The following is a 53,811-nucleotide window of genomic DNA, read 5'->3' on the forward strand; positions in this document are numbered from 1 at the left end:
GCTCCTATACAAAGGTTTAAGAAACTGAGATCAAAAAGTACAAGTAGATTGAAAAAAATGGAGTGGCAAACAATCAGACAGGGTACCCCAGAAGCTGGGCCAGAGAGGGTAGTGGCCAGGGTCAGAGTGGAAAGGCAGGGGAGGTGATCTGGACTTTGGCCTTCCAAAGCACAGACAAGCAAGCTCAGGGAAGCCCAAAGAACACTTCCTGGAAAAGTGGACTAGTCCTAAGCCTTGGCATAGCAACCAGAGGGTGTTACCTGAATGCTCCTGCCCCCATAGGCAGCACCTCTAAACTGCTGGGAAGGGGGTGGACTCCTCACAGGGCAGCCATGCTTTCTTTGAGGGTGGGGAAGAGTGACAGAATGCTTAAGAAGGCAGCTGCTTGGCCTAGGCCCATACAGGTCAGACAGGAGTAGGAACATAGTTAGCTGACAACCATCTAGCCAACATCTTTAGGAGTCACTCCAATTCCAAGACACTTCTAACCTGCTCCCATAATCCCTTCACCCAGTCTTCACAGGGCAAGGGTGATAAACACCTGATCAAAGGTAGACCCTTTCTTGTGCCCTGCTAGAGAGCAGCCTAGCTACAGGCTGATCTTGCTCTAAGGAAGTAAGCAGTAAGGTCATGGACCTGTCAGCAAAGCCAGCCAGTGCAGAGGCAAAACCTTATCTAGTAACTCTTCAGGGCTGGTATGTAGCAAAGACCCAAGCACTATGCAGTCCCTTCTCTACTGCCTTGAAGCCCCTCTCCACTGCCTTGTTCTGCAGTAGCAAGCTCTAGGTCACCGCCAAGGACAGTCTCCTTTCCCAGTCAGCATTAGTCAGAGGTCATGCTGTAAACCTTCAGGAGGAGGTTGGGCAGGGAGTGACTGGTGGCACTCTGCCACATTCTATCTGTCCTGAATGTGATGAATAGGAACTCAGAGAAGGCACCAGGAAGTCCTGCTGGTTTACCAGGCTTCCCAGACAGTTGCCAACTCCCAGGGAGACTGACAAGACAGACACTCCCCAAGAGCCATAAAGCAGCGTTGTCCTGACTTGAAGGGGGGAGGTAGGGCGGAGGCAGAGAGCAGGAGCTTTGACAGCAAGTGTGAGTCTGGTCTTCAGAGAATAAGAAGAAGCTCAAGGTAATAAAAGTGCCACACTGAGCATCTGCAGCCTTCCTGGGCAATCTTTAACTTTGAAAGAGGAGCAGCAGAACCATTCCCAAAGCCTCAGTTAGACACAAACACCTTATAACATAACAACATTTATTCCCCTCAGGATAAAACAGTTGACCTGCTTCACAGCAGCCTCCTTTAGGGTACATTGCAAAATAAAAAGGGGTTCAAACTGCAGGCCAGGTCACCAGTGCTTTTCTACACTTCCAGGAGTGGAAAGTGCCCTAGCCAGGCAGAACAGTGGCAAAAGTACTCTGAATAAACAACAATCAGGTCCCTTTTGGTATAAGAGCAGTATGTGTAATGGTGCCAAAATAATGATCTATAAGCCATGGAAGAAAATTGGGGAAGTAGGGAATAAACCCAAGTACCAGAGGGATAGTCTGGGCTCCAAGGAAGCAGTAAGCATGGGTCAGGTAGAAGCCAGCGGCAGGCAGGGAAACACCAAGCCTTTACTCCTCCTTCTTGACTGAGGGACCACGTACTGATGCCTGGAAAAGGAAAGAAACCCCCCCAAATGAAATGAACAGGGTCTAGAAAGACTGGCAGTTGGAGGAGTCCCCTGCAGCTCTCTCTTACTGCAATGGGAGCAAGGCCACCTCCAGAACACACAGCAGGCTAGTCTTTAAGTCCCAACTTAGGGCCCTTAAACAATTACCTTCCAGTAAAACCCAAATCCTTGGGAGTTGGGAGATAGCATCTGCCATAAAAGTATGAGGACTTGGGTTCAATCCCAAAACACATAAAAAGTCAGATGTAGAGCATTCTGTAATCTCAGAGCTGGAGAGGCAGATCAGTTAGATTCCTATAGCTAGGTAACAAGTCTACATTGTAAGCTCTAGGCAAATGAGATACCTGGTTTTATAAAATAAAATGGATAGCTCTTGAGGAGTGATAACCCAAGGTTATCCTCTGACGTCTATTATACATGTATGGACACGTGCATGGACACACAGAGCCAACCCCTAAGTCCTGCCCAGATAGCCTGGTATATTCTGAGGGACAAGGCCCTCCCTGTGGGGCTGGGCCCTTCCTCCTACCCACTAGCTGATTTAAACCAAACAAATGTAGGGATCTTTACTCGGCTCCTTCTACTCACCTTCCTGACCACCTGAGCTTCCAGCCAGATCGGGAAAACACAGATCAACAACTAGTACTTAGCAGGTAGGATGACCTCTGAGTCTTTCTCCTCACTTACTTCAGACTTTGACAAACATTACCCTTCCCCTTGCGCCATCCCACAGGAGAGGTGGACAAAAGCAGGTCTCTACATTATTGAGGGGTTTTTGTTTTCTGAGGCAGGGTCTTAGTATGTAGCCTAGGCTGACCTAGAATTTTCTCAACTTTCCAGTCTCAGCTTCCTAAAGTACTGGTGTTTTGGGTGTGGCCACCACACTCAGCTTTCCCATGTATGATCCTAATGAAATAGGACACCACAGCTGGGATGTTTTAGAATGTTAAATAACCCCTCTTTAGGGGCTTGAGACTGGATTTAAGGTAGGAAAGGCTCAGAGCAGAGAGTCAATCTACTGACAAGGGCTGCCCTTGAACTTTGCAGGTTTTAGCCCACCATCTAGTACCATGCCACACCTCCTACATGAAGGGTTCTGACAGCTGGGTCTGCTCTAAACCTACACACAACAACAAAGGAGGCAACAGGCTCCTTAGTACCCCAGAACTGTGCTGTAGGACCCTGACCCTAACTTGCACCTACAGAAAGGGAAACACTGACCTGCAGTTTGGCATGTTCTTCTAGCAGGCGGTCATATTCTTTGGTAAGGCCCTCAGACTGCTTCTGCATAGCCAGAGCCTCGTTTTCAGCTTTCTCAAGTTCTAACAACAATACAAATGAATACAGGAAGAGATCAAAAAGATTATTTAGGGAAGAAAAACCCTACCTGCTTAAAACATGGGAAACTTCTGTAAATCTGTCGCAAAAGAAGTTATACAGATAAGGTTCCAATGTTTGTCAATGTTTCTGCCTTTACAAACCACTCGGGGAGAGTTGTAAGGATGGATAACCCAACAGCTAGATGGAATAAAAAGTCAGCATTAGCCCCCTTAGTCCTTTAAATGGAAGGACACTAACGGTTCCCAGAAGGGGTAACCTTTTAACTGGCTGGCAGTGAGAGGCAATGAGCAAAATCCCACCATTAAGACCCCTAGTGACATTGGCCAACACCTACAGTGCCAAATGAGTCTGAAATTAATCTAGAAGTGAAAGAGGTTGGATCACACAAATTCTTTCTTACACATTTTTGTTCTCGGCTCCAAGGCATCTTGGGCCTCCCCCTTGCCTGCCTGTCTTAATGGGAAACCCCTAGTAAGCACTACCAAAGCATACACAACATTTGTTAGGGCTTCTCCAAGGCCTACTCAAAGATGCTCTAGGAGTGAACTTGTTTGATCTCATTTGGGTGTGAAGGAGCAGAGTACTATGTGTTTGTTTCCACCCAACTCTTGAGCTTTCACGTGAAGTGTGCTATTAATACTTGATCCATGGGGGCATCAATGGACAGTGGAGCTTCTGGGTGTAATAGGACAGCCATCCTCACTTTTCTTGGTGCTGGCCAGCTCATCTTTTAGCTTCCTCAGGTCATTCTTCAGGCTCTTGTTCTCCTCTAACTTCATTTCAGTATTCCCAATATCCAACTTGTCTCCATCCTCGGCAGCTCCCTAGGGAAAGTGCCAAGCACCTGGGTTATTCAGAAGGAAGTGAAGGTGAAGGTCCAGAAAGCCTGCTGCAAGTTCATTTACACTCTGCTTACCCCAGTCCCTGGACCTACTTTCCCACCAATAAAGTTCAATGGCTCTATGTTTACCCATCTAACCAGTAACTCAACTTGCTGTCACCTGGAGCTCTCAGCCCAGATAACCTAAAGAACCACACCCATTCCTTCTCTTCCCTGACTCTTGTAGCTTCACTACAGCCAATGACTCCAAAATTTGTTTATATTCAACTGCACCCCACCAATCTCTAAACCATCACTCTCCTTCCCAGCTTGCTTATACTACAGATCCTCTGATAGACCAACAAATTGGTCTCTGATTCTTCCCTAATACCAAGGGATCCATCAGCCCCATGTTCATAAAGGGGCTAACTAACTTCTAAAGAATAAGGGCCTTCTTCAACACAGGTCTCTGTTATTAGAGAGTCATTCTCATAAAAACAAAACAAAACAAAACAACTGCCACTGGAACCAGCATATGGAGACATCAATGGTAATACCCTCTTCCTCTGCTGTGTCCTCAAGAATGAAAAGAAGGCATCAGAGTCATCCTGGATCGTTCCAATAGGCACACCCTACCCACTAAAAACTCCTTCAGGGACCAGTATTATCACACAGGCCCTAGCCTAATAGTAACTACTGTGGATTCTTAGAGATGAGCCACTAGCACTGTGGTTCTAGACATCCCACTCAGGTTGTAGGGGCAGACTTACCTTCTTTAGCTGATCATTCTCCTCCATGTATTTCTTGGCCGCCTCACTGGCACTTTCTGCCTGCTTTTTAAAGGCTTCATTGGAGGCCAGCAGTGTGGCCTGCTGGGAGATGAGAGTCACCAGGCGTCTAAGCAGGCTGCCATTGTTTACAAAAAGAAGGGGAAAGTGAGAAGCATGAGAGCAAAGGGCCTGGCAAGAACTCTTCTTGGCTGCTACCTGCCTACCCTGCCTCCAGCCTGGACCTGGCAACACAAAGTAGGGCCCAGGAACTGGCCTCTGCCATCCCCCCCTCACCAAAAAAAACCAGCTGCATTGGGCTCTGGGAAGTATCTCAGGCAGTGATCAGAAGCTAGAGCACACCCAGGCACGACCTAGATATATAGCAATAGGTCTTGGAACACCAGCATTTTCCAGGTGAGGGCCTAGATGTGCTAACCAAGCCTCAGCCCTGTTTTCCTTCTTGCGAGGCCAGGCTTGCCTCCCTAGGAGAACAATGTTAAGATAATAAATTTGGACACTTCCAACATGCCAAGTGAATTCGTCATAGCTACTTCATGAGGTAATTACTACTGTTACTCTCATTTGACAAACAACAACAACAACAACATTAACAAAACAAAACAAAGTTGAGCAGGGTGAAGCAATGTATCTAAGTTAAAGAAATGTCTAGGAGCCAGAAATATGCATAGCTTTAATTCCAATTCCCATCTACTGGACTCCAAAACCTACATTGGGAAACATACTCTCTCAGCTTCCAGGTCCCAACATGAGTAGAAATAAATCCCTTCTCCAAGTATCCTTCCCATACATATTATAACTAGGTGGAACAATGTATCTGTTATATAATAGCACTCAAACTGAGGCTGTCATTAACTACTTGGGACACAGAAAAAAGAATCAAGACACAGGTACCTGTTACCTATCTTAAACAGCTGTAAAGGTAAACAGGTAAGTGGGTAGGGCTAAGCACTGGACCCTGAACAATAAACTAAATGAGCAGAGAGAGGACAGAAGGACTTGATACAGCCTTGAGAAAGTCACTGCTCAGGCAGCCAAGAAGGGGGAGTACTTGCGCACATGCCTTGGAAAATCTAGCCACAGTACTTGGAGTCAGGCAAAGTACATGCAGAGGCTTAGGAAAACAGAAGAAAACATGCTTGATGCCTCTTCCAGGGCACTTCAACAGTCAACAGAAGTGCTTGCTTAGAAGAGTGGCAGTAGTCTTGGCCTGCTCGAGGGCTGGCCTCTCTGGTCCTATCATGCACTGTTAGACTCTTGTCATTCCCATCTGCAGCCTGGGCAGGCAAGGGAACCAAAAGCACAGAACAGGTGAGCTTTCTTCTCAGCTTCAGTCCAGGCTCTGAAGGGCTCTAAGTAGAACCCTTTTGGGGAATGCACATGTGGAATAGAGGGACTCTATGGGTCCAGCTTTAGTAGAAGCACCCAGGGGTCCCTGGTGGCACAGAGAGAGCCAAGCTGTTGATTCCTGGCATGAGAGGAGAGTTTCCAGTGACATGTGCTCTCTAAAATTAGCGGCCTAGACCTCGTGGCCTAGAGCTCAGGTTTCCCTGCCTCAGCCTAGAGCTGCCCACCAGCCTGCTCCCCACTGGGCTGGAGCCCTGAAAGTAGAAGCTACCAAGCACCCAAGCAGCCAGCAAGAAGTCATGAGCATGACAGACAGTGGCCCGAAATTAGAGAGACACCAGTAAGAAAGGCAAGTATGACTAGCCCCAACTCCCAGCACCGAATCTTCCTGGTTCCTGAACAGGTTCCTGTAAAGTTTAAGAGGGCCCTCCCCACAGCTAGAAATGAGGGGAGGAGCATGTGTGCCACCTAGTGGTAGAGATGGGACCCATGGGCACTGCTGGGTCCTAGCAAAGATGAGTGAATAAACCAAGGCTTGCCACCCCTATCTGGCCAGGCAAATGGCTGCTAGGGAGTGTCCACAGCTGTCACCCCAGTTACTAAGGGAAGCCAGCCAGCTGGTAAATGACTGCCACAACTAGAAAGGCAGTCCCATCAGGAACAACAGTCTCAGGACAACTCTGTTCCGTGCTTTTGTAAGCCTTCCTCAGATATTGTGAACTAGGGTTTCCTGGATAGTCCAGAATACTCACAGATAGCATCCACAAAAACCAAAGTCTGAACAGTGTCTGCTCACAGTTCTGGCATTTGATTTGCAGCCATTAACACGACAGTCACATTGCCAACCTAGCCCTGATTTTTCTTCCTCTGGCCAACCGCCATGGACATTTTCCCCACCTCTGTCCCAGGGCACCCTAGCTGGCCACCAATGGCAAACACTCTAATTGCACCCCCAACACATACACTGACAGTTCTTTCTATCACCTGTGTTGGAGCTAGGCCTCTAATCCATCCAGGGTTGATTGTGGGTCATTTTCTTGCCATTTCCTCTTAAGTCCGTCTTCTTTCCTTCCCTGCCTTTGCCCTCTAACTGCTTCATCCTTCAAACACTTGAGTTTTCACATGATGTGCACTCTGTAACATATGCTGCTACTGACAAGTTGGTTTTAAGAGGTCTTCCATCTGGTAAACTCTTCCTCAGGTGTCTACTTTGCAGTCTGTATTTTCCTCCAGCTAGCTTTATTCCCTAAAGGGATTACCTGCCACCAGACTCATAACAACCTACTAAACATCAGATTCTGATGTAACACAAACACTCCAAACATAGCCCATCAAGATAGGTCTTCCCTTACTCCATCAGAACCTGCTATCAAGTGTGTTTCTGTGGTAGAGGCTCTGTCCTCCTACAGAAGGACAAGTCACTTCCTGCCTTGTCAAGTTTAGAGAGGATGCTCTCTAGCCATCCCATGGTCAGTGCCTGGTGCTTCTTCCCGCTGGCATCTGTACAGAGTTCCCATCCACTCCAGAGCTGACAAATTTGACCAGTTGCTCCTGTGGTTGAGCCACTGTGTGAGAGTAATGCCTCAACCATCACCTCCCTCCGGAAAGTCTTTCCTATTGGGGAGGTAGCCTGTAGTGTTCCCACAGCAGCCCCCAAAACACGACAGGCTCTTGTATTCACTTTCTCAGGATATTCAGTCATCTGTCCTATCAGGCTATAAACACCTTTAGGCTGGGCCCTATACTTGTCATCTCTACTCCCCCAGACTAGTACAATGAAAAGAAACTTTCCAGATGACCTAATTTCACTCTTGGAACAGGGAACACTCCCTGACAAGTGAAGGAGTATGTTTGAGGCTGCTTGTCAGGTCCAAGGCTTTTTCTTGTTAAACCCACCATGTCTACCTGGCAGCCTGGCACTGAGGGCTGGGGTGGGACATAAACTGATATAGCACTCATCCTCCTATCTAACAGAGATAAAAGACAGCAGCAGGAGGATGCTGGCTCAGACTGTCAGTGAGCAAGCTGGACTTGTGGCTGAACTGGCAGCTGAGAAGCCACATGGGACACTTGATTCACTACCTCAAACTGATGAAAGACCCAAGCTCTGGCCTCCACCCCAAACTTTAGGGTGGCAGGAGAGATTTGGCCCTTCCTAGTGTGCTGGCCAGCATTTGCCAGCCCAAGAAACCAGTCTTCTGGAACATTTTACTGCTTTCCCACTTAATAGTCTCTCAAGCACTCTCTCCATTGTTCTCTATATGGCATTTGTCAAGCCTCTGAAACTGAGTGAGGCATATGGTAAAAAGGAACAAACTTCAGAACTGCCATACTCTAATCCAAAAACATATCAGCTTACAGAAATCAGAAATGAGCCGGGCGTGGTAGCCCACGCCTTTAATCCCAGCACTTGGGAGGCAGAGGCAGGCGGATTTCTGAGTTCGAGGCCAGCCTGGTCTACAAAGTGAGTTCCAGGACAGCCAGGGCTACACAGAAAAACCCTGTCTCAAAAAAAAAAGAAATCAGAAATGACCACTTCGGGCTGGAGAGATGGCTCAGCGGTTAAGAGCACTGACTGCTCTTCTGAAGATCCTAAGTTTAAATTCCAGCAACCACATGGTGGCTCACAACCACCTGAAATGAGATCTGGTGCCCTCTTCTGGTGTGTCTGAAAACAGCAACAGTGTACTTACATATAATAAATAAATCTTAAAAAAAAAAAAAGGTGCACATTACCTAGAGTATTTCTTTAAAAAAAAAGAAAGAAAGAAATGACCACTTCATGGCTTCTATTCCTGCATAGATAGCATCAATCTCTGTTTTATCTCCTGAAGACTTACCTAGATTAACTGTTTATACCTATTCAGTTAAAAAGCATAGGTGAGGCCGGATGGTGGTGGTGCATACCTGTAATTTCAGCACTCTGAGTTCAAGGCCAGCCTGGTCTACACAGCGAGTTCCAGGACAACCAGGATGACACAGAGAAACCCTGACTTGAATACAAACAAAACAAACACTAACAAAGCATAGGTGAAAACCAAAGAGTCAGGAAAGTTCCTCAAGATCTAGAGTGGCCATTGACACAACAGCTCAGGGTTTATATTAACTGAATCCAAGCAGAGATACAAAGCCCAGAAAACAAAACTTAACAGGATACAGATGTGTCCTTGGCAGACAAATACCTGAACTCAACTTGGAATTCCTGGTAAAAATGTTCTTGGATGCTAAGTAGAGCTATCATGCTTTTATAAAAAGGCTGAGTACACAAGAGAAGGCAGGAGAAACTGAATCTCTCTCTCTCTGGCCTCTAAGAAAGAGTCAAGGCTTCACAGGCACTTTTCACCTATATGCCCCAGTTAGCATACAAGAGAAAGACATAAACAAGTGGGAAAAAGAAGCAAGTCCCAACTGAAAGCTTCTATGGTATGGTCCAGAACAGCCTCGGCTGAGAAACTACCTGCAGACATTAAGTTGTATACACTAGCTCACTATACTTCTGCCCCATGTCAAGTAGGACTTTGGTGTCAGAGTGCCACCTGCTGATTTCATGCTGTCACAGTCTAAGAAACAGAGTGCCACCTGCTAACTTCATGCTGTCACAGTCAAAGAAAGTCCTACAGTATGGCCATAAACTTGGAACTCTATGACTGTGCCTCAACTATTGGAAGAAAAGATGAGGTGCCCACCCTGTCAAGGAACCACAACTAGGAGATGTCCAGGTAAGACTTCAGATAAGAAAAGTGGTAGTACTAAGGGTTCCACTGCTCCACCCTCTCAGCAGTCATTAAAATAAGGACAAGCCAGACTCGATCAAAAAAAGGGGGTATAAACACGCAAGGTTATCCAAAGAGACCTACATGGCTGACTCATGACAGAGAGTAGGGCAGAGACTTCTGGGATCACAACATCAAGGATCTATGTCAAGTCTCTATGCCCAAAGAGATAGGTCATAAAGATCCCATGGCCAGGGCACAGTAAACAAACTAGATAGAACAGTAGAAGAGGCTTTTCTGCCAGTGGACACAAAGGGCAACAGTGACTCTTCTGTGGTAGTGGTCCTAAGGGTACAGGAAGAGAGGCTTAGAGAAGAGTAATACCCACAGGCTATATCATGGGTACAGTTTCAGATTTGAAAAGGAGAGTTCTAGAGGCTACTGAGGAATATGAAAGTTTCTTAACACTACTTAAGATGGTGACAATGACAACTGTATAATTCTGTGTTTTCCATGAAAATTGCACAAGACACAAAGAATAAAGCAGGACACTGTACCCTCAGTTCCTGCGTTCACAGACAGGGTTAACGTAGTGGTTTTCAAGCATAGTACATATCACAGGGAAAAAAAAAAAAAAAAAAAAAAGAAATAGGAAAGTGGTGGTTCAAGTCTCATGTAAACAGATGGCAGGAGCAGGCTAACCCTATGGGTTCTGAATTTGGCCTAGCAGAAATCATACCCCACGGGCGAGTTGTACCTGGCTCTCTTAATACTAGCATTCCATCTTCCCAACTTTCCTCTCTTTCTCTCTTTTGCAGCTCCTCTGCTTTCACTCAGTCCTGTCTGTACCCAATCCAGCTTGCCTGCCCTGTCTTCTCAAGCATGGCCCCTCAGTGTACTCTGTTGCCCCTTATCTATTGGATCTTCCCTCAGAAGCCTCCTCAACAATTAAATAAATTAGCCTGAAAATTCAATTTAGTAGCTGAAAGGAGGTAGCCCAAACCTTTAATCCCAGCACTTGAGAGGCAGAGGCTCCAGGATCTCTGAGTTTGAGGCCAGAGTGGTCTATAGATGGAGTTCAAGTAGGACAGCCAGGGCTACACAGAGAAACCCTGTCTCAAAAAAACAAAAGTAAGTTGGGCGTGGTGGCACACAGAGCACTCGGGAGGCAGAGGCAGGCGGATTTCAGAGTTTGAGGCCAGCCTGTTCTACAAAGTGAGTTCCAGGACAGCCAGGGCGACACAGAGAAACCCTGTCTCAGAAAAAAAAAAACAAAACAAATAAAATTTGTGGTTTTGCTCACAAAACCAAGAGTCATGTACACAAGAGGCGATCCTGCTACCAGTAAGCCATGCCTTCTGTCCCTGGGAAATTAACTATTAATGTGAAGGTAAAATGTTGAAGTATACATCTTCCTGAAATGTAGAGGGAGGGTTGTGGAATCCATTGGAGGGGGCAACTTCTAACCCTATATAGCCCTGGCTGATACTGCACATGCTTTGATTCTCCTTCCTCTGCCACCTTGGTGCTGGGATTATGGGAATGAGCAGGTAAAGCCTGATCCTGGTTTTTAAAATGAGGTAGATTCTCCAGGTATGATGGCATGTGGGATAGTTTGTATATGCTTGGCCCAGGGAGTGGCACTATTAGAAGGTGTGGCCCTGTTGGAGTAGGCATGGCACTGTGGGTGTGGACTTTAAGACCCTCACCCTAGCTGCCTGGAAGCAAGTATTTGGCTAGTAGCCTTCAGATGAACATGTAAAAACTCTCAGCTCCTCCTCCACCAGGCCTGCCTGAACACTGTCATGCTCCAACCTTGATGATAATGGACTGAACCTCTGAACCTGTAAGTCAGCCCCAATTAAATGTTATCCTTATAAGAGTTGCCTTGGTCATGGTATCTGTTCACAGCAGTAAAACCCTAACTAAGACAGAAGGAGAAAAAAATTCCATGTGTGTGGTCAAAGTATTCAAAAATGTGAAACTTCAACACTTCCAGTGGCAAGCTCTAGGAGTCAAGTAGGCCTCTGAATGTCAATTTATTACTTGCAGAAGTGTAAAGCTTTATTTATGCACCTTATCTATAGAATGCTTAACGACTAATAAAGTTTATATTATGTATACAGGGATCTGGAAAAGTATACAGCAAAGGTATATGTCAAGAGTGGTCATTGCGCCGGGCGTGGTGGCACACGCCTTTAATCCCAGCACTCGGGAGGCAGAGGCAGGCGGATTTCTGAGTTCGAGGCCAGCCTGGTCTACAAAGTGAGTTCCAGGACAGCCAGGGCTATACAGAGAAACCCTGTCTCAAAAAAAGAAAAAAAAAAAAAAAGAAAAGAAAAAAAATGTGGTTATTGCTAGGCATGATGGTATATGCTTTTAATACCAGCACTTGAGAGGCAGAGGCAAATAAATCAGGGTTATGAGTTTGGGGCCAACCTGGGCTTCATAATGAGACCCTGTCTCAAAAAAAAAGTAACTATAAACAGGGCTAGAGTGGTGGCTCAGTGGGTTAAGAGTGCTTGCTTAACATGAGAACTTCAATTCAGATGCTAGCCCCCAAGTAAAAAGCAGGCCATGGCCACATGCACCTGTAATCCTAGTACTATGGAGGACAGAGACAAGAGGATCTCAAGGGCTTGCTTGCCACAAACATTGAATGCCAGCCTAGTTTCAGTCTCAAGAGAAAATAATATGAAAAGTGACAGGGTCACATATCTGATATCCTCCTCTAGCCTCCATATCCTCACACATCCTGCCCCCCCCCACACTACATGCACACTTACAAAGTGGTGGTAATATTTTAGAGAACTTATTTTCCTATTTTTGCTAATGTAAAGTCTCATTTGGGTAAAACAAAGTCTAAGCGCAATTAAGAGTTTATTTAATATGAAAACGACCCTGGGTTCAATTTCTATCACTATAAAAAAGGCGTTGATCCTCTAATAACCATACACTACCATTTTATTTCCTGATCTTCAGATATATGAAAAGTAGTAAGTTATTATAGTCACTAACACACAAGTCTTACAAGACTAACACAAACACAGAAGTGAAGCTTAGCTCACAAACTGTGTCAACACCTGCCAACCAAAAGCCAGAAAAAGAGCATTTTCTATGTGATCTGTGGCTGAATGTGGGCGAAACTCATTCACCCAGTCCTAACTCGAAGGAATATGGTATCTGAACTAAGTCATACATGGGCTCTGGGTATGGCAGTCACTCCTGAGTGTCCTCTATTTATAAAGGGCCACATAATATAAAGGATTATTAAAGCTGGGCAGTGGTGGCGCACGCCTTTAGCCCTAGCACTTGGGAGGCAGAGACAGGCGAATTTCTGAGTTCAAGGCCAGCCTGGTCTACAAAGTGAGTTCCAGGACAGCCAGGGCTATACAGAGAAACCCTGTCTCAAAAAACAAACAAACAAACAAAACAAACAACAACAAAAAAGGATTGTTAAGGTCCCTCCTGGTTTCAGCTAGAACCCAAATAAAACACACCAGACTCAGAAACACACATACCCTGTACACATAGCCATGCAGCTGACCAATATCCTAGATAAGCCCTTGTTTAACAAATGAGAAGACCTGGGGGTGAGAGAGGAAGGCTAGTTATTTAAAGCCACACAGCTGCTAGGAGAAAAGCATGGGTGTGGGAACACAAGTCCCCTGACCTCCTAATTCCTGTTCTACTACCCATACTAGCACAGAAAACCCAACAACAAGAGGTGTCTGCTGGCCAGCTATGCTTCCACAGAACTTGAACATCTCTCTGCCCTAACTCAAACATGATACACTAAGGGTAATTCAGTGTGTTACTTCCCATTCTGCTACCTTATTTGCCTTCCTGTTAAGCAGTCCAGCAATACAGTCGTGCTTCATGCTTTGCTAAAAGCGCCACAAAAAATTTTCATAACACAATCAGATTTGAAACAGTAAAGAAACATTACATTGCTGGGCAAGGTGGTGCACTCCTTTAACCCCAGCACTTGGGAGGCAGAGGTAGGCGGATTTCTGAGTTTGAGGCCAGTCTGGTCTACCAAGTGAGTTCCAGGATTCCCCAGTACCTATGTAAGGACCAGGTGAGGTAGCACATAGCTCTAACCCCAGTGCAGAGTTGGTGGAAGAAGGATAAAGGCAGATCCCTAGAGTTCTGTGGTCAGCCAGACTACCTGAAATGGTGAGGTCCAGGTTCAGTGAAGAAACTCAATCTTGAAGAAGGAAGACGAAAGCCAGGCAGTGATGGTGCCTGCCTTTAATCTCAGCACTTGAGGGGCAGAGGCAGGCGGATTTCTGAGTCTACCGAATGAGTTCCAGGACAGCCAGGGCTACACAGAGAAACCCTGTCTCGAAAAACAAAACAAAACAAAAAAAAAAAAAAAAAAGGGAAGAGAAGGAGGCAGCGAGCAACAGAGGATAATGATACTACCACTGACCTCTGGCCTTCATAGTCACACACATACACATGCACATGCACATGAACACATACAAAGAAATGTATACATGATGGTATGTACCTATATAATCCTAGTTCTTGGGAGACTGAGGCAGGATGGTGAATGTATGGCCCTGACTCAAAAACACCAAAAAAGTCAAAGTGATAGTTTCTACTTTCTAAGCCCAGCACTCAGGAGGCAGAAGCAGGTTAATCTGAATTTACAGACAGCCTGGTCTATACAGAGATCCAGATCAGCCAGGGCTAAATAGTAAAATCTTATCTCTTTAAAAAAAGAGAAAGGTGCCGGGCGTAGTGGCACACGCCTTTGATCCCAGCACTTGAGAGGCAGAGGCAGGCGGATTTCTGAGTTCGAGGCCAGCCTGGTCTATAGAGTGAGTTCCAGGACAGCCAGGGCTACACAGAGAAACCCTGTCTCGAAACAAACAAACCAACAAAAAAGGAGAAAACAAAACAAAACAAAATGAGAAAGGTGCCTAGGTTTAGAGGGGATTACATACAAGAGGACAGGTAGACCACAAACAAAAGTATAAAAGGCCTATTATTTTACTATTAGGGCCAACCAACACTGTTGGAATATTTAAGAACATACTTCTAAAAGAAAGCAGGAAGACTACTGGCAGTCTGAAGCTAGTCTAGCTCAAATAAGTAAACAATTAATTAATTCAAAGTTCAAAAACATCTGTAATATTACCTGTAGCTATTTCTGAGAATAAGACTACAAGGGAGGTTGACATTTCTCTAGTTATTTGTGCTTCTTTTTTGGGGGGAGGTGGGTGAGACAGGGTTTCTCTGTATAGCCCTGGCTGTCCTGGAACTCACTCTGTAGACCAGGCTGGCCTCGAACTCAGAAATTCACCTGCCTCTGCCTCCCAAGTGCTGGGATTAAAGGTGTGTGCCACCACCGCCCAGCTTGTGCTTCTTTTTAAAAAAATGATGTCAAGGGCCTTGCATATGCTAGGCTCTTAACTCTAAACATATCCACAGTCTGAAATTTCTGGATGTTTTCTCCCCAGTATTCATATTCTCTCTCCCTCTGTCCCCCTCACTCCCCGCCGTGTGTGTGTGTGTGTGTGTGTGTGTGTGTGTGTGTGTGTGTGTGTGTGTGTGTGTGTGTGTGTAAAATCATGCCCATGCACACCAGTAAAGGCCAAGGAAGGACATGTGATGTCCTGCTCTATTACTCTATCATGTCTCCCCTTGAGACAGACTCTTTCAATGAACCTGGAGCTAGGTTGGCAGCCAGCAAGCCCCAGTGATCCTCCTGTCTCTGCTGGCTCACAGCAGTTTAGTTATAAGCCCACTTAACTGACATGCTTAGCTCTTTACATTACTGATGATTTGACCTCAGGTCCTCATACTAGAAAAAGAAAGGATCAAAGTTCCTTAGGGTTACAACCACTACCACAGAATCTGACCTTTAGACCATGGACATGTATGTATTTCTAGCAAAATTACAGAAACATAAATAGATATGAGCAACTGATGAACCTACACCGATTCTTGGGATTGCTGCATCTTTTTACAAGATATGGCACTAGATATTCCCCCTCCCTAACTAGATGGAGCCACAGGAGGGTGCTATAGGCACAACAAGGCAGCTGGCACATAGATCATAGTGGCTGCTTAAGCAATCTGAGCAAGATGTTAAATCAGCCATTTGTCTTGCCTTATATGCTTGTCAAAGGAAAAGAAGTAAACAGCAGTTATCAACATAACAGATATAAGATTATAACTGTAGGAACAGATTCCATGGTGCACTCCAACAGGACCATGGAATTCCACCCCAAGTATCACTCTGGGAATATTGGATGATTATAAAATCTACTTAGATATTCTCTTTATTTACATTTCAAATGCTATCCCCTTTCCCAAAAAGTCCCCAATACCAATACCCTCCCCCTGCCCCGCTCCCCAACCCACCCAATCCTGCTTCTTGGCCCTGGCATTACCCCGTACTGGGTCATAAAATCTTGGAATGACCAAGGGCCTCTCCTCCCATTGTTGGCCGACTAGGCCATCCTCAGCTACAAATGCAACTAGAGATATAAGCTCTGGGCATACTGGTTATTTCATGTTGTTGTTACTCCTACAGTATTGGAGAACCCTTTAGATCCTTGGGTACTTTTTCTAGCTCCTTCATTGTGGGCCCTGTGTTCTGTACAATAGATGACTGTGAGCATCCACTTCTGTATTTGCCAGGCACTGGCAGCCTCACAAGAGAGAGCTATATCAGGGTCCTGTAAGCCCAATCTTGTTAGCATATACAATATTGTCTGGGTTTGTGGATTATTTATGGGATAGGTCTGTTCCCCATTCTAAGGAGTGAAGTACCCAAACTTTGGTCTTCTTTCTTCTTGAGTTTCATGTGTTTTGCATCTTGTATCTTGGGTATTTTAAGTTTCTGGGCTAATATCCACTTATCAGTGATAAAATCTACTTTCATCAGAAGCTATCCATTTAGATTAGAAAGAACTACATTTGTCAATTAAAGAAGGTCCTACTGTTTGACCACTTTTGAAGAATATACAAGTCCTTGGGTTTCATCCTCAGCACAAGGGGGAAAAGAACAGAACTGTGTACCCAAAAGTGAAGTTTTACTACACATCCATGTACTAACAGTTTGATCAACAATATTCCACATATGACAAGGCTCTGCTGAAATTATAATTTAACTTTTACCTATAGTAAATGCACAGTTAAAACAGAAGAGGAAACTGTACATTAGAACTGCAGAATTCACAGTGAAGGGTTTAGCAGAAGTTTTTACAGATCTCAATAAGCTACTTAAAAACAAACTTTTTTTTGTTTGGTGCTGGTGGCACACACCTTTAATCCCAGCACTAGGGAGGCTGAGGCAGGTGGATTTCTGAGTTCGAGGCCAGCCTGGTCTACAGAGTGAGTTCCAGGACGGCCAGAGCAACACAGAGAAACCCTGTCTTGAAAAACCAAAAAAAAAAAAAAACCAAAACAAAACAAAAAACAAAAACAAACACATGACCAAAAAAAAAAAACCCAAAAAATATAGGGCTGGAGGTTATGGAAGAGCAAGAGGCTCTGGGTTCAATCCCCAGCACTGAAAAACATAATTTGAAAACATGGACCTCAGCATCCAAAAGCTTTCCATTAAGAGGGAGAAACTCACAGCTTGTATTTTGCTTATAAGCAAGTATATAATGAAAATACATACAGGGTAAATCACAATGGGCACATTTATCAACACAATAATACCTCCTTAAAAAGAAACTTAAGAGAAACCTGAAAAGATGATACTGTGGTCACAGGAGATAACAATTCCCTGTGTGCTACTGCCCCTGAAAGTCTTGTAGTGGGATAAGAGGTAGGGGTAGAGAATGGCAATTCTGATGATTCTGACCGTACACAACCTTGGTTTAACAAAAAGTTTAAAATATATAAAAAATTAGTCTCATTAAGATATTTTTGTGCAACTATCCAATGGGTTGTTTATACTGTTATTATAAAAGTATATTCACTTCTCAGCCCCTCAGCCACCTCACCTAGAGCAATGCCCTATACTGCAAGCTACATTCATGCCCCATAAAGATAAACTGAGTTTTAGTTTTGTGTACCTTTCTCTTTCATTAATTTCCTAAAGTGTATTTATTTTATTTATGTATAAATGTTTTTTCTGTTTATATGTATGTGCCCCATGTGCATAACTAGTGCCCACAGAGGTGAAAGAGGATATCAGGCTGGAGAGATAGCTCAGTGGTTAAAAATACTGTCTGGGGAGCTGTAAAGATGGCTCAGAGGTTAAGAGCACTCATTGCTCTTCCGCAGGTCCTGAGTTCAATTCCCAGCAACCACATGGTGGCTCACAACCATCTGTAAAGAGATCTGGTGCCCTCTTCTGGTGTGTCTGAAGACAGCTACATATAATAAATAAATAAACCCTTGGGACAGAGCAAATGGGGCAGGAGAGAGTGGGCCGGAGAGAGCAACCATCTCTTAATGAGATCTGACACCCTCTTCTTGAGTGTCTAAAGACAGCTACAGTGTACTTACATATAATAAATAAAATAAATCTTTAAAAAAATAAATCTTACTGGGATTATAAACCACACTTAGAAAAAAAATACTGTTTTTCTAGAAGACTTGGATTTAATTCCCAACATCCATATGATAGCTTCCAACTGACTATTATAACCAGGCATGCATATAACACACAAACACACATGAACACAAGACACTCATACACAGTAAATAAATAAATAAATAAATAAATAAATAAATAAAGTGTGGTAGTGCATGCATGCCTTTACTCTTACTTAGCACTTGCAAGGCAGAGGCAGGCTAATCCCTGTGAGTTTAAAGCCAGTTTGGTCTATACAAGCAATTCCAGGATAACCAGAGCTACTTAGTGAGACAGGGAAAAAACATCTTGGAGGGAAAAAACAAGGCTGTCAGATTGTCTGGAATGGCATTATGGCTGGATATAAACCACCATTGTGGGTGTTGGGAATCAAACCTCCTGCATTCTCTGCAAAAATAAGTGCTTTTAACTGCTGAGCACTTTTTGTTGGTGGTGCTGGTGGTGATAGTTTCTTTTTTGTTTTTAATGCTAAGGACTGACTAAACTACAGGCTCTTTCCTTGCCTACAAGCTTTTTGCCACTAATTCAACTAAGCTGTAAACAAGCCCCATTCCCCCAAGTTTTTGTGTTCCTATTTAACTCAGTCTTCCTTGCCCTTGATAAATCCTACACTTATAAATGTCTTCCCATTAAAAATTCAAGTCTCACATTCTAGCCAGCTCTATCAGTGGAACCATCTAGACAGCTGGGATTCTGAAAGGTCATTCATCTAATTGCTATTTCTGTTAGTGTCTACTTCTTATATCTGCTCACCATACCCTTATCTGCACAGAATAGGCTAAGGGACAGAAAGCCTCATATGGCCTCTACCTGAATGGCACTGATCTACATAGTAGCATGCATGTCAATTAGGACTATACTAAAGTATACTGGTTAGGCCAACACCCTGACCACACTTTAGCACTGTATCCATGAGAACATTTAGCCTGCAAACACTGCTGAGAATCCTGTTTGATCTATAGAAGGGAAGAAATATAACTTACAGAAGTCTTCAGTAATTCAGATCTCTTCTTTCTCAAATTTTCCCATTCTAGTGGCTTCCCACCCACCCTCTCCTACTTGGCAACTGGGAAAGTAAATTTTTGCCTTCCAACATTTATCCCATTCTGCAGCTCCTCAAGGAGCAGTAGCAGTTCCATCACTAACTGATCTTATAGTTTCTGGATATAATTTCATCATGCCTAAATGAAGTTAAACTGTTTAGAGAAGCGTAGCATTTTGGTAGAGCCTTATAAGGAAGTTTCATTCTTCCCGCCAACTCTTTACTTAGCATAGCCATGTAAAGCCTGCTTTCTACCCAATTCTTTTCATGAAGGACTAACAGCAGGCTTTCCTTTCACTCTCCATACTCTGTGTTTGTGTGTGTACATTAGAGATGTCACCCAGGGCCTTGCACACACTAGGCACTGTTACCCACTAGCCCCATCTCCACCATATATTTTTTAAAATTCTACATATTTAGGGTGTGTGTCAACCTCTCCCAAAATTCTCATTTCCTGACTTTCCTAAATTTGAAGATGATAAGCTTTAAGGTTATTAAGCATACTACTTTAAGCAAAGCAGACTAGTAATCCCAGTGACTCAGGAGGCTGAAGCAGAGGGATGGTAAATCTGAAAACCAGCAGGTACAACTTGGTGATAGCCTATTTCAAAAGCAAAGAGGTCTAGAGAGATGATCTGGTGGCTAGGAGTACCTGCTCTTACAGAGGACATGGATATAATTCCCAGCACCTATATAGTGTCTCACAACCATCTGTGACCTCAGTATTAAAGGATCTAACCAGAGGCATACATGTGGTACACAAACATGCATGCATATATTCATATATATATATAAAATAAAAATGAATACATCTAAAAAAATTTTTTGTAAAGCAAAGGATATAGCTCAGTAGTACAATGCATGCCTAGTTATGCAAGAGTCCCTGGGTTCAAGCCCTAGTACCACAAAAAATATTTAACACTTACATGAAAATAAATACATACACACACACACACACACCCACACACACAATCTTTAAAATGTCTTAAGAGTTGAAAGTGCATAATATCATTTGTATTTGTGGAGTTCTAAGTTGTACATACATACAGTGATGACTCAAAACACTCAAACACTAGAGATACAAAATTAAGTGGATACACACACACACATACACACACACACCCTTACCTGCCTCCACATTTCACTCTTCTCAGCTGGGATCCAGAAAATCCAGGATTATGTGACCTCACTTTTTTCTGGAAAGCTAATATCTGGCTAGGTAGTCATACTAACTAACATGTAGTGAAGCACAGCAAGCCAGATGATTAAGAGGGTAAAAAATCCTTTAAACAATAAATCTTGAGTCTTTTGGCCCAAAGCCAGGTGGGAATTACTATATTTGAACCTAACATGAGAATCCACACTCTCATGGTACCACTGTCTAAATAGTCTCTAAAACTCATATATTGAGTTAAATCTTCATTATGGTGATACTAAATGATAGAATCTATTGGGAAATCATTAAGCTTTGTCCTCATAAATGGATTAATATCTTATAAAGGTCCACAGGAAACTAGCTTGGGCTTTTTATGCTGTTAGCATCTAAGAATAGTGTTCTTTCCCTTCAGATAATGCAGCATCAAGGTACCATTTCAGAAGCAAAAAATAGCCCTCACTAGACACCAAGCCTGTCCAAGCCTTGACATGACAGCCCCTAGAACAGTGAGAAATACATTTCTTTTTACCACAGAACAAATGGACTAAGACAACTGGCCCTGAACTACAGAGCAACCAACATTTTAGGTTTGTTTTTGTTCTGTTATTCTAGGGAACAAACCCAGGATCTTACACATACCAGGTAAATACTTTACTACTGGTCTATATTCCCAGCCTATTACTGATACCTTCTTAATACCATCACCTGCCCTGGCCTGAGCATATATATGTCTGTCTACTTCTCGACTAGGCCATTGGATCAAAGCCCATAGGTGAAAATCGAAGCTGAAAACAGGGTTCTGACTAAAATAGGCATTTTCTACTCATTTGATCTTACCCAACTAGCCACCTTTGTAGCCTTGGCTGAGGCTCTCCATCTTGCAAGAAATGTTGAGAAATATTCAAGGCACCACAGGTCACAACACGCTCTTAAATACAAATTACACTAGGGAAGGCCCTGAGGACTAGGTCATTTTTAATCCATTCATGCTACTTCTGCTCACTTTACCCAACTCAGTACCCCATATACAAAAGGCCCCAAACCAGCCAGTCCCTTATAAGATGAGGTCCAAAGATCCTTTCCCAGAGGGAAAGCTTTGCAACTTCAATCTACAAACAGAGCACAAGACAGTAATACAATTGACCTACCACAAAATGTGGTAAGATAGAGTCTTCTGCCAAGCATGATAGCACACAGCTTTAATTTCATCACTTGGGAGGCAGAGGCAGGTGGATCTTAATGAGTTTAAGGCCAATCTGGTTTACATAATGAGTTCCAGGGCAGCCAATGATGCATACAATGAGTCAGTGTCTGTCTGTCTGTCTGTCTGTCTGTCTGTCTGTCTCTCAAAAAAAAAACCCAAAAAACAGTAAGGTCTTCTGGAATTTGTTCTACCACCCCCACCCCCACCAAGCCCCCCCAACCCATCTTCTTGCTGCTTCTGAAGGTCAGGGGGCAACTGTGTGGTTTATCAAACAAAAACAAGGTCTTTGGGCCCAGGACACACAGAGGAGTTAAAGCCACAAGAGAAGGCCAAACACAGCTCTATATATCCTTGGCTAGCCCAGGGCTTCCTCCACAAGCCCCTGGTCCCTCTGTACTCACAAGGACAGCAGCAAGGAAAAGCCAGCAATATAGAGATTCCTCTGAGCACGGAAAAGCTTCATGTGGAAGTGCTCCATGGCACCTGGATTGTTCTGGAGGTTCACCTTTTCTGTCACATCATCGTATTTCAGGATCTCTCGTACAGCATCTATGGTAGAGCAGAGATGGGCATTTGGGTATCACTTTGACAAGGAAAACAGGTAGGAAGATAAGCCAGACTCTTATCCTTCAAATCTATCTTCTTCATTAGTATTAATTCTACACACCCCATTTATGGGAGGCTTTATCAAAAGTTGCCAGGACATTCTCCTCTTAACTGTTTACACATCAAGCCCCACCCTACTCTACTTAGATCATTCATGTGCACTATACTTCAAGATGCTCTTCAAGGTTGAAGCATTGCTGGTAATGAGGACAGATTCCCTTTCATATGATGCTCCCAACCCCAGTTTGTTGTTTTCTCTCAAGTTGAAGTGCCAGCCACTCAACTGATAAGTCAGAGGTCCTGCTGGTAGAATGCTCACAGAACTGTTCAGGAAGCATGGGCTACAATGAGCATTATTATGTTTTACTTAAAATTAAAAAGAACTTTATGAGCTGAGGAAATGACTCTGGGAGTGAAGGTACTTGCCACCTAGCCTGACCACCTGAGTTCAATCTCCAGGACCCATAAGGTAGAAAGACAGAACTAACTCTTGCTACTTGATCTGTGACCTCTGCATGCACACTGTGGCATGCATGTGTTTACCATTCCTGATAAACTGGGGTGAATTCACACTCATCAAAAATTCAAACAACAAAACTGTAAAAAAAAAAAATCTCTTAATATAGTCAGTCACCTAAGGCTACATATCTATCCATGTAAATACAGAGCAATCAAATTTAAAGTCAACTGTCACATCACACTATGCTATCTGCTTTGTAACATACATTTGTCACTGAAATTATCTTCAATCTGTGTTTCCTGTCCATCTTTTTCACAGCAGACTACAAATTGAGAGCAAAAGAATTCTCCTTTATATCCTGTAGAGTCTACCATAAGACACAGCAGAAAGTCTACTGTTGAGTGAGTAAGCGACCTCTGCTCCCACAAGAGCCACTGTCAGATGCGTAGTGGTCTGGCTTAATAATACATGTCCTCAGAGTCTTTGATTTGTAATGCAGAAAGGGAGCCTTAGTATATCTACTAATCTCCCCCATCCCTTACCTCAACAAAGTGTTCTAGAGGTTTTGTGGCACACACCTTTAATCCCAGTATTTGGGAAGTCAAGGCAGGCAGATCTCTGAGTTTGAAGCCAACCTGGTCTATGTAGGGAGTTCCATGTCAGCCAAGGCTATACAATGAAACACTATCTCCCACTATCAACAACAACAAATAAAGGAACATTTAAAAAAAAATCAGTACATAAAAATCTACCCTAAAGCCGGGCATGGTGGCGCACACCTTTAAGCCCAGCACTGGGGAGGCAGAGGCAGGCGGATTTCTGAGGCCAGCCTGGTCTACAAAGTGAGTTCCAGGACAGCGAGGGCTACACAGAGAAACCCTGTCTCAAAAAAAACCAAACAAACAAAAAATCTACCCTAAGAGCTGGGGCTAGTGGCACACACCTATAAACAGGCCTTTGAGAGACTGAGGTATGATGGTCACAACTTAGTATCTACAAGATGAGACCCTGCCTCAAACGACTAAAAACAACAAAAAGTCTACCTGAAGAAGGTTCTTAATACACCTCCGTGTGAGACAAGCAAGATATTGTCTGGGTACTGTTCAGTTTGTCGTTTCTAGTTTGAGACTACACAACAATGTGCCTGCCCTTTTAGTAACTTTGCATTAAATCTGTGCCATGAAGCACTCTCAAAAAGCACCAGTAGGATCATAAACTGGTATAACACACCTCGAAGAAAATGAAAAAATTCATACCCTCAGGTTCAGCTGTGGTATAATTATGGGAGAATATGATACCTGACTTTAAAAGAATTCAATTGCTATCAAAAGATGTCTAAGGTACAACAGAAGTGGAAAAAGCACCATCCAAAGCGTACATATGATTCCAGGTTGTAAATATTTCAACACATAACTAAGTAGTCAATGAAAGTAACCTGTTCCATATATGTTACAAAGGATTGCGTTTAATTTTCGTATTTAAAAAAATATCCACTATTTTCATAATTAGAAAACAAGCCAAACTTTTTTTGTTTTCTTCACGTTGTTACTTAGAAATCACATGATTCCAAGGACTACCTTGTCGAATAACCAAGAGGAGACTTGGAATGAGAGACACTTGGGTACTCTCAACCCAAGAACAGCAGAACCCAGCCCTTCCTCTCAGGCCGTGGTCAGCAGGGGTAAACCCACCCCTCTTTAACTCTCTCTCTCCCAGAAAGAGCTGATCTAGGTTCCTCCCAGTGAGGAAGGGCTCTGGCTGATGATGCCCACTATCTTCACAGTATTGTTATCAACCGGCACCTCTATCTGTAGAAGGTATGGAGACTTTTTTCCTAGGTTATGCTTTTTAAATCATTTGTATGTGTACAGTGCGCACATGTATATTTGTGTGTGACTACAGATACAAATGTGTCTGAGGACACCCGTGGAAAGAAGTCAGAGGACAACCTCAAGTATCAGTCCTTGCTTTCTACCTTGTTTGAGACAGAACCTGCCAAGCTTCTATCTCTCTGTAGGAACTCTGGGATTGTAGACGTTCACATGCAATGTGTGAGTTTGGAAATTTGAAATCAAGTCCTCACACTTGCACAGCAAGTGCTTGTATCCAGGAACCCATCTTCCTAGCCTCCTAGATTAAGTCATCAGAGCCATAGTCATCCCTCGGATTTCCAAGCTGACAACCTTAAAATCCCTGATCTTCAAAAACAATCACGTTCTCGTCAGTAAACTAGTATCTTCTAGATAAGTATCTACGTACTAGGAAATCAAAGACTTTTTTGGCTCTAGTTAGGTGATAGGGCAAGACTGGCAAAATAATCCCAACACGTGCTTTGACTCTACATTTCTTGGCTCTACCTGAACTCAAAAGTAAGCATATAAACCTATTTAAAAAAATTACTTGGTGGGCAGTGGTGGCGCACACCTTTAATCCCAGCACTTGGGAGGCAGAAACAGGCAGATTTCTGAGTTCAAGGTCAGCCTGGTCTGCTGAGTGAGTTCCAGGACAGCCAGGGGTACACAGAGAAATCCTGTCTCGTAAAACCAAAAAAGAAAAAGAAAAAGAAAAAAAAAACTGGTATAGCCTGGTATTTCGTGAAGTTCAACTCTAAGCGAGACCTGTATACTCCCCATCAGCTCCTATCCCAGAAGCTGCTCAGACCCTAAGTGGAAAAAGCTGCCTCTTAGAATCTTGTTAAAAGCATTTCAAGAGGTTATGTGAGAAGCTGGCATCTAACAGCTGTGCCTAGGAACCTACAGGCCACATCTTACCTGTTCAGAGAAGTTCTGCCCCTACAAACCCCATCAGCACTGAACATTAAAGGGAAATGTCCAATGCTGCAGCTAGTGGATGGGGCTGTGCACAATACTAACCCACATTCTATCCCACTGTGTTTCCACTAGGAACTTGAAGAAAGGAATGCTCTAAGCCTAAGTGGACATCACATCTCTAAAACAGAATGCACTATTTCACAGCAGAGTCAAGGAAAGAGGAAAACATATATTGCTTACTATAGCAAAATAATAAACACCTAACAGACAAAAGCTTTACTAGTTCCTTGTCTTTTCATGAGCCCACTACCACCTCACTATAAAATGTCCTCCTTCCATCTTTTTTGTTTTTTGAGACAGGGTCTTTCTATGTAGCCCTGGCTATCTGGAATTTTCTATGTACACCAGGTTGGTCTCAAACTTAGAAAGACCCAAGCAGCCAATGGTGGACCACCTTTTACTCCAGCACTGAGAAGGCAGAGGCAGGCAGATCTCTGTGAGTTTGAAGCCAGCCTGGTCTACAGATTGAATTCTAGGACAGCCAGGGCTACAAAGAGAAACTCTGCTTTGAAAAACAACAAAACAAACCAAACAAACAAAACACCCAACTCACTAAGATTCACCTGCTATAAAGGCATACACCACCACTCTTGTCTCCCTCCAACCTGAAGCCACCTATCAAAGCCACAGCCTGCCCTCAGATCCATTTATCTTTCAGTCTTGTGGATACGCATATTAATGCTGGAGATATAAAACTATACAGCTGAAAGACCTGGAAAGACTTTACATCTGTGCAAATGCAGAAAGGTCTTAGAGCTCTGTCTCCAAGACATACATACTTTCAAACACCTAGTTTATTGCCTCACACTTTAAGACATAACCCCCTTGCCGGGCGTGGTGGCACGCACACGCCTTTAAGCCCAGCACTCAGGAGGCAGAGGCAGGTGGATTTCTGAGTTCGAGACCAGCCTGGTCTACAAAGTGAGTTCCAGGACAGTCAGAGATACACAGAGACACAGAGAAACCCTGTCTCGAAAAACCAAAAAAGAAAAAAGAAAAAAAGAAAAAGAAAAAAGAAAAAAGACATAACCCCCTTTCCAACTAGGCTGTTTATTTGGTTGTTAAGTTCTATACCTGGAAGCCCTGTGTCCCCAGGCATGCTGGTACATATATACATAATAACCCCAGTACTCAAGTGACTGAGCCAGGAGGATCAAGAGCTTAAAGATGAGCAGTGGTGGTGCACACCTTTAATCCCAGCACATGGGAGGCAGAGGCAGGTGGATATCTGAGTTTGAGGCCACCCTGGTCTACAGAGTGAGTTCTAGAAGAATCAAGACAGAGAAACCCTGTCTCAAAAAAAGTTTAATGACAACCTAGACAACAGTGTAAGACTCTGTCTCAAAAGAAAACAAACAAACAAACAAACAAACAAACTCAGGTGTCTTTTTTAAGATTAAGAAAACAACATTTTTAAGATAACAAAAGCAGCCCAGTGCACACCTTTTTAATCTCAGAACTTAGAAAGCAGCAGATGGATCTCTATAAATTCAAGGCCAGCCTGGTCTACAGAGCAAGTGCCATGACATCCAGGGCCACATAGAGACATTGTCTCAAAAAAACAAAATAATAACAATGACAAATAAAAGACAAAATAATTTCTTAAAAAAGAAGTCTGATCCACATGACTAATAAACACCACTATTTGAATCAGGGTCACAGACCATTAGCTTCTCTTAGTACCAGTTCTAAAATAACTAGGGTAGGGTATCTTGGTAACAAATGTGGTCATAAGAGTATATAAAGGCCATTGAGTTTAAGTCCATATGGACTGCTATAGGAACATCTTGAAATGAAGGTCCTGCTAATAGCAAGCACTTCCTTAACAGATTATCAAAGGGCACTTATTGAGTTTGATTCTGAGAATGCTTATTTTCCAATGTGGCACAGAGCTTTAGAAGCCATGACACAGGATCTGGTCAGATAGCAACCTCCTGCTACAGCTCACTCACCAATAACCAACAGTACAAGGATGACGATGAGAACCACAAAGAAAGTGTTGCCATAGGTCACTACCAACTCCACCAGCCGGGATTTAAAAACCTTCTGCCATCTGTGAAAGAAATGAAGACAGATATTGAAGAAAATGAACTTTTGCAATCCAAACCCTAAGCAAAATTTAAGGACAACTTGGTGCTCTTCTGCAGTGGCTACGAGGCCCCATACAAAAATCAGTCTCAGCTACTGCTATGCCTTTCCTATTCATTAACTTCAAAAGGATTTAGAAAAAGATGTTTATGCATATGCAGAAACACCTGGAAAGTCAATCTTTAAAATCCTGGCAGTTTCCAGTAAGGGTAACTTACTTTTCATCATACTTCCCTTTGTAGTAGATAAAACACCTGCTACAAACATGGTTTTGAGACAGGCAGGGTCTCACTATGTAGATGAGGCTAGCCTCAAGCTCGCAAAGATCCGCTTGCCTGTCTCACAATGGCAGGATTAAAGAAGTGTGCCACCACTATTCCTGGCTCCCCTTTGTTTAAAATGTGATACTTTTTTTTTTTTTGGTCTAGACTCCTACCACCCTAGGTTATGAAAAGGAATCTAGACTCTCCATCATTTCTATGAACAAATAATTTAGCTATATCATCTAAAGAGCCTTCGGGAGGAGTTTCATGCTGTTAAAAATCAGCAAGCTCGGCTGATCATGGTGGTGCATGCCCTTTACTCCCATCACTTGAGAGGCAGATGGAAACTCGTCTACATTGCTAGTTCCAAGACTACATATCGAGATCAGATGCAAAGTTAAAAAGCAACACTTGGTTTGTTAGAAACATGACCTGACATGATTCTGAATTTACATTTAGTATTTTAAGTTGGTCTTTTTTGTTTGTTTGTTTTTTTTGTTTTTGGTTTTTTCAAGACAGGGTTTCTGTGTTGCCCTGGCTGTCCTGGAACTCACTCTGTAGACCAGGCTGGCCTCGAACTCAGAAATCCGCCTGCCTCTGCCTCCCGAGTGCTGGGATTAAAGGCGTGCGCCACCACGCCCGGCTTTTAAGTTGGTCTTAATCAGTCTCTCCTTCCTGCTTTTTTTTCCTTTCAATTTTTCTGTGTGTTTGTACCTGTGCATATGCATGAGTGTGTGGGCTTGAAGTGGTTATCTTCTCTAATCATTCTCTACTTTCTTTTTTTCCCAGTGGTCTCACTGAACCTAGAACTTACTGATTCAGCTAGACTGGCTAGGATCCTCCTTATCTTTGCCTCTACCACACTCTATTACAGAAGTGTGTTCCTATGTCCAGATTTTACATCAATGATAGAGATCAAACTCAGATTTTGAATTTATACTTGTTCAAGCAACCATTTTACTTACAGAGCCATTTCCGTAATCCTTTTCCTTTTCATACCAGGTCTCATTTAGCTCAAGCTAACCTCAAATTTGCTATGTAGCCAAGATAGGTCTTGAACTCCTAACCCTGCCTTCACCTCCTAAGTGGTGGAACAAAGTTAGTTGTCCTAGAGAGTATCCAAGACTCCAGTTCCACCAGCGTTTTGGTCACTGTATTTCCTGTGAACTAAATGTCAATGTGGGTTTTAGCAAGAATATTCCTTAGGTATTATTAACTATGGCAATTTTATAAATCCTAATTTAAATACGAATAGTGTTGATATACTACAAATGATTGAAACAATATCTAAATAACGTTTAGCAAATCCTGGTTTTTTGGGTTGTTTTTTGTTTTTCGAGACAGGGTTTCTCTGTGTAGCTCTGGCTGTCCTGGAACTCACTCTGTAGACCAGGCTGGCCTCAAACTCAGAAATCCACTACCTCTGCGTCCCAAGTGCTGGGACTAAAGGCGTACGCCACCACGCCCAGCCTGTTTTTTATTAAAAGGGACTATAGCTTCCATCCTTCATAGGCTGAGTAATGCTCATGAGCCTACTAAGCAATGCCAGTAGGAGTTAGCTAGGAGGTCAAAAGTCAGCAAATCGGCAACAATGTAAGCCAATGGTGCAAGTATTCAAGTTTCCACACAATTATCCCCTACAGCCCTGAGGCCCAAGGGTTGGCAAGAGAATATTACTCAAAAAAGTTGAAGTCAAATCTTCTTTTGCAAAAACCAGAAGACAGTGTGCACAGGAAAGCAAATGACGAGGTGACAAAGCCAGACAATGTTCAAGATTGGTGATAAGAAAAAAAAAATCATACTCCTGACACCCTTACTCAAGACAGGTTTTACTTGTTTCCATATAGCCTCAATTTCAGGGTCCACCAATTTTGCACACAGAAACTACAAGGTTCAGGGTTTGATAGCACCCTCATCATATGCTTGCTTTGTTGTTCCACTAGCCATACCTTTTTGGAGAAATGAAGGGAATGCAGAGAAGCAACACAGCAAAGACCTCTGCGTAGAGGAAGGTGGCAACTGTAGTCCACTGCAAACTCATCCTGTGACTTAAAGGGTTCCAACAGAGGGATGGGAGCTTGTTTCCTGGCAGGATACAGAAGAAACAGGAGGAACCATGAGAGCTGGAAAGTCACTGACAGGGACTGCTCAGGGACCCTGGAGAGGCTGGGGCTGCTATTCTTCACAACAGACCACAGGATTCTGCTTCAGAGCTTTTGAAACCCTGGTTGAAACAGGGTTTAACCCAACAGCAGACACTTGACCAATGATTCTAGCCAGCCAACAAACTTCCCTTGCCTGGGACAGTTACTTGTGCCCCTCCAGCAAGTATGTTACTATGACTAGGTACTTTTGTTCATGATTCCTTTCCCCGGGGCCGTCCAAGAGACTCTTAAGCCTGTTTAACTAAGAAAATGTTTCTCATAAGAATAGGAGAACCTTCTCAGCACCCATCAGGCTCCCTTGTAAGGCTAGACCTGTTTAAGAAAATGTTTCTCAAAAGAACAGTACGTAAACAGAAGGACCTCAGCACCCATTAGGCTTCCTTCCAAGAGTAGAAGCCTCTGCTGCCAGGAGCTATACATGTCTTCCAGTCGCTTCTACAGTGGGACTGGGACTGCAGTGTTCATACATGTATTTTCTGCAAACGCCACCACCTAAGCCTCTGCACAAGAAAGCAGGCCCATTTCCTCCAGAGCTTATGAGGGGCTGATAACCCTAGTAGCCTCCAGCCTCCTTCTAAAGCTGCTTTTGAAAACTAGATAGGCCTTCCGAATGCTCGCACGAATGCACAGGGTGTAGGCCTCCATTTACTCTCAAAAGGCCCACAAGAGCGACTCCTAGAGGGCGGGAATCCAGGCCAAAAGCAAATACAGGTCTCCACAGAGCACGTCCAGGCCTTACCCAGAGAAAGTTCCAGAACCAGAAAGTCTCTCCCGAAGCCAAAAAAGGGACCTCCCTGCATCCCTAGCAAGCCACAACGCCCAAGTCCACAGCGCCAGGTGGCTTTCGAGGAGCTGGGCCTACCTGGGCAGCTCTTCTGGGGGGGGGTGGGGAGGACTGGCCCCTGTCCTCGCGTCCCCTAGAGTCCCGCTCCACCTACCTCCACAACATCCCTATGCCTGATCCTGCCCTAAACTCCGAAGTCGGCCCGGATCCCTACACTTCCCAGAACCCACAGTATTTCTGGGATGCTCGCCTTCCTCCCTCATGAAGGGACTGGGGGGGAACCTCGTTGGTCCGAAAGTCAGCCATGCATGCGGACCCAGCTTACCGAGCTTCAGCCTACTCGCACGCCCCACCGCAACTACCAAACTCTCACCAATGCTCAGGCCCGCCCCCTAGCCCGCGGGCGGAAACCGGAAACGCGCGTCAGGCCCCGCCTACAAGTCCTCTAGAGGCCCCTAACGGCTCCGCCCATTGTCGTTTCCCGCCCCGCCCTTAGGCGCGGCCTGTTGCCAAGGTCTAGAAAGGAAGTAGAGGCTGACGGTTGAAGGCCCCCTGCCGCGCCTCTGACACTTCGGACACGCAGGGGTGGAGCTTGGAGGCGCCTTGGCGGGAGGGCTGGGGCCGCTTCTGTAGTGTACGCGGACTTGCTTCGTTTCTGTTGTCGGAGAGGGGGAGGGGTCCAACGGTAGGGCGAGAACGGGGTGGGGCACCCCTAACTCGGACTCCGCCTCTTGCCTCAACTCCGCCTCCTCTTCCCCATCACCACCCCTGGGGAGGGGTAGGTGGGTGGGGATTCTGGGCCTTGGCGTAGACGCTGTCGTTACTGCCGGGCTGCTCAGCGGACAAACACGCCTGGTGCCCCGGGGAGGGGCGTCACGGGGGGTGGGGGGGGAGGAGCAGTAAGAGGAGGGAGGTGGAAGGAAAGACACAGCCTCTCTCCTTAAGACCTCTCGAGGCTCTGACCTCAGGGGCTAAGGGGACAGTCTGTAGAGGGAAGCCAGTTCCTCCACCCGGGCTGCCTGAAGAGGCCACGACCCTGGAGGATTCTAACCCAACCGATCCAGGGGCCCCAGCACCACCGCGAGGGCCTAAAGCAACAGTCTCAGGGATCACTTCAAGGTTTCCAGTTGCCTAGACAACGAGCCCTGGGTCAGAGCAACAACCCTTCCAGGATCTGTCTGCAACTGTAGCCTCAGGCAGCAGTTCCAGCCCTCAGCCTGCTCACCAGTCCAGGTGACATGCCGGTGCTCTCCACTCCCCGGCCCTCACGGGTGACCACGCTGAAGCGCACAGCTGTGGTCCTGGCCCTCACAGCCTATGGAGTCCACAAAATCTACCCTCTAGTACGGCAGTGTCTGACTCCTGCCAGAGGTCCTCAGGTGCCAGCTGGGGAGCCCACTCAAGAGGCCTCTGGAGCCACCGCAACCAAGGCTGGCATGAACCGGGTATTCCTGCAGCGGCTCTTGGCGCTCCTGAGGCTGCTGTTCCCCCGAGTCTTGTGCCGGGAAACAGGGCTGCTGGCCCTGCATTCTGCTGCCCTGGTAAGCCGAACTTTCCTGTCTGTGTATGTTGCCCGCCTGGACGGCAGACTGGCCCGCTGCATTGTACGTAAGGACCCGCGGGCCTTTAGCTGGCAACTGCTGCAGTGGCTCCTCATCGCCCTTCCTGCCACTTTCATCAACAGTGCCATCCGCTACCTAGAGGGCCAGCTGGCTCTTTCTTTCCGAAGCCGTCTAGTAGCTCATGCCTATGGACTCTACTTCTCCCAACAGACTTACTACCGAGTAAGCAACATGGATGGACGACTTCGAAACCCTGATCAGTCTCTGACAGAGGATGTGGTAGCCTTTGCTGCCTCTGTAGCCCACCTTTATTCCAACCTGACCAAGCCACTCCTGGATGTGGCTGTGACCTCCTACACTCTCCTTCGAGCTGCCCGATCCCGAGGAGCTGGCACAGCCTGGCCCTCAGCCATCGCTGGCCTGGTGGTGTTCCTCACAGCCAACGTGCTTCGAGCCTTCTCTCCCAAGTTTGGGGAGCTAGTGGCAGAGGAGGCACGGCGAAAGGGGGAACTGCGCTACATGCACTCTCGAGTGGTGGCCAACTCAGAGGAAATTGCCTTCTACGGGGGCCATGAGGTGGGGCAGGTTGAGATGCTGCTTAAATAGCAGAGGAGGTGGCTGGGAGACCTATTGCAGTCAGCTATAAGCAGTAAGGGAAGCCCAACAAGGCCTTCTCAGGCTGATGTTAAAGTTGTAGATAGACACTGGGACAAGCTTGGGGGTAGGCTTTGGATGGCTATAACCTTAAGATGCAGAAATGGAGAAATGGCACCATTGGGTGGGAACTTCCCTGTGCTGGCTGCCTGCAACCTCCAAGCCACTTCTGCTTCCTTGGTAAAATTGTCTTGGACATTTTGGATTCTAGCTTTGGATTCTAGTGATTTGTGATGCTACTGGTCCAGCTTACTCCAATCTTGCAGTCAACCACTCCTGCAGCCACCTGGGAGGAATTAGACTCCTACCATCTCTGGGAGCATAGGACAGAGCCTGCTTCCTAACCTCTCTTGCCTCTCTGAGCCCTTTGAAGGCTGGCGTCCAGCAGAGTTGGCTGGCTGGGCTGTCCAGTATTATGGGCATGACTCAGCCCAAGCAGAGGTTAACAAGCAGAGCTCAGCACAGTGGCTACAGCAGTAGTGTTGCTGCTCAGGGTCAAGGCTGTCAGAACCCCAGGCACGTCGGGTTAGTTACTGACAGGCTTGGCAAGCAACCTGCCTAGTTGCCTCCCTCCCTCCCAGGGATAGGGATACCTGGCCTCTGCCATAGAAGCCTGACAACCTTTCTCACCCCCACCCCTGATGTCCTACCCCCAGTGTAGCCACCCTTCCACCCAGATCCCAGCTACTTTATGAGGTGGGCTAGGGCCAGGGATGCCTGGCAGACACTGAGAAAGGCTACTTTAAACCAGTGTAAACTTTATTCTCTGACAGCCCCTCCCCTTCTTTGTGCCTCTTGTGGTTGCAGCTGCCTCAGGCCTTGTTCAGGCTTCTGGTTTCGGTTCCCTAGTGCTTGGGGCGGGGGAGGGATACAAAAGCACCATTTCATGAAGGCCTGTGTGTTTCCTGGGTCAGGTAGCCACTTGCCCCAGGACCTTGTCCCATTGGCTGCATTTCATATGTACAATCAGTTTTGTCCTCGACTTTTAGAAAGGATTTGTCTTTACACTCTGCAAAGAGGTTCTCTGGTCACAGTCAGGTTTCAGATTAGGAGAAAAAGTGCATCACCCTTACTATAACCCCAGTTCCATTCTCTTCTCCTGAATGCTGGGCTGCAGGGCTTTGGCAAGCTGCCAGGGCCTTGGGTGAGGCACTTGGCACAGTACTTGTAGCTGTATCATCAACCTTAGCTGGCACTACTATCAGCTTGAGGCACGAGCCTAGATTACCAGCGTGCAGCAAAGGTGGTGCACTCACTTCAGGAATGAGAGGCTGGATTTTTGGAAACTGGGCTGTATGAGCAGTTCTAGGCAGAGGGCACAAAAGAGAGAACACTGGTATTTAAAGAGACTTCCTTTGGGCTAGTTTCAGGAAATAGCAAATTAAACAATAGAGTTCACTTGCTGGGACTCAGAGACCTTGTGTAAACCCTTGGCCTGCTTGTCTAAGCCCCTTATGTAAAGCTGTATGGTATGATGGGCCACCATGGGTGGATTGACTGCCCTTGTTGTATAGGCACATGTCCCACTCTAGTCCTACTGGTTGCTGTACTGTGGACATGGGCCTGGATTCAAGTCAAGAGTTTATGAAAAGGGGACTAACTGGCTGACTGGCAGGCGAACAGCAGGGTATAATTTCCTTACTAGAATTTCAGACAGTGCATATGCATGTGTACATACATGTATACAAGCCTCTTGCTTAAAAGAACAAAGTAAATCTTAAGTCATCTTCATTTGTAAGAATCTGGTTATTAGGCTGAGGCAGGAGGTTCATTGTGAGTTCAAGGCCAGCTTGGGCTACATAGTGAGTTTCTGGGATACAGAGCAAGGCTGTCTCAAAACATAAAAGCTAAGCATGGTAGCACCTTTAATCACATCACTTAAGAAGCAGAGACAGGAAAATCACCACAAATTTGGGGTTGGCCCTGGTTTACATAAAGAATTCCAGAGCAGCCAGGGCTATATAATGAGACCCTCTCTCTCAAAAACAAAAACAAAACACAAAAACAAACAAAAAACCAACCAGAAGTCTGGTTCTTTAGAGCTGGAATATAGCTCAGTGGTAGAGTACTCACCTAGTACACTCAAGGCCTAGAATGCCCAAGACTCTAGGTTCTATCCATAATACCTCAAAAGTAAATAAAAATCTGGTTCGCTTAACAGCCCAGTCCATGCAGTTCACATTTCTACACTCCTTGCTACTTCTAGGCAACATGAGCTTGGGCAGGTCACTTTGTCTCTCTGCTTATGTGTCCTAGAATAGACATGAGAATATGCACAATAAGGTGTATGGCAGTAAATTGGGAGAAAGAAGACAAACAGTGGCATAGAGGTGGGGAGCAGAACAATCCAAAATACAGTCACCTTGCCATGACTACTTGTGGCTACTCCTCTGAGGCCTGTCTGACTGCGGTTCCTATCAGGATTGAGAGCGTATTCACCTGGTTTGGGTGGGGAATCCAGTGTAAGTTTCTCACAGAAAAGAGCCTGGGAAAGAAACAGGGCATGGAGATTGTTGACTGAGTTTTACAAAACCAAGAACTTTATCATTTGCTCCGTGCTATTCTTAGAGCTATTGATCATGATGTCTGGGGCAGGGAGGCACTAGGAAGGAGCCAAAAGAAATGGGGTCAGCAGAAGATGAAAGACAGCTAGCTGCCCTCAGGGACCTGGGTTCAGAAACTGCCCAGGCAGGGTATAGAGAGGGAAGTGGCGAGTGACCCAACCACAGTAGTAATTGAAAGAGAGGGTAGGAGGTTCCCCTACCATCACCCCTATTTGAGGCTTGGCCCTACCACAGACACAGTCCCTAAGTCCTTGACCTTGTGGCCATCAACAGCATGTCTGTGGGACTCTTACCATCATCTCCCAGGACTTGTCACATTTGAATATCCATTGACTTTACAGGTGGAACTGGCACTACTACAGCACTCCTATCAAGACCTAGCTTCACAGATCAACCTCATCCTGCTTGAGCGCCTATGGTATGTCATGCTGGAACAGTTCCTCATGAAATATGTGTGGAGTGCATCTGGCCTGCTCATGGTAGCTGTCCCCATCATCACAGCCACTGGCTATGCAGAGTCAGGTAAGAGCCAAGGCTCCAGGGACTAGGGCCCAGAGCTCAACCAGCCCACTTTGTTTTTCTTCCTGAGTAAATTTGAGGCCCTACTGGCCTTGAGATTATCAGAAGTCAGTCATTCCTCAGAGCTCTTTGCTGCTATATGTGCATCTCTTGGTTCTTGGTTCCAAAAAGGCTAGCACAACTTAGGAACACCACATACAACTGCTTCATGTGTGTGTACCCTTTACCCACCTGCCCTTAGCCCAATTTTAATTGAAGATGAGCATAAAAAGTGGCTTGGATGAGCCCTTTCATGACCCCAGCCTTTCATCCAAACAATGGCTCTTACAAATTGCCAGGGTAGAGGCCTTTGGAGAGTAGGAAGCCTGCCCTACCTGTTACTTTGGTGGTGGTCAGGTTGTCTTTATTTCTGTTTGTTCCTCTACTGATTTGCAGTTTATTCATTCAACTTTTAATGGATGCGACCTTGAAAGCCTCCTTAGGATAATCAATAGCTCCCCTCCTCCTGAGCTTTAGAATAGTTTACCTAGAGAACATGATATCTGTTATTACAGCTCAGCCTGAAGTTTAGTTTCATGAGTTTTTCTGACTATCATGTGCTTTTCATTCTCTATTATGCTTTGTGTGATGTGTGTAAACTTGCCCGTATGGATACTGATTTCTCTGCTCAGCATTCCCTTCCTACACATCAATCGTCCTTCCTGATAAACTTATTTCAAAAGTCATTCTTTCTTCTTCTGGTTTGTTTTGATTTGAAATGGGGTTTCTTTATAGCCCAGACTTGCCATGAACATGCCATCCTCCTGCCTCAGCCTCCCTAGGCTGGGATTATACTGTGCCTGGGTAAAAAGTTCTTTCAGCTAAGGTATCATGGGGTCTTTTTCAATTAACTTGTCTGAAAATATTTTTTACACTTATTACTTATTCCTTTTTGTTTGTTTGTTTGGTTTGTTTTGTTTTGTTTTGTTTTTCGAGGCAGGGTTTCTCTGTATAGCCCTGGCTGTCCTGGAACTCATTCTGTAGACCAGGCTGGCCTCAAACTCAGAAATCTGCCTGCCTCTGCCTCCTGAGTGCTGGGATTAAAGGCATGCCCCACCATGCCCGGCAAACTTATGTTTCTTTTAAATATACATGCTTCTCTTTTTAATTTTTTTTATTTTATGTGTATGAGTATTTTGCCTTGATGCATGTTTGTGTACCAAGTGCATGCCTGGTACCTGCAGAAGGCAGAAGAGGGCATCAGAATCCCCTGGAACTTGGGTTACTTCTAAACATAAGTGGTCTTCAAGAGCATTGTCTTAGTTACTTTTTCTGTTCCTGGGAAGAAACACCATAAGCAAGGAAATTATAAAAGAAATCATTTAGCCAGATGTGGTACCACATGCCTTTAATCCCAGCACTTTTGGATCTGAGTTCGAGGCCAGCCTGGTCTACATAGTGAGTTCCAGGACAGCCAGTGTTATACAGAGTGACCCTGTCTCCAGAACAAAACAAAACAAACAAGCATTTAATTGGGGTCTTGCTTATAGTTTCAAAGGATAAGTCCATGGCCATCATGACAGAACAGGCATGGCACTGGAGTTTACTCGGAACTTACAAGTTAGAGGCAGAGAGACCTCAAAGCCCAGCACAACCCCTTTAACTCAACTCCTCCAACAAGGTCATACTTCCTAATCCTACCCAAAACAGTTCCACCAAATAAGGACCACGCATTGAAAACTAGGAGTAAATGGGGGCCATTTTCATTCAAGCCATCACAAGCAGTAACTGCTCTTAAGCACTGAGCCTATTTAGGGTTTTCAGCTTCTCAGTCTTTCTTTTAGTTTAATAATTCTCCAGGTCACCTGTTGTTCTTCCGTCAGTCATATACAGCTTGAATGTTTTTAAGCATTTAAGCATTTCTGCCACCAAGCCTTTAATGTGCTTTGCCGTACTGCTTTTCCAAGTTCTGCCTTTCTGTGTATATCACTTTGTGTGATTTCTCTCCCTCACCTTTTATGATAAGCTAGATCAAGGGTGTATATGTGGCAAGTGATGTTCCAGGTGCTTCAAGGAAAAGCCTGACAGGAAGCCACTTAACCACTGGGGATGATTTTAGATAGCCCTGTTTTTTCAGCCCCAGGGCTAGAAAAGAGGTGGGATTGCAGTATCTTGTATGCTCCTCCTGCCCAGCCTTAACTCCAAAGATCCTAGGAGGTTCTGCCTCTAGAACCTGCTAGTTGCCAAAATGTACGGCCACAAAGTAAGACTTCCTTCCTTCGTCCCACTGCCAAAGGAAAAGTTGTAAGGGTATTGGGAAGGGAGTCTAGTGTTCCTTCTGCCTACTGGAGCTAAGTCTTTGAAGACACAGTGGAAAGGACGATATTTAGACTTAGCTCACCGTACTGTTAGCACATTTGTCCCCGTACCGCCACCCCTGCCATTTCCTAGACAGGCCCCAAAAGCTATCCATCCATCGATCCATCCATCCATCCATCCAGTTATCTTACTTACCAACTTGAACTTTTCGGAGCCAACTTTTTGTAAGTTTTCCTCCCTGTAACCAAGCCCTGCCATTAATCCATATGAGGGTCACATATATGTTGGATACTTCCCACAGATTCAGCTCCAGAGTCCCGACCCCTTGATGACTCCTCAGTGCACACTCATTATTTACCCATCTGCACCAAAAGGCCCTTGGAGCTGCCTTCCTCCCTGTTCCCCACCACGATTTCCAGGTTCTAGGTTTTTGTAAAAACCTTGCTTTGGGACTGGCAAGAAGGTTTAGCAGGTAAAGGTGCTTACCCTAAAAACCTGACAAACTAAGTTTGATTTGTTTGTTTGGTTGGTTGGTTGTTTGGTTTTGGTTTTGGTTTTTCTGAGACGGGGTTTCTTTTTGTAGTCCTGACTGTTCTGAAACACTCTCTCTGTAGACCAGGCTGGGCTCGAACTCACAGAGATCCACCTGCCTCTACCTCCTGAGTGTTGGATTAAAAGCATGTGCCACCACTGCCCGGCCTGAATTTGATTTCTGGAGCCTACATAAAAGTAGAGAGAACCCACTCCACAATGTTGTCCACAAACCTCCACCAGTACATACATGCTATAGTACATGTGTACCCACACATTACATGTATATATATAAATAACAACAGTAACAATGATAATAATTTCTTAAAGCTTTACTCTTCTGTGGATCACAAAGTCAAGAAAGTTGAAGCTGTCAACTAAGAAGACTTTAAGGGCATGACCATGAGATGTAAACTCTGACCAAAACAAAAAACAGCAGGGTAGCCAGATGTGGTGGTGAATACTTTTAATCCCAGCACTTGGAAGACAGACTGGTGGATCTCTGAATTCAAGGCTAGCCTGGTCCACAAAGTGAGTTGTAGTATAGCCTGAACTCATACTCAGAGAAACCCTGTCTCAAAAGACAAAGCAAAGTACGTAACTCTTGTAAGAAAGCAGAGAATCGAGATGAAGGTGCGGAGTGGGTTCTGAGGAAGAATGTGAGTGGTGGGCAGCAAGGTCAAGGGGAATGGCACACTTCAGAAACAAAGCTCACTATGTATTAAATGAAGGAATCTAGCTGTTCAGCAGGAGGGACTGATAGGGTACCCAACATAAGGTAGGAGCACTTCTAGTTGATAGGAGCTACTTATGCCAAGAAATAAAAGCTGGCCGGGTGGTGGTGATGCACGCCTTTAATCCCAGCACTCAGGAGGCAGAGGCAGGTGGATTTTTTAGTTCCAGAACAGCCTGGTCTACAGAGTGAGTTCCAGGACAGCCAGGGCTACACAGAGAAACCCTGTCTCGAAAAAAAAGGAAAAAAAAAAAGAAAGAAAGAAAGCTGGCTGCCTGGTGGCTTTTTTTTTTTTAATTATGTGTACACAGGGATGCTGATGTCTTAGGAGGCCAGAAGCACCGAATCCCCTAGAATGGGAATGACAGGCAGTTGAAAGCCACCTGACATGGGTTTGGAAATCAAACTCAGATCCTCGGCAGAAGTAGTAAGCACTTTTAACCACTGAGCTGTCTATCTAGATTCTTTTCTTTTCTTTTAAAGATTTATTTATTTATTTCATGTATGTGAGCACACTGTCGCTATCTTCAGACACACCAGAAGAGGGCATCTGATCCCATTACAGATGGTTGTGAGCCACCATGTGGTTGCTGGGATTTGAACTCAGAACCTCTGGAAGAGCAGTCAGTGCTCTTAACCACTGAGCCATCTCTCTAACCCTAGATCCTTTTCATAATTGATATTATAGAGATGTGATTAACAGACCATGCAATTCAGCCTTTTTAAACATGTACCTTAGTTTTTTAAATGAATTCACATTTGTGCAGCCATCTCTACTATCTAAGTTCAGAACATTTTGAAACGTGAAGGAAACTCCATATCAATTATTGGTCACTCCTAATCCTCCTTTACTCTGCTCCTGGCACCCTCTAATCTGCCTTCTATCTCTATGGATTTGCTTATTCCAGACATCATCAAATAGAAATGGAATCCTATGGTATGTGACCTTTGCTGTCTGGCTTCTTTCTTTGAGTATAATTGTTTCAAGGTTTGTCCATGTTGGAAGATAAACCAGTCCTTCATTCCCTCTTATGGATGACTAATATTTCATTTGATGTATATGTCACAATTTCTCTTTATGTTCTCTTGAGACAAGTATGTGTCATCACATCTGGCCTATTATAATGGTTTTTAATTATATATTCATTATATGTAGTGATAGATTTCTTTCTTTCTCCCTCCTCCTCTTCATCTTCCTCCTCTTCTTCCTCCTCCTCTTCTTCCTCCTCCTCCTTCTTTTTTTTTGGTTTTATGAGACAGGGTTTCTCTATGTAGCCCTGGCTGTCCTGGAACTCACTCTGTAGACCACGCTGGACTCAAACTCAAAAATTGACTGCCTCTGCCTCCCAAGTGCTGGGATTACAGGAGTATGCCACCACGCCCAGCTTTCATAAAGACATTAGACATTTTCATTCCCAAATTTACCTCTTTTTACATTCTCCTGTGTCTCTCCCTGTTCCTGCTAGTCTCTGTTTTCATAAATTTTAGAAAACATGATATTTGTCTTTCTGAGTCTAGTATAATGATCTCTAGTTATATCCATTTTCTAGTAAATGACATAGTTTCATTTTTCTTTATGGCTGAATAAAATTCCATTGTATATATATGTACCACATTTTCATTATCTATTATCTGCTGATGGACATGTGGGCTGGTTGCATTTCTTGACTATTGTGAATACTGCAACAATAAACACGGATGTGAAAGTATCTCTGTGGTCGAACCTAAAGTCCTACCTATATGTCTAGTAGTAGTACAGATAGGTTATATGGGAATTTCCTTTTCAGTTTTTTAGGAACCTCCACAGCCTCCCAGGATTTGTTGTCATTTGTTTACTTACTTATTTTTGGTTTTTCAAGGCAGGATTTTCCTATGTAACCCTGACTATCCTAAAACTTTCACTATTGACAAGGCTGGCCTCAAACTCAGAGATTTGCCTGCCTCTGTCTCCCAAGTCCTAAAGGTATGTGCTGCCTGGCCTTCCTTTTTATTTTTTAAGACAGGGGTTCTCACTTTGTACCTCTGGATGGCCTGGAACTTGATGGTATCATTCTTATTAGAATGATGAAATTTTGGTATAATTTTGACTTGCATTTCCTTAGTGGCCAGGCTGTTCAATGTTTTTCTTTGGTTTTTTATTTATTATTTATAGTACGTGCATATGTGTGATGTGGTGTACACATGTATCAGAATGTATGTGTAAATTAGAAGACTTTGTGGAATCAGTTCTCTTTCACCTTACATGGGTTCCAGGGATTGAACTCAGATTATCATTGAACTTAAACCATTTGTACTTTGCCGTTTGAGACTTGTCTGTTAATTGAATTTTCCCATTTCTTAACTGAATTGTTGTTTTATTTGGTATTTAATTTTGTTGTTTTTTTTTAAAGATTTATTTATTGTTATATGTAAGTACACTGTAGCTGTCTTCAGACACACCAGAAGAGGGCATCATATCTCATTACGGATGGTTGTGAGCCACCATGTGGTTGCTGGGATTTGAACTCAGGACCTTCCGAAAAGCAGTTGGTGCTCTTAACCTCTGAGTCATCTCGCCAGCCCCTAATTTTGTTGTTTTTAGACAGGGTCTGGAGCTGGTTTTCTAGAATAGGCTGGCCTCAAAATCACAGAAATCCATGTCTACCTCCCAAAAGCTGAAATGAAAGGTGTGGGTTGCCATGCCCAGCCAGCCTGTAATTTTCTTTTTGAGTCAGGATCTCATGTGGCTAAGGTTGTCCTGAAATTCATTATATAGCCAAGGAGGGCCTTGAACTTTTGATCCTCATCTTCTACCTCCCAAATGTTGGGATTCCTTTTTTTAAAGATGTATTTATTTATTTATTTTTTTTAATTTTATGTATATGAGTGCACTGTAGCTGCACAGATGTTGTGAGTCTTCATGTGGTTGTTGGGAATTGAATTTAGGACCTCTGCTCACTTCGGTCAACCCCGCTCGCTCCAGCCCAAAGATTTATTATTATAAGTACACTGTTGCAGTCTTCAGACACACCAGAAGAGGGTGTCAGATCTCATTACAGATGGTTGAACTCAGGACCTTCGGAAGAGCAGTCAGTGCTCTTACCTGTTGAGCCATCTCGCCAGCCCCAAGTGTTGGGATTTCAAGAGTATACCCTTTTAAAAAGTACAAAAGGTATTTGGTTCATTTGGAATTAAGTTTCATATAGGGTGAGAGACAGCATTTAGCTTTGTTCCTGTACAAGCTACATTTCAATGTCTTTATCGATTCATCCATTACCAGACGGGCTGGTTGTTTCCACCTTTTGGCTATCAAGAATAGCACTACTGTGAACATTCCATACAAGTTTCTGTGTGAATTCAAGTTTTTGTGTCTCTAGGCTATATATCTAGGAAAAGAATTCCTAGGTCCTTTGGTAATTCACTATTTAAGTTTGTGAGGAACTGCTAAGTACTTTTCCATTTGATCTCCTCCCAGCCATAGATGGAGGTCCCACTTCTCACCTGGTCAATGTCTGCTCTTACCTCGCTTTCCTCCAGCTTCCTTTGTCAAGATGACATGTTATTTCTTAGCAATATCAGTTTCCTTAGTGATTAATGATGTCAAGCATCTTTTTATAAACTTACTGTGATGAGGAAGTGCACCTTACTACACACATGTAGCGGTCAGAAGGCAACTTTGGGGAATCAGTTCTCAACTTCCACCATACAGACCCTGGAGATCAAACTTAGGTCATTAGGCTTGGTGACCAACACCTTTACCAGCTGAGCCACCTCACCAACACACCTTATTGCTCTTTATATGTCTTTATTTTTTTTTCTGAGAAAACATTTCACTAGCTCAGGTTGGCCTTGAACATGTGGCATTCCTCTTCCCTCAGCCTTTGGACTACTGAGAAACCAGGCAACCAGGCAAATTTTTTATATATATACACACATACATACATACATACATACATACATACATACATACATATGGATCCTTTTCCAGCTGTGTGAAGTCAAGATCCTCCTGTTTCCACCACCTAAATGCTGGGTTGCAGTTTAGAAGTATTCTTTCCCAGGCTATATATTGTTTGCCATTGCACTTTACTGATTAAGTCCCTCAGTGCTCAAAAATTATTTAATTTTGAAGTTCAGGTTAATCTATTTTTCTTGTTTGTGTTTCTAACAAATCAAACCTAAGGACAAGTGTTACCCATTTTTTCCTGTGAGTTAGTTTTCATTTGTGCTATGAGATGGAGTATGTGCTCTGTACATCTATCAGTCATAACATGGTATCCACAATATTCATCTTTTCCATGGTGGCTCCATGACTTTCCACTGTCTTTCCTAACCCAACTGTGGCTTTTAGACTCAGAAGCCATGAAGAAGGCAGCCTTGGAAATGAAGGAAGAGGAGCTGGTTAGTGAGCGTACAGAAGCTTTCACCATTGCCCGAAACCTCCTCACAGCTGCTGCAGATGCCACCGAAAGGATCATGTCATCTTATAAGGAGGTAACCCCAGTATAGCTCCTACTCTGCTTGCTCTTCCACTCCTGAACTGGCTGGTATTGAGCCCATGTCACCCTCCTTATAGGTGACAGAGCTGGCTGGCTACACAGCCAGGGTGTACGAGATGTTCCAGGTATTTGAAGATGTCAAACACTGTCGTTTTAAGAGGACAGGAGATCTAGAGGAGGCTCAGGCTGGGCCTGGGGTCATGGTACAGTCTGGTGTCCATGTAGAGGGGCCCCTGAAGATCCAAGGTAAGATAGACTCTATGCAGAGTACTTCCTCTGCCTTTCTACCCAGTGCTGTGTCTCCTTCCATACCACCCCAACACTCAGAGACCCCTGTGAACCCTGTCTCATCACTCAGGACTCATTGCCAGAAAGGTCATTGAAAACTAGGTTACTCTGGAAGGGGCTGGCCCAGTAACCTGCATTCTCCAAGCACTGGCTACCAGTTAAGCTGCTGACAAACTTTCCCAAGTATGTTGATTTTGGTTACCAGTTAAGAGATGATTCTGGCCGGGTGGTGGTGATGCACGCCTTTAATCCCAGCACTCAGGAGGCAGAGGCAGGTGGATTTCTGAGTTCGAGGCCAGCCTGGTCTACAGAGTGAGTGCCAGGACAGCCAGGGCTACACAGAGAAACCCTGTCTCGAAAAACCAAAAAAAAAAAAGATGATTTCGGGCTCTTAGTGCTGGGTATCATTCGCCTATACAAGGCAAACAGAGAAATCAAGGCAGTGAAGTGAGGAATGGGGATGTAGTTCAGTATAGTGCTTACCTAGTATGTATGAGACCCTGGGTTTATTTCCTAGCACTGCAATAAAAACAGAGATTTACATGGCTAGGGATATAGCTCAGTTAGTGTTTACCTAGCATACACAAAGCCCTTGGTTCAATCCCTACTATCACATAAAGTAGACATGGTATTGTCAAGGTCAGCATTCTGCCTAAGTAAATAAATAAGATTTTTTAAATAAATAAAATAGGGCTGGAGAGATGGCTCAGCGGGTAAGAGCACTGACTGCTCTTCTGAAGATCATGAGTTCAAATCCCAGCAACCACATGATGGCTCACAACCACCCATAATGAGATCTGACACCCTCTTCTGGTGTGTTTGAAGACAACTACAGTGTACTTATGTATAATAATAAATAAATCTTACAAACAAACAAACAAATAAATAAAATATTTAAGTTCATAAGTGATGGCTAATGCCTGTAATCCCAACATGTATAAGGCCGAGGCTGGATTGTTGCATATTCAAGGGCAGTGAGGGCTTTAGTATTAGACTACCCTGTTTTTTTTGTTTCAAAAAGAAACAAAAGAAAAAAAGATGTCAAGCCAGTGAGAAAGTCTAGCCACCTGCCAGTTCACAGGAGTCAGGGTACTGCAGCAAAGGAGCCCAGGTATCAAAACTGATCTTACAGTGTTGCCAAGAAGGGTCCAGGTTTCAGAATTTCAAAAGGTGGCAGCTTGGGACATGCTACTGGGTACTCTGGGGTTATCAATCTGCTGGAAGACCTCTGTTTTCCCATGGGACCTGGACCACACCATTACTGTTTGGGAACCCGGGGGCCTGTTATTAAGATAGGAAGTAGGGACAAGCATCAGGGCACAAGAAAGCAGCAAAAATGTTGTGCATCTGTCCTTCCATGCCTTCTCTCTACAGGCCAAGTTGTGGATGTGGAGCAGGGGATCATCTGTGAGAACATCCCTATCATCACACCCACTGGAGAGGTGGTGGTGGCCAGCCTCAACATCAGGGTAGGTCAAGTAGAGAAGCATTCCTAACCTGAAGTGCTGACCAATCTGAGCCAAGTAGCTGGGGACAAGGTACACTTCCCAGATTATCTGGTCACCTGCATCTGTAAACCCTAGCCCTTGGCTCACTTAGCTTTGCTAGCAGCAACATTGTCCCCAGCCACGTGGAAGATAGGCCAAGGTGAAGCTGAAAGACCAACATATCTCTGACCATGAGACCTGAAGCAATAGTGTAAGTGCTGATAAAAGAGATTAACAATTACCAGGGTTGTCCAAGGGTTACCCAAGTGCTCCTAGTCTGATGATTCATCCATCCCACCTGGCTTCCCTGAACTCTGGGCTGGGTACTTGAAACCAAAGATAAATTGGAGAGTGGAGTGAGTGACCTTAAGAAGTATCCACTGCTTACTGTTGTGACACATACCTTTAATCCCAGCACTTGGGAAGCAGAGGTGGGTAAATCTCTGTGAGTTTGAGGCCAGTTTGGTCTGCATAGTAAGTTCCAAGACAGCCAGGGCTACACAGAGAAACTCTGTCTTGAAAAACCAAAATAAATAAATAAACAAATTGAAAATGTCCCTAGTTAGACTCTGATCTAGAGTATAGTAAGGACCACAAAAAGGTTGATAATCATTTGATGAGAGAATGCCCTATAAAGCTTTTCCTCAAAGCATAGGAAGTGGATACATGGACACAACAGGAGTTAGAGTCTGAGAGACAAAGGGGCCAGGGCCTGCCTCATAGCAAGGGAGGAAGCTGGAAAGAGACAAGAGGAGGTGGAAAGTCAGGCTCCTGCCTTCACTTGGAGGGGTTACTGGGCCTGGAGAGGAAGAAGAAGGGCAAGATTATTGAAAGCCAGTTGAGGCAGTGGACATAACATGCTCCCTCCCTAAAACAATATAATATAGTAGATGGTACCTGGTGGACCCAAGGTATGTCGTTTCCTGGCTGACTCTAGGAAGAAACAGTAGGAAGCAAAGACACTGTAGTCTGGTTAAACAGGCTGCAACTGGGTAGATAGCAAGGCTGCCAAGGAATCAAGGTAGAAGAGTAGGGCTGGGAACTTGAAACTTGTCACTCCTGTCCTCCAGAGCCAATTGTCTCATGCTGGTGAGTATCCTGGGAATGCCCTAAACAAGCCCTCCTAGGCTCATCACCATTATCACCAGGAATGGACTCTTTCCATACTCTGGAGGCCAGAAGTCTAGTTTTAAGGGGTATGAAGGTTCCTTCTTGGAGAGAATGTATACCCTGGGTCTTGTCTGACTTCTAGTTTCCTGACACTCCTTGATGTTCCTGGGCTTCTGCTATGTTACCCTACTCTCTGCCTCTATCCTCACACACATACACACCCCTCTGTGTTTGTCTATTCAAATCTTCCCTCTTTTTAAGGTTTCCAGCCATGTTGGATTTTGCCCACTCCTCTCCAGTATGTCTTAGTGTCCATATAGCTAATTGCATGTGCAATGACAGATCCCACTCCAAGCAGTAGGACATCGGACTTTAGATACATTCAGGGGGCATAGGTCATCCTGTCACATTACTCAAGGCAAATCAAAGGCCAGAACCTGGATCCTCCTGGGAGCCCTATGCATCAACACTCTTATTATTTCTTGTAGATAAGGAAACACCTACACTAAAAGGAAGGAACTGAGGATGATGGTGCTAGGGACTACTGTGCCATCTCTGTTGCAGGGTGCTGTACCTCGTCTGTGACCCAGACTCTCTGATTAGCTAGCAGTGGCACTAAATGAACTAACCCCTCCTTCCTGCCAGAACTCCAGTGCTCAGCTACTCTGGGGCCATCTTCTGTGACCCCTGATACCTGAGGGCAAAGTAGACCATGGGGAGAGGGGCTAGCCTTTTATATCTAGAAGTTTTTTTCCAAGAGGGAAAATAATTTTCCCCGGGAAGTTCCTTGTTGCGTTTGTGTGAGTGTGTGTGTGGGGGGGTCTCATTGTGTAGCTCTTATACTTCCCAGATATTGAGATTAGATCCATGTGCTACTTCCTTCTGCTTCTGTACACAGTTCTAGAAAACCTCTTGACACTATACTTGAATCCCACTAGAGGTCGAAGGGATGGAGAGTCCTTTGGAATATCCTAAAATGTACTTACTCATTTGACCATGGCAAAAGAAGCTGTGGTCCCTATGTTTGGCTTGTGCTATCCAAGCACATTGGGGCCTTAGGGATCAAAACCAACTCTTGTCCATTCCCTTGTATCCTATACCTGGTATTCAATTGAGGTTCTGCATACTGAACCCCACCCCTGTGACCTTGTAGTCACTTGCCAAGAAACCAAGAATGGGCTTGGTAGCACAAACTTAAAATCCAAGCCCTTGGAAATCTAAGACAAGAAGACTAAGTTCCAGACTAGCCTAGGCAACATAGCAAGACCCTTCCCATCTGCCAGACTTATGTATAGAAATATAGCTTACTTGCTCTTTTGTTTTGTTTTGTTTTTTGTTTTGTTTTTTTGATACAGGGTTTTTCTGTGTAGCCCTGGCTGCTCTGGAACTCACTCTGTAGACCAGGCTGGCCTTGAACTCAGAAATCCGCCTGCCTCTGCCTGAGTGCTGGGATTAAAGGCGTGCGCCACCACGCCCGGCTTACTTGCTCTTTTCGCTTCCTCCCTCCTTCTCTCCCTCCCTCTTTCCCTCCCTCCCTCCTTCTCTCCCTCCCTCTTTCCCTCCCTCCCTCCCTCCCTCCCTCCCTCCCTCCTTCCCTCCCTTCCTTCCTTCCTTCCTTCCTTCTTTCCTTCCTTCTCTCCTTCTCTCCCTCCCCTTCCTTCCCTGTCTTTCTTTCTTTTTTGAGGCAGGACCTCATGTTGCCCAGGTTTGCCTTGAACTTGCTGTGTAGCCAAGGGTTGAATTTGAATTACATTTGAACTTATGATCGTCCTGTTTCCAGCTCTCAGTGCTGGATTACAAGTATGCATGGTTTATGTGGTGCTGAGGATTGAACTCATGGTCTGATCTTTGCTCAGCAAGCACCCTACTAACTGAGCTAGATCCCCATCCCCGGTATAGAAGGCTTTATGAGACTGGGAAGGAGGCCACAGTGATCCAGGGTATAGGGAAAGAGACTTAAGCTCTGGATGCCCTGTCCTGATGCTTCCACAGGTGGAGGAAGGCATGCACCTGCTCATCACAGGCCCCAATGGCTGTGGCAAGAGTTCTCTGTTCCGAATCCTAGGTGGACTCTGGCCCACATACAGTGGTGTACTCTATAAGCCCCCACCCCAGCGCATGTTCTATATCCCTCAGAGGTAAGTAAACCTATTCCTGGTGTCTTCTCCACCTCTTCACATCTGTGTAATACTAGAGTGCACCTCTCAGGAGAGGATATCAAGATGTTAACCAGATCCCAATATCCAGTAGCACAAACTAGTCCTGTCCATTTCAGATGGGGGCAGGGGGAGGGTCTTACATCTCAAACTCATGTGAGTATATGGACATGTAAGTTGGGTATGGTATGTCAGCAGTTGGAAAGCAGTCTGGGAGCCTACTAAGGCACAGAGCACTGCTGGGAAACAGGGCTACCTTGCCCCTAGTGGACATGCAGCTTTCTCACAGGCCCTACATGTCCGTGGGCTCCTTGCGTGACCAAGTGATCTATCCCGACTCTGCGGAAGACATGCGGAGGAAGGGCTGCTCGGAGCAGCAGCTGGAAGCAATCCTGGGCATCGTGCATCTCCGCCACATCCTGCAACGGGAGGGAGGTAGGGGCAGGGCACACCCATGCCCTTTGTCCCAAGACTGATGGGGAACCTGTTGCCAACCTACCTCTAACTTCTATTCTAAGTCCCATAGGACAAGAGTTAACTCAGCATCCAGGAGTTCAAAGTGCCTGCCAGGAAGGAAGGGTAAACAGGTTGCTGGGGTGCCAGGAAAGGGGACTTATAGCAGAGCACTTACTTCATTGGGTGCCTAGGAGACCCTCTGTCAAATAAAAGAGCAACCTAGGACAGTCACCCTATTGGGTATCCAGATGATACCAAGACAGGTTGCAACTGGGGCTTGAGAGATGTTGGCTGCCCTTGTGAAACAGTGGAAGTGCTGAGGCTTTAGGTAACCAACTGAGAGATCAGTTTTATGTTTGAGCAAGCTGACCCATCTCTGGGTAGGGTAGGATGGCCATGCACATGTTTCTATTTGCACAGATGCTTGGAATGTGAGTGGAGACCAGAGTCATGGGTGACACTGAGGAGAGCCCTTAAGAGGCAAGGACAGGGAGCAAAAGAAAGTGCTTTTGAGAAAAGAAAGTTTATTGAGGGACATCTGATCCAGTACTCTGTGGTTGTCCTGAATGGTTCATATTTGTGGCTAATCATTGCAACCTTTTAGGATTGAATTCAACTCTAAGTAACATTATCATGCTAGTCCCCTTAGTGGTTCAAAACATTTATAGGTTTATCCTACTGTGCTATAAATCCCAAAAGAAACAGACCAGAGTTGGAAGGCAGAAATGTTCACTATAGGCTCGAGGGATACAGGCTCTTGTACCAAGTTATGGTGCTGTGCATGGCTTCCATTCTTTTTTTTATTATTTTTTTTAAAAGATTTATTTATTTATTATATGTAAGTACACTGTAGCTGCCCTCAGACATCCCAGAAGAGGGCATCAGACCTCATTACGGATGGTTGCGAGCCATCATGTGGTTGCTGGGATTTGAACTCATGACCTTCGGAAGAGCAGTCAGTGCTCTTAACCGCTGAGCCATCTCTCCAGCCCCATGGCTTCCATTTTTTTTGGTTTGGTTTTTTTGTTTGTTTGTTTTTGTTTTTCGAGACAGGGTTTCTCTGTATAGCCCTGGCTGTCCTGGAACTCACTTTGTAGACCAGACTGGCCTCGAACTCAGAAATCCCCCTGCCTCTGCCTCTCGAGTGCTGGGATAAAAGGCATGCCACCATGCCCAGCCATGGCTTCCATTCTTAAAGTTACCTTATAACCCAATATGACTGTTGTAGCCATCTCATCCAGTCCCTAGACTGTAGGATGGAGGAAGTGATGAAGGAAAGAGACAAATGATACTTACCTTCTGTTTTCCCAGAAAGTTCCATGGGTTCTACATGTATGACAATGACAAGAATTAGCACTAAGGTTACCCTGCACCACAGGGCAAGCTAAAATGTTTCACATGCCCTAAGGACAAATCTAATCATGTAGAAACACAGGATGGTTGATAGAAAAGGACTTCTGCCACAGAATCCTGACAAATCACCTTCCTTACATGCTTACTCAATCCTCTAAGCCAGTGTAGTGGCACCAGGCTATGAGATGTGGCACATTTCCTCTGGTAAAGAACCTTTGCCCTCATCCCCTGCTGCCTGCTGAGGACAGTGTTGACAGGCTCTTCCCTGTCAGCTCCTTAGGTGTTCTAGAACTGCTACAGGCTCACTAGCTTCAACAGAGAACTTGGTTTCTTGGCATTCTGGAGTGAGATTCGGGTGTGGCAATGCTAGCTCCCTCACAGACTATGAGGAAGGATATACCAAGGGACTCTGCTCAGCTAGTAGTGAGCCAAGTTCTCAATGTGTGCCTTCAAAACATCTTCCCTCTATCCATGTCTCTGTATTTAAATTTCCATTTTCTATAAAGGTACCAGTTATACTAGATTAGGGTTCACCCTCTTGAATTCAACCTGAGCACATTTGGAAAGATTGTCTCTCCAAATCTTACTGGGGAGGGGGGGTAGGACTGTAGCATGTGTTTTGTGGGGGAGAAAATTTTTGTTCCAAGTCTTTCAGTTATTAATGCTATAGGCAGATGAGGACACAGAACAGAAGTCTGCAGCCAGACAAGTTCTGCCAGGGTCGAATGTGTCTCATTTAACCCTCACCCTACCCTGACTCCCATTGGGTTTCTGTTGAATTGAGCTGAGTCCTTCACCTCCTGCCCAGGTTGGGAGGCAGTGTGTGACTGGAAGGACGTCCTGTCTGGAGGTGAGAAGCAGAGGATTGGTATGGCGCGCATGTTCTACCACAGGTGAGCACTGCAGCTGCAGCGACTTTCAAGGACATTCAGTAAATTGGACCCAACAAGAGAGGAAAAAATGAGTTCTCCCAATAGGGAGCTACCTGAAGGAGTTTCACCTCTCTCCCAGCTCTCCCCCAGTGCAGCAGGGCTGTGGGTCACAAGTGTTTAGCCAGGAGCTGAAAGTTGGACAGTGATAGGTAATTCACAGCTTTCCCCTTTACCCACCCCCACCCTAAGGCCCAAGTACGCCCTCCTGGATGAGTGCACTAGTGCCGTGAGCATTGATGTGGAAGGCAAGATCTTCCAAGCAGCCAAAGATGCTGGTATCGCACTGCTCTCCATCACCCATCGACCCTCCCTATGGTAGGTGCTCTTGGAATTGTGGGTGAGGCTGCCACCTGAAGTGAGAAAGCAGCTATGACAGCTTTCTACCCTCTCCTGTTCAGGAAGTACCACACACACTTGCTGCAGTTTGATGGGGAAGGAGGCTGGAAGTTTGAGAAGCTGGATTCTGCTGCCCGCCTGAGCCTGACTGAAGAGAAGCAGCGCCTGGAGCAGCAACTGGCGGGCATCCCCAAGATGCAGGGGCGCCTTCAGGAGCTCCGCCAGATCCTTGGCGAAGCTGCAGCTCCAGTTCAACCCCTGGTCCCAGGAGTCCCCACTTGACTGGGGACCTTATCCCCAGCTCCCACCCTTCTCCAGGCTCTCGGATCACATGAAGGAAGCTCCTCCCCTCCCCCATTGCCCTGCATGCCTTACCCCTCCCAAGCCTCCTAGCCAATTACCTGCATTCCCTGAAGACCCCACTCTGGGACAGGTAGATATGAATGGGGACACACTGCATTCCACCTTCACTCTGGGTTCTGCTCCAGGAACTCTGCCCTGTTCAGGGCAGTGTGTCTTTTACTTTTCCCTGGGGAGGGATGGAGGGTTTGGAAGTCCCCAGTCCTGACTCTATACCAGTATGGCTGAGCCATAGGAAGTAAGCAGGAGCTGCCTCCCTTACTGCCAGCAGCCAGAATGTGTGGCAACCCTGGTAGTTGTGGGTTACATCCCTGCCGAAACCCAAATCCTTGTCATTGTTTTGATCCATCCCTTTGTTGCCATCCCCTTGTGTGACCAGCCAATGCCCCTGTCCCACAGGATACCCCCTGCCATGAAAACAGCCTAATGGGGCCCAGGATTAGACAGGGCCCAAAGTGTGCCCTTCCCCATGGTTACCCAAGAAGGACAGAGTTCCTCCTGAGCCATGAAGAGAATATAGCCCTGGCCCTCCCACTCCTCCACCTCTACAACCTAATTTATTGGACTCCCAGTTTATAGTTGTCTAAATTGCCAACATGAGTACCCTGCCAGCACAGGAGGTGACTGGGTGGTCCCTTCAATCTACCCAGTCTCTGGTGCCAAACCTGGCCCTTCACCAGCCTATACTGCCAGTTGCCACTGGGGGTGCCCTCTGCCAGCTAGGCAGAAGTGAGGGCACCATGTTCCCAGCTCAGTGCCAAAGAGGGGTCACAGGAGGTGCTGTGTCTGCTAAACCAGCCCTCACCAAGAGGGAGACGCCCCCACACACACACCCTACTGCCATTGTGTGCCTTTCCTGGGCCTTCAGCCCTCCAGCTGGGGTACCCCCCTCAGTCCTCTCAGTAAAAACCTCTGGAAAGTACAATCCTGCCTCCTGAACTTGGTGTCTGGTATAAGTTCTGGGGAGTAAGCCAGGCATAATTGTGCCTTTAATCTCAGCACTCTGGAAGCAGAGGCAGGTGGATCTCTGTGAGTTCAAGGCTAGCCCAATCTATGTAGTGAGTTTTTAAAAAGCCAGGGCTGCAAAGTGAGACCCTATCTCTCTCAAAAAGACAGGCAACAACAACAACAAAAGTTCTGA

At 45.1% G+C, this 53,811-nt stretch overlaps 2 protein-coding genes across 5 annotated transcripts; one reads left to right on the top strand and one right to left on the bottom strand.

Moving 5' to 3' along the window:
• Positions 1 to 1,238: 1,238 nt before the first annotated feature.
• Bcap31 (B cell receptor associated protein 31) lies at positions 1,239 to 32,876 on the bottom strand. 4 transcript variants are annotated; one of them, NM_001313698.1, is made up of 8 exons: positions 32,722 to 32,876; positions 29,854 to 29,989; positions 27,506 to 27,606; positions 22,058 to 22,205; positions 4,608 to 4,743; positions 3,721 to 3,841; positions 2,898 to 2,998; positions 1,239 to 1,656 (listed from the first exon to the last, which is right to left on the bottom strand). In NM_001313698.1, exons 2-8 carry the CDS (start codon positions 29,943 to 29,945, stop codon positions 1,618 to 1,620), a joined length of 738 nt encoding a protein of 245 aa, NP_001300627.1. In that variant the 5' UTR covers positions 29,946 to 29,989; positions 32,722 to 32,876; the 3' UTR covers positions 1,239 to 1,617. The 4 variants fall into 4 exon arrangements, with proteins under 4 accessions (NP_001300627.1, XP_011245902.1, XP_006528111.1 ...); XM_011247600.3 differs by lacking the exon at positions 32,722 to 32,876 and adding an exon at positions 31,393 to 31,520; XM_006528048.3 differs by lacking the exon at positions 32,722 to 32,876 and adding an exon at positions 31,227 to 31,510.
• Positions 31,658 to 53,595, top strand: Abcd1 (ATP-binding cassette, sub-family D (ALD), member 1). The gene is made up of 10 exons (NM_007435.2): positions 31,658 to 32,991; positions 35,975 to 36,155; positions 44,045 to 44,187; positions 44,270 to 44,438; positions 45,855 to 45,949; positions 49,070 to 49,215; positions 49,523 to 49,668; positions 51,851 to 51,935; positions 52,164 to 52,289; positions 52,373 to 53,595. The coding sequence occupies exons 1-10, from the start codon at positions 32,092 to 32,094 to the stop codon at positions 52,590 to 52,592; spliced, it is 2,211 nt and encodes a 736-aa protein (NP_031461.1). The 5' UTR covers positions 31,658 to 32,091; the 3' UTR covers positions 52,593 to 53,595.
• Positions 53,596 to 53,811: the final 216 nt, after the last annotated feature.

This window comes from Mus musculus, chromosome X (assembly GCF_000001635.26).
Source record: "Mus musculus strain C57BL/6J chromosome X, GRCm38.p6 C57BL/6J".
NCBI lineage: Eukaryota > Metazoa > Chordata > Mammalia > Rodentia > Muridae > Mus > Mus musculus.

Bases quoted from the DNA above. Each gene is read 5' to 3' on its own strand.
- Bcap31 (NM_001313698.1), bottom strand. From the start codon at position 29,945: ATGAGTTTGCAGTGGACTACAGTTGCCACCTTCCTCTACGCAGAGGTC. The intron at 22,206-27,505 runs GTGAGTGAGCTG...GCTCTACCATAG, and splicing joins CCTTGTACTGTTGGTTATTG to ATGCTGTACGAGAGATCCTG. The intron at 2,999-3,720 runs GTGAGGATGGCT...TATTGTTGTTAG, and splicing joins GCTGGCCAGCACCAAGAAAA to AACTTGAGAAAGCTGAAAAC.
- Abcd1 (NM_007435.2), top strand. From the start codon at position 32,092: ATGCCGGTGCTCTCCACTCCCCGGCCCTCACGGGTGACCACGCTGAAG. The intron at 49,216-49,522 runs GTAAGTAAACCT...GCTTTCTCACAG, and splicing joins ATGTTCTATATCCCTCAGAG to GCCCTACATGTCCGTGGGCT. The intron at 51,936-52,163 runs GTGAGCACTGCA...CCCCACCCTAAG, and splicing joins GCGCGCATGTTCTACCACAG to GCCCAAGTACGCCCTCCTGG.